Here is a 72089-nt window from a genome sequence, read left to right on the forward strand (position 1 = left end):
TGATTATCCTGGTCCTGGTATGGGAAGTAAGACCTTTAACTTGATAAAATAGGTGAGGTGTGACTTTTGTATTTTACCACAGTGTATCCTGGTGACAGTAATATTGATGTGTCCTGTGATATTTGTAACACTACCATGTATTTTCTATGGGAGAATATTAACATTTGACTTCTGCATCTATATTGCAAGTGTACTTAAAATACTATTCAATCTGGATTGTAAATCATTCTTGCTTAAAAGTCAGGCCCCTGCATTTCTTACCACATAACTGGTTTAAAAAACATGTTATTCCTTTTTGTGCCAGCCATATCTGCCATCGCAAATGAAATGTACATGTTCGGCCTTATCTAACACTGGTTGAGATACTGCAGTTGTGAATTTGTGTTCCGGCATAGATTGACACTCAAATAACTCTGCTAGATGTAGAATAAATTTGGTCAGTTTTCAGACAAGCTGCCAGAGAAAAGATGCTTTACCTTGCAAGGCTGTAGTGTTCTGTCACAGTAGATCAAGTGTCAGCCTGTCCCTTTTCTCCTTCACTAAGCACATACCCTGTCTGTTTAGCTGTTTAGTAGCATTTGAATTCACAGTGGAGTCTGTCTGTGACCTTCTGAGTTACAGGAAGATGTAATGGGGAAAGGAAGAAATAGTAAAAATAGATATGTATACTCTGCTTACTTTAAAAGAGGGAGTTGAGATAATCTGGGTATTTTTCTCAGATCTGTATAAATAGGATAGAAATCTGGTTTGCAGTAAAAGGCTTTGATCATAGGGTAGATTTTCCAGTTGGTTGCACAAATGCAAATTGGCACAGTTGTATCTGAAAATTGGGCCAGCAAGCCTCAGGCCTGTTCCTTGCTCAATTCCTTCTGCCCATAATTTTATGGCAAGCTGCAATTGGTGCTCTCACAAATTTTGGGATAGACTTCACTAAATAGCGATCCTGGAGCAGAGCCTTGTGTAATAGGAGTGCATATTGGGAAGTCACGCCAGCAGGTCAATTTTTTTTAATTTAATGTACAGAAAATTGCAGAGCGCACTGATTTCTGCCATCAAATTCCCAATATGTGCTCCTGCAGTGTGAAACTCAGCGATGGGAGCGCTAATTTGTGAATCCTACCCTTTTTTAGCCATAGCCTTATATAGGCCACAGGATTCATGCAAAAATATTTAAATCAATACCTGACGCATTTTTTGCACTGCTTGCCTTCAAAGTCCATTATTAATGGGCCTTGGGGAAACTCCATTTGCAGTGGACACCCCAAAGGGGAACCGGCTTTGTAAGATTTTTATTCCAATTTTTACAGTATCTTTTTAGTACAGTGTTGTTTTTATTAGAGAATTCATCAATGTTATTCATTCTCCTAATGCGGGCGTAGCTGGCAAGGCCGCCATTTATTGTCTATTCTAGCTAACTTTGAGAAGGTGGTGGTGGGACTTCTTTTTGAACCTCTGCAGTCCGTGTGGTGAAGGTGCTCCCACAGTAGGCAGTTCCAGGATTGATCCAACAACGGTGAAGAAACAACGATATATTTCCAAGTCAGGATGACTTTGTGTGACTTTGAGGGGATGTTGGAGGTGGTGGTGTTCCCATGTGCCTGTTGCCCTTCTCCTTCCAGGTGATGGACGTTGCGGGTTTCGAGAGATGCTGTCAAAGAAGACTTGGTGAGTTGTTGCGGTGCATCCTGTAAATAATACACACTGCAGCCACTATACGCTGGTGGTGGATGTTTATTTTTTTATTAATAATATGCCCTTTTGGAAAAAAATTTGGGGGGGGGGCAATTTTTATTTACTCATAAAAGTAAGGTTTTAAATGTTATTGTCTAGTAAACCACTGTGGACTGTAAGTGAAGTACCCAGAGGATTTTAGTAGAACAGGAACAGGTCAAAAAAAGCACATTTCATCCAAAACCAACTTTCACAGGAGCTCAGGGAGCCAAGAGGCAACAAGGAGGAAATACCTGAGTTCCAAGTGAAGGTAAAGCTATTGATAGGGGCTTGTCTTGATATCCAGGACAAAGCAGCCCGCTTGATTGGCACCCCATCGACCACCTTAAACATTCATCCCTCCACCACCAGTGTACCGTGGCTGCAGTGTGTACCATCTACAAGATGCACTGCAGCAACTCACCAAGGCTTCTTTGGCAGCACCTCCCAAACCCACAACGTCTACCACCTAGAAGGACAAGGGCAGCAGGTGCATGGGAGCACCACCACCTCCAAGTTCCCCTCCAAGTCACACACCATCCTGACTTATAAATATATATCACATTCCTTGATCGTCGCTGAGTCAAAATCCTGGAACTCCCTCCCTAACAGCACTGTGGGAGTACCTTCACCAAATGGACTGCAGTGGTTCAAGAAGGCGGCTCACCACCACCTTCTCAAGGGCAACTAGGGATGGGCAATAAATGTTGGCCTTGCCACCGACACCCACATCCCATGAATGAATTTAATTTTTTTTTAAAAATATGCCTTAAAATTATATTTCAATATGAGAAAACATGCCAGGGAAAACAGCTGGCGTCTGAGCACACTGTCTGACCCAGCCACTGCACCACCAACCATGTCTGCTGGCCTTGCCTGCCAAAGCCTGAGGACAACTGCCTCCACAGGCTTCGGGTCATGAGGGAGCCATTTGACAGCTTAGTCATGATGCTCCGGCCATCATGGTGTGGGGGAGATTTGATGAAGCAGCTGGTCTTTTTCTGCCCATCAATTTTGTATGTTCCTATGTTGAAAGAAAGTTTGCATTGCAAGGTTATGTGCGTGACATTTGCACAGTTGCATATTTACCCCTGTAGAATTGGGTGAGAAAGGGACAAAAGATGAGGCAGGAAGATGCTAGCTCTAAGCTTGGATAAGGCCTGCAGCTTCACCTTTTCCTATTTCCTCTACACTCTTGTATGTCAGGATGCCCAAGGTGACCTTCTCAAAGGGAGTTAAGAGTCACTGGACTTCTGAGCCCTCCTTCAGTTCAGCTATGTTCTCTTGAAATATATGCCACTTTGTTGTACAAGCATAGAAGCACATTATGCAGCGAGAGACATGTGACCACCCTACAGTTGATTCTGTAGGTGACTATGCATCATGCAGTTAGGTTGTATTATAATGAAGTACTTGAAGATGTGAGTGTGGCAAGATTTTCAATTGTAAGTTGCATCTTGACTGTGTGCCCTGCCGAGGTATGGGCATGGATGAGGTATAATGAAAAGGCTGTACAGTTGTGTGAGGGTTTAGGCATAGGCGAGCAGTAATTTGGCACAAATTGACAGGCAACATATTGTGACATGTAGTCTTGGTCCATCTACTTGATAAATGGTGATACTGTGTAGTCTTATCTTTTCAGATTCCTTAAAGTGTGCTGTGTTCTTCATATCTGTTCCTAAGCCCTGCAGGTGGCCTATGCAGCATTGTGTCTGGCTGCTATCTCTTGCCAGTCATAGCATTGTCACGGAATCATTATAATAGAAGCTAGCTGCATGATAGCAAGAAAGACTTGCATTTCTATAGTGCCTTTCACGACCTCAGGACATCCCAAAACCCTTACAGCCAATGAAGTATTTTTGAAGGATAGTCACTGTTGTAATGTAGGAAACACGGCAGCCAATTTTCACACAAGCTCCCACAAATAGCAATGTGATAATGACCAGATAATCTGTTGTTTTTCAGTGATGTTGATTGAGAGATAAATATTGGCCAGGACACCAGGGATAATGCCCCTCTGAAATAGTGCCAAGGGATCTTTTCCATCCACCTGAGATAGCAGATAGGGCCTTGGTTTAACGACTCATCCGAAAGATGGTACCTCTGACAGTGCAGCACTCCCTCAGTACTGCACTGGAGTGTCAGCCTAGGTTTTTATGCTCAAGTCCCTGGAGTGGGACCCACGACCTTCTGATCTCAGAGGCTAGCGTGCTACCAACTGAGCCATGGCTGATACATAAGTCACTTATAGAATCAGGATCGAGATCAGAAGTTTGGCAAGGAGGGAATTGGAGAAATTAGCCTAGGCTTTTCACTCCTAATCTGGTAGTATTTCTGTATTTCCAGCCTTGGAGTAATTTACACGTGGGGGTTGGGCTCCCCTGCTTTTGGTAGGGCCTTGTCCCAGTCTAGGTACTTAGAGGTCATGCTTCCCTTATTTGCATGTTATTAATATATGCCCACCCTTATGCTGCTGGGTGTATTGTGCACCAACAGGATCAGCCTCCAGAAAATGGCAGGGTATGTCTCCAAGTAGCTTTCTGCCTGCTTCTACTCTGGATCCAATGGAAAGTCAGCAGGGAAAGAAAGAAAACCTTGGCCATTGAATCTAGAGGTGCTAACGGAATGGGTAAGTAGATGTAAGGTAAGTGTGGAGATGGGCAATGTTTTGAAGGTGAAAATAAGCAGCCTTGGTGATGGAGAGGGTATTGTGTTTGAAGTTCAGCTCTGGATCGGACAGGTTCAGCCTCATTGAGCTGTCAGGGAGTTACTGACTAGGGTGCAGAGTTTCAGTAAGGGGCCAAAAACAAATGTTTTAATCACCCTGAAATTCAGCTGAAGGAAATTCTTGCTCATTCATAACTCAATGTCAGACAGGCAATCTGCCAGCACAGAGATGGTCATATGTTTGAGGAAAGTGATGGACAGTTAGAGCTGAGTATTTTCAGTTTACATATGGAAGCTGACCCCACACCTGCAGCATGTAATTGAGGAAGACGTAAGGGCCAACTGTGACCATGCGGAAGTGGGAGGAAAAGCCATTGCTGGAAATGTGCTAGCTGCACTGTGACAGGTAGAACCTTGTAAGGGTAGTTCCACAGAGATGAACCACAGAGGAGAGGCAGTGGAGGAGGATGGCATGCTGAATTGTAACAAATGCCATTTGGAGACTGAGGAGGACAAGGAGGAACAATGCCCTGGTTTGCAGTTACAGAGGATGCCTTTGGTAGATTTGAAAAAACAAAATGAGGATTGGATTCCTTGAGTTTCCTTTAGTTACTAGAGGCTGTTTCCCTTGACTGGAGAGTCTAGAACTAGGGGTCATGGTCTCAGGATAAGGGGTCGGCTATTTACGACTGAGATGAGGAGGAATTTCTTCACTCAGAGGTTTGTGAATCTTTGGAATTCTCTATCCCAGAGGGCTGTGGATTCTTAATCATCGAGGTCAGCCTAACCTCGGTGGTGGGAAAATTATTGGAAAATATTCTGAGGTACAGGATAAATCTCCATTTGGAAAGACACAGATTAATCAGGGACAGTCAGCATGGATTTGTTAAGGGAAGGTCATGTCTGACTAACTTGATTGAATTTTTTGAGGAGATAACAAGGAGGGTCGATGAGGGTCGTGTGTTTGACGTAGTCTATATGGATTTTAGCAAAGCTTTTGATAAGGTCCCGCAGGGCAGACTGGTCACGAAAGTGAAAGCCCATGGGATCCAAGGCAAAGTGGTAAGTTGGATCTGAAATTGACTCAGAGGCAGGAAACAAAGGGTAATGGTCGAAGGGTGTTTTTGTGACTGGAAAGCTGTTTCCAGTGGGATTCTGCAGGGCTCAGTACTGGATCCTTTGCTTTTTGTGGTATATATCAATGATTTGGACTTGGATGTAGGAAATATGATTAAGAAGTTTGCAGATGATACAAAAATTGGCCGTGTGGTTGATAATGAAGAAGAAAGCTGTAGACTGCAGGAAGATATCAATGGATTGGTCAGGTGGGCAGAACAGTGGCAAATGGAATTCAATCTGGAGAAGTTTGAGGTAATATATTTGGGGAGGGCTAACAAGGCAAGAGAATACACAATAAATGGTAGGACACTGAGAAGTGCAGAGGATCAGAGGGACCTTGGAGTGCATGTCCACAGATCCCTGAAGGTAGCAGGACAGGTAGATAAGGCGGTTAAGAAGGCACACGGGATACTTGCCTTTAATAGCCGAGGCATAGAGTATAAGAGCAGGGAGGTTGAACTGTATAAAACACTAGTTAGGCCGCCGATGGAATACTGCGTGCAGTTCTGGTCACCACATTACAGGAATGATGTGATTGCACTAGAGAGAGTGCAGAGGAGATTTACGAGGATGTTGCCTGGGCTGGGGAATTTTAGCTGTGAGGAAAGATTGGATAGGCTGGGGTTGTTTTCTTTGAAACGGAGGAGGCTGAGGGGAGACCTAATTGATGTGCCTCAATAATTCCGAGACTCGATGTTAGCGAAACAAAACAAGGCTTTTATTAACTTAGAAAGTAACACGTAAGAGAGAGAGGTATCTTCCTTCTGGAGACTGAGGCCAGACTGAGCTAGCTTACAAAAGGGGCCAGGTATGGGCGGAGCCCTACACACAGCACATTCCAGCACATTCCAATAAACAATACAATGAGGACTGGGGGAAGGGAAATGACACTGAAACGACCACAGTCACAGGCAGTGATGAATGGAATATTTCATCACATTTACCCCTTCTATAGATTTAGTCTGTTCGGGGGTTTGATAGTCCTCTGCGACCGACGTGGCTGTTGTGGTGCCGCGGGTGTCGGCTGGGTGTCCCCGGTAGCCTCCTGGGTCTCTGCCGGGGGTGCCGCCAGAGTTGTTGAAGGGGTAGCTGGTGGGGGTGCCGTTGGTCGATGTTCTTCCGGGGGTGATGAAAGAGTAGTGGGTGGGTAAGAGTTGCTGTGATCGTTGTTGCTGCTATTGCCGTGGTTGTTGTCGATGCCAGCTGGGGCGACGTCTTTTATGGACACGGTGTCCTCCCTTCCGTCGGCGTGCCGGACATATGCGTATTAGGGGTTGGCGTGGAGTAGGTGTACTGGCTCCACGAGAGGATCCGTCTTGTGGCCCCTCACATGCCTTCGCACGAGTACCGGACCTGGGGTGGAGAGCCATGATGGCATGGATACGCCTGAGGTGGATTTCCGGGGAAAGACAAACATTCGTTCATGAGGCGTGGCATTAGTGGCCGTACACAATAGCGACCGTATCGAATGGAGCACATCCGAGAGGACTTCCTGCCAGCGGGAGATAGGGAGGCCCTTGGTCCTTAGAGCTAGAGTGACTGCTTTCCATACTGTCCCGTTCTCTCGCTCCACTTGGCCGTTACCCCGGGGGTTGTAGCTGGTGGTACGGCTCGTGGCGATCCCCTTGGACAGCATGTACTGGCGTAGCTCTTCACTCATGAAGGACGCCCCCCTATCCGTATGGATGTAGCTCGGCATACCGAACAGGCAGAACAGGCTGTTGAGGCATTTAATGACCGTGGCGCTGGTCATGTCTGGGCAGGGGAAGGCGAATGGGAACCGGGAGTATTCGTCCACAATGTTCAGGAAGTAAACATTGCGGTCGACGGACGGGAGGGGGCCCTTGAAATCTAAGCTGAGCCGCTCAAAGGGCCATGTAGCTTTGATTAAGTGGGCTCTATCTGGGCGGTAGAACCGAGGCTTGCACTCAGCGCAAGTGCGGCAGTTCCTGGTCAGAGACCGAACTTCCTCAATCGAGTAGGGTAAGTTATGGGACTTTATGAAGTGGAACAGCCGCGTGACCCCTGGGTGGCAGAGGTCGTTGTGGAGGGTCTGTAGCCGATCCCCGGTGGCGCTGGCACACATCCCTCGTGAGAGGGCGTCAGGGGATTCGTTAAGGGCCCCTGGCCGGTAAATGATGTCGTACTCGAAGGTGGAGAGCTCGATCCGCCACCTAAGAATCTTATCATTTTTAATCTTCCCCCTCTGTTTATTATTGAACATAAACGCTACCGACCACTGGTCGGTAAGTAGGGTGAAGCGTTTGCCGGCTAGGTAGTGGCGCCAGTGGCGCACTGCCTCCACGATGGCCTGGGCCTCCTTTTCCACGGAGGAGTGTCTGATCTCGGGCCCTTGGAGGGTCCTCGAGAAGAAAGCTACGGGCCGCCCCGCCTGGTTGAGGGTGGCCGCCAAGGCGAAGTCAGACGCATCACTTTCCACTTGAAATGGAGTGTTCTCGTCCACTGCCTGTAGCGTGGCCCGCTCAATATCCCGCTTAATGCTTTTGAAGGCGGCGTGGGCCTCAGCAGAGAGCGGAAAAGAGGATGCTTTCAAGAGGGGGCGGGCTTTGTCGGAGTAGTTGGGGACCCATTGGGAATAATAAGAAAATAACCCCAGGCACCTTTTCAGGGCTTTGGGAGTGTTGGGCAGGGGCAGCTCCCGTAGGGGGCGCAATCGGCCGGGGTCTGGTCCGATTTCCCCATTCTCCACCACGCTGCCTAGTATGCAGAGGCGCGTGGTGTTGAAAACGCACTTGTCCTCGTTGTAGGTGAGGTTGAGTTTTTGTGCGGTTTCCAGGAACCTCTCGAGGTTCGAGTCGTGATCCTGCTGATTGTGGCCGCAGATGGTGACGTTGTCGAGGTAGGGGAAGGTTGCCTGCAAGTGGTGGTCATTGACCATGCGGTCCATCTCCCTCTGAAAGACCGAGACCCCATTCGTCACCCCAAAGGGGACTCTGAGGAATTGGTAGAGGCGTCCGTTCGCCTCGAAGGCGGTGTACGGGCGGTCCTCTGGTCTGATAGGGAGCTGGTGGTACGCTGACTTGAGGTCGATGGTGGAGAACACCCGGTATTGGGCGATTTGGTTCACCATTTCTGATATGCGGGGTAGCGGGTAGGCGTCTAGTTGGGTGTACCTGTTGATCGTTTGACTATAGTCGATCACCATCCGTTTCTTCTCGCTACCCCTTACCACTACCACTTGGGCATGCCACGGGCTGTTGCTGCGTTCAATAATGCGCTCTTTCAGGAGCCTGTCTACCTCGGTCGCGATAAACCACCTGTCCTCCCAGCTGTACCTCCTGCTTTTGGTCGCTATTGGCCGGTAGTTAGGGGTAAGGTTCGCGAATAGCGAAGGCGGCTTTACCTTCAGGGTAGCCAGACCGCACACTGTGAGGGGCGGCTGGGACCCACCGTACTTGAGCGTGATGCTTTGGTGGTTGCACTGGAAATCCAGGCCCAAGATCACGCTCGCACATAGGTTCTTCATGATTAGTACTTTAAAATTATCGTATACAGTCCCGTTAACGCCCAATTGTACCGTGCAGTAACCCAGAATGGTCGATGTCTAGGTTTTATCAGCCATAGAGATGGTACCCTGAGCAGGGACCACCTTTAGGGAGAGTTGTTGTGCCAGTTCAGGGTGGATAAAACTCTCCGTGCTTCCACTGTCAATTAAACATTTAACCCGGCACCCGTTTACCTCGATGTCCACCATTGATTTGGATAGCGGGTGCGGCCTGGTCTGGTCCACTGTGACCGATGCCACTGTAGGGCCCTGATCGATACAAGATGGCGTCCACGCTGTCTGCTCATAAGATGGCGGACCCCACGAGGTCGGGCAAGATGGCGTCCAAGATGGCCGCTCCCACGGCGCACACGCGGCGGTGGCGGGTTTTCCGGCGGTTGGTTTTCCAGCGGGGTTCCCTCTGCACACCTTCCCGAAGTGCCCCTTCTTACCGCACTTAAAGCAGGTGGTGCCTTTCGCCGGGCACAGGTTTCTGGTGTGTTTTGGCTGCCCGCAGAAGTAGCAGTTGGGTCCCTGACGCGTCGCGGCTGTCGTAGGGCTTCTGGGGGGAGAGCGGGGCCCCACCGGTGTCGGGCTGCCGGGCGGGGAAGATGCCTTCCAAGATGGCGGCGCCCTTGGTGCACACGTGGCGGCGTGGGCGGTGCGGGCCGAAGAGTAGGCGTCCGAGTTTCTCTGGGCCACATCCAGGGATCGCACGGTGTCCGCAGCCTGTTTCAGGTCCAACCCGTTTTTTCCAGCAGTCTTTGCTGGATGTAAGTGGAGCTGAGGCCTGTGATAAAGGCATCGCGAACAAGTTCGTCAGTGTACACTGCGGCTTTTACATCTCGGCACTTGCAGTCTTTGCCAAGCATTTTCAGGGTGCTTAGGAACTCCTCCACCGATTCCCCAGGTCACTGTGCGCGAGTAGCGAGCAGATGCCTAGCATACACCTCATTCGTAGGCTGCTGGTAATGCGCCTTTAAGATGTCGCAGGCGGCCAGGTACGTATCGGCGTCTTGGATGAGGGGGTAAACCCAGTGGCTTACCCAATTCCGCAGAATTCCGAGTCTCATCCTCGCAGCGTCCGTAGCGTCTTTGACGGCTGCGGAATTGTCCAGGAAGAATTCCATACACTCAAACCAGTGTCCAAAGCGTGCTGATGCGTCCGGAGCATGTTGATCCAAATCCAAACGTTCGGGTTTCAGGAGTTGATCCATAGTGTTGAAAAATAAGTTAATAAAATTGATGTGCCTCAATAATTCCGAGACTCGATGTTAGCGAAACAAAACAAGGCTTTTATTAACTTAGAAAGTAACACGTAAGAGAGGTATCTTCCTTCTGGAGACTGAGGCCAGACTGAGCTAGCTTACAAAAGGGGCCAGGTATGGGCGGAGCCCTACACACAGCACATTCCAGCACATTCCAATAAACAATACAATGAGGACTGGGGGAAGGGAAATGACACTGAAACCGACCACAGTCACAGGCAGTGATGAATGGAATATTTCATCACACTAATTGAGGTGTATAAAATTATGAGGGGCCCAGATAGAGTAGATAGGAAGGACCTATTTCCCTTAGCAGAGGGGTTGATAACCAGGGGGCATAGATTTAAAGTAATTGTAGGAGGTTTAGAGGGGATTTGAGGAGAAATATTTTCACCCAGAGGGTGGTGGGGGTCTGGAACTCACTGCCTGAAAGGGCGATAGAGGCAGAAACCCTCATCACATTTAAAAAATATTTGGATGTGCACTTGAAGTGCCATAACCTACAAGGATATGGACCAAGTGCTGGAAAGTGGGATTAGGCTGGATAGTTCTTTGTCAGCCGACACGGACAAGATGGGCCGAATGGCCTCCTTCTGTGCTGTAAATTTCTATGAATCTATGATTCTATACTCAGACAGGGAGCGATAGATTTTTGGACACTAAGGGAATCAAGGGATATGGGGATAGGGCGAGAAAGTGGAGTTGAGGCAGAAGATCAGCCATTGAATGGCAGAGCAGGCTCAAGGGATTATATTACAGCCTCTATTGCTTATTTTCTTAAATTCTTGCTCATTGCTCATCGGTACTATTTTGTTACATTTTGATCAGTTCATGTTTAGTTAATGAGACATTCAATTGGTAACTTCACAGATAAGTGTTTGTTTGAGCCAATCACAATTTTTTGCCCTACCAGATATGTGACACTTTGGAGGTTTGCCATTTTCAAGGTGTGGCACCAATGTTTCCTTTAAGCTGCGCGGGCCGCGCAGTGCTCTTGAGGTCGTGCTCAGCTGGTGAGCCGGCTTTTAGGTAGAAATACCGTGCAAGTGCGGAATTTTGAATGGCCGTTAAAGCGGCCACATGGGCCGAAAAAAAAATGAGAGGGAACATTGTGTGGCACCCTGTGACGTGTAACACCTATGAGGCTACACTTTCAACTGTCGTGCTTTTGAGAGTTGTGAGGTAATGGATGCCGTTTGGACGCAAGACTTTTAATTATACAGACAGATAAGTAACGGCTTAGCAATCAACTGGGGGGTGGGTAACAGAAATATAGGCAACATGGAATTTCAGCCTTTTCTATAAAGGTCACTTTGTAGATTTTATTTATTTTCACAGAAATCCTTGATGCACATGAACAATGGTCACTTGGATGAGGGACAGGATGGCTGCTGACTCCCAAAGAGCCACAGCCCAGCGAGCAATCAATGCCTTCAGGAGGGGCGGGAAAGAAAGGCAAGAAGAAAAATATGCATATTGTTTAAAAAATGGCCATTGCTGTTTAGGAAAAAAGTTGTGAAGCTAAGAGTAGTGTTGCAGTCTCACATACAGCGGCTTATGCTATTGTTAATCATTTCAGTACACCCAGTCTTAACTTTAGCCATTTCTATCTAAATTACTAATAATTGCATTCTAAGATGTAAAAACAGGACCAAAGCACCCTCAACATAATGAATATTTGCTTTACAATAAGCCTCTACATTATTTCTCAATAAAATACTCAATTGTCCGTTCAATTGCCTTTTAGTGGATTTTTATTGATATATATTTACATAGGAATTTTATCTTCATAAGTTCACCCAAAACCATAAGCATATTGAACTTAAATTTTCCAATTCCATTAACCTTGCACATTAATACCAAAATCTATTTCAACAATTAACAGTAAAACTCAGTTAAATCCTACATTCTGTTTCTGCTGGTTATCTTTCACTTTCTTTCTTGTACATTAACAAGTAGCTTGTTATATAAAGCTAATTTGAGTGAGCCTTTCATTATTTTTGCTACTCCAGTGTAGAGTGCTGTCCTCCCCTTTCTTTGTGTTTGTTAATGTAACAAGAGGTCCCCAGTCTTCTCATTTAAGAAATAAATTGTCAGCACAAGACCTTGGACCTTCTGCAATTAAAGCAATGCAAGGACCTAATTTTACTGCAAGCAATGAGCCCTGGATACAAGGATAGAAGAGATTAGAGAAGATGTCCTTGAGAACAGATAATGCAAGTCAAGTGCAAGGAACCAAGGTTAATCACGCCATACGGATGACAATACGGAATCAGTTCCAGAATCACACCGGTGAACAGAACTCAGCAACTGTTTCAGCCACACGGTTAATGTAGCCTTTGCAGTTTAAACAAGTGTGTGGTTTCTGTAAAAATCTGTAATACAGTTTAAATAAATGGTATTCTTTATAAAAAAAAGTTTTGTTATCTGATAAAAAGCTCTTTCTGTTTGTTGAGTGAATACAGATCTGAATTGTAGTGCTTTAATAGATAGCGACCATGACAGACAAAAGCAGCATTTACTTCACCAGAAGTCGAGTATCTATGGGATGCAATCATGTTACAGACCCACAGCTCAATTTGAAAGCTCTGGCGTACTGGGCAATGGGTGGATATTTTCGATTTGTCATGGATTTCACCTCAGATCTACACAAAGTCCGTAAAAAAGATTGCTGAGCATATTTAATAACGAATAGTGTTGTGTTACCAAATGCCATGTTGTTGAACTGATTTCTGAGGAAACTAATGTATTTGTTTAAATCCTTAAAATCCCCCACCCCCCTCCACCCCCACACACCCCAACGTTATTTTTGGGTGGATTGTTGTATCCACAAATGTGGTTTTCATTTACCACATTGTGTGCAAAGCGTGAAGGATAGGAATTATTCAACCCTCAAAGCGTCAATTTAAATAAAATCAATTCAAATTAATGCCTTGCCTGCGGATGGTATATACTTACAACAGTACTGCATTAGAGGAATTCAAAATTACTCATGCAGGAGTACAAAAGTTTATGTCGATAATCGTCACTTTTTTTTCTGATAGCACACCTTAAATTTTTGGTACAATTTATGCTTATCAGGGTGGGTAGCAAAATGTAAGAAAAAAATTTCAATTTGCACACTCAATAGAAGCATGAAGCATTCCAAGTTAGATGTAGCATGGAAGCAAATCGTCCTCCATTCTGTGTATGCCAATGGCTCGAGCATTAGAATAGCTCCCATACTGCACCAGTGTGAAATTTCCATTTACCACTCCTGGAAGTGCTTGATCCTGACAAGGAGTGCCAAAAGTGGAAATACTTGCCGATACTGACAACCCTTAAGCTCAAAAGTTCACAGAAATGAAATGAAAATATAAACTCAAATGCCCTTCACCAATGATTAGTAGATCAGCAATCCCTCCGTAATATCCAGAACTCCACAGCCTCCAGCCTATCCCACACACCCGTCATGTAATTAATGGAGTTATCAACCTGCCATCCTCTCCAGCTCTACAACCCCATTTATGAAAGGGAAATCATGTTTAACAAATGTATTAGAGTTTTTGAGGGTGTAACTAGCAGGGTAGATAAAGGGGGACCAGTGGATGCAGTATATTTGGATTTCCAAAAGGCATTCGATAAGGCGCCACATAAAAGGCTGCTACGCAAGATAAGGGCTCATGGGGTTGCGGGTAATATATTAGCATGGATAGAGGATTGTTTAACAGACAGAAATCAGAGAATAAGGATAAATGGGCCATTTTTGGTCTGGCAGGCTGTAACTAGTGGGGTGCCGCAAGGATCAGTGCTGGGGCCTCAGCTATTTACAATCTCTATTAATGACATGGATGAAGTGACCGAGTGCAATACAGTAATCCCTCCCCAACCGCAGGGGATACGTCCCTGAAAACCCCTGTGGTTAGTAAAACCGCGGTCGGCAAATACAGTATAAATGTTCAAATAACACAATAAAAAAAATATAAAAGCAATAAAATCATGTTATTTACCTTAATCCTAAATTAAAAACCACGTATACGCAAAATTCACTGCCACGGTTGGCAAAAGTTGTTGCAGAGAGGAAACCATGTATACTTGAAATCTGCATATGGCAAAACCGCGGTTGGGGCGGGATTCCTGTATATGCAAGTTTGCTGAAGATGCAAAGCTATGTGGGAAAGCAAGCTGTGAGGAGGACACAAAGAGCCTGGGCAATAAGGTGGCAGATGGAGTAAGCACAAGAGTTTACAGAAATAAAATTAAAATATAAACACAAATGTCCTTCACCAATGTGGGGAAATGTGAGGTTATTCACTTTGGTAGGAAGAATAGAAAAACAGAATATGGTGAGAAACTATTAAATGTTGGTGTTCAGAGAGATTTAGGTGTCCTCGTACAGGAAACAGAAAGTTAGCATGCAGGTACAGCAAGCAATTAGGAAGGCAAATGGCATGTTGGCCTTTATTGCAAGGGGGTTGGAGTACAAGAGTAAGGAAGTCTTGCTACAATTTTACAGGGCTTTGGTGAGACCACACCTGGAGTACTGTGCACAGTTTTGGTCTCCTTATCTGAGAAAGGACATACATGCCTTAGAAGGTTCACTAAATTGATCCCTGGGATGATAGGGTTGCCCTATGAGGGGAGATTGAGTAGATTGGGCCTATACAATTTGGAGTTTAGAAGAATGAGAGGTGATCTCATTGAAACATATATGGGGCAAAATTTGGTTGCTTTGTGCCTCCCGTTAGTGCTCCAAGGGGGTCGCTAACGGGGCACAAAGCAACTAGCACCCGGGCGCGGCACCTCTAACGCCTCCCGCAAAATTCAGCGGTAGTGACGGCAGTAGCCAGTAGTGCCCCGTGGAGCTGCGCCCCCAGCAATGATGTCATCGCCGTGCGCAGCGCCCCGGCCGCAAACTTGTGTCGCGCCGCCGGACGCTATGTCCGACAGGGTTGGTGGTGTTCTTGCAGCTGGGGTCGGAATAATTAAAGGGCAGGTGCCGGGCGGCCATTTTTTTGTGGGCAGCCTGCCAGCACCTGTTCCCTCTGCCCGCCTGCTGTGGGGTGCTGGCCATGATCTGTCAGCCCGGCACTCCTCGAGTGCCGGGCTCTTTTGCTGGCACCCGCTCCCTGGTGGCCCAGCAGGGCCTGGTGCACGCTGTTCAAGGCCCCTCCCCTTTAATAGGTGGAGGGAGGCCAGCAATACTGCAGCACTACATCACGGCGTGTGTGGCGCTGCTGCACGTAGCACCACGATATTGAACTGGAGCACTTCCAGTAGCGCCCCGCCTCCTGCTGGGGCGCTACGATTCAATTCTGGGCACGGGGGTGCGAGCCAATTTTTGCCCCATAAGATTCTGAGTGGGATTGACAGGGTAAATGCTGAGAGGTTGTTTCCCTGGCTGAACTAGTGGGCATAGTCTCAGGATAAGGGCTCAGCCATTTATGATTGAGATGAGGAGGAATTTCTTCATTCAGAGGGTTGTGAATCTTTGGAATTCTCTACCCCAAAGGGCTGTGGATGCTGAATCGTTGAGTATATTCAAGGCTGAGATAGATAGATTTTTGGACTCTAGGGGAATCAAGGGATATGGGGATCAGGCGGGAAAGTGGAGTTGAGGTTGAAGAACAGCCATGATCTTATTGAATGGCAGAGCAGGCTCGAGGGGCCATATGGTCAACTCCTGCTTCTAATTCTTATGTAATTTTTTCTCCTCTCTTTGACTCTGGCCTACTGTGCAGCCTTCCTTCTTCCACTTCACCTCAGTGACAGTGGCGTCAGCAAGCATGGCCCCTGCATTCTGGCAGTCTCCTCCAAAAATTCTTTGCCTCGTTACCTCTCTTCCCCCCCTCTTGTTTACTTCCCCTAACCGCTCCACCGGTTGGGTGTTCCCTCTCCCCCGCCCCTGTTCCTTCCTGTAAAGCACCTCGGGACAGTTTCTTAGGTGAAAAGTGTGATGTAAATGCAAGGTTTTGTTGCTGATTGAATGAGGTGAGGTCACTTGGGGCAGGTTCAGGTTGCAAAGGAGGGTCAGAGAAAGGACAAGTCCAGCTAAGAGGGGACTGTGGTTTTGACTTTGCTTTATTCCAAATTCCACAGCAGAATACTCAAGAGGATTTATCCACAGAAACGAGAACCTTAGCCTCCATCTGTAGAGTGACCCACACTTTCCCCTTTCGCGTTCTGCATGCTCAAAGAAAGAAGGACTTGGTTGGGTCCAATCAATGTTGTGATGCTGAGAATGGAGAACTGTCTGGTCTTGCTTCATTCTGGGATTATGTCTTTTTGCAGATCTCCCTCCAACCCAAGTTTGAAAACAAACATGTGATGAATCGTTGCCATGCTAACCGTTGTCAATATATGGTTGCAGATTCAGCTTGTACATTCTGTGAGGTTAACTGCAGGCAGCTGCCAAGCCGAGCTCAGAGTAAGAGTGTCACCGGATCTCAAGCTGCAAGTTTTTCTACAGCACTCACACTGATGTAAAAGTCTAAGTAGGATATTGCATTTGGGCTGAAAGATTGAAACATTTGTAAGGAGTATTGGGGGGGAAAAATAGAAGAAAATATTTTGACTGCATTATTGGATTACTAGCTGGAGTGCCCGGTGGTGCCGAGGGTTTTTTGAGGGCATATAAATGAGTTTGTCTGTCTGTCTATCTGTCTGTCTGTGTGGGAAGGAGAGAGAGAGAGAGAGGGAAAGAGAGAGAGAGAGAGAGGGAAGAAGAGAGAGAGAAAGAGGGAAGGAGAGAGAGAGAGAGAGAGAGGGAAGGAGAGAGAGAGAGGAAGGGAAGGAGAGAGAGAGAGGGAAGGAGAGAGAGAGAGAGAGGGAAGGAGAGAGAGGGAAGGATGCAGAGAGAGGGAAGGAGAGAGAGGGAAGGAGAGAGAGAGAGAGGGAAGGAGAGAGAGAGAGGGAAGGAGAGAGAGGAAAGGAGAGAGAGAGAGGGAAGGGGAGAGAGAGAGAGAGGGAAGGAGAGAGTGAGGGAAGTGTTATGTTCTTTAATAACTGGTCATTTTTATTAAGAACAGCTAGCTTTTGCTAGACACTTTATTGAGCACATGTGGACTAGGTACAGTATCTGTAGAGACATCCATCTTGACTGCTGCCTTGTGGGTAGCCTGGTGCATCATGGGTAGTCCACTCTTATATTCATACAGCACCACCTAGTGTACCATTCCAGAATGACAGGTTACTGATGATTACATCCCCCTTTCTTTGAGGTTAAACAAAATCAGTATCAATCAATATCAATCAATCATAACAACATAAACATCTTCAACAGTCAATACATTTTCAATGTAGTTTTCTTTTTACTCAAAGATTAAGTCTATCAGGCTTTTTTACTCCAAGTGTGGATCTTCTCAGCACAGGTAAGTCTGATGTGTTTTCAGGAGAGCCTGTATGTGTATTTGTGTTAGATTGTTTTGGTGGTGAGTGACAAGATTCAGTTGCGGCATTGTCATCAATTTGCTCTTCGATAGTCTCTTGTGTTTTTAGGAGGGAACGGCGGTTCCTCCTGAGAATCTGTCCTTCCTCAGTTCTAACAGTGTATGACCTTGGTCCTACTTCTTCAAGAACTGTAGCTTTCCTGTTCCATGCATCTGGATCTTCAATCCTGACAACATCATCCCTTGTCAATGGTTTCAGAGTTTTGGATGACTTGTCATAGTATGATTTCTGTTTCAGCTTTAACAGTTGAAGTCTCTGTCTCAGTTCCTTACTCTTCTTTTGAACAGCAGGGTAGCGTGGTACGCAACTTGCGACCCATTAGGAGTTCAGCAGGTGAAGAACCAGAGTCTAAAGGTAAGGTTCGGTAGCTCAGCAGGGCGAGATAAGGATCAGACTTGCTTTCTGTCGCTTTCTTCAGTAGCTGCTTGAGAACTTGAACACCTTTCTCTGCCTTACCATTCGACTGAGCATACAAAGGACTGGATGTGATGTGTTGAAAGTCATATTGTGCTGCAAACTGTTGCCACTCCTTACAGTTGAAGCACGGACCATTGTCGCTAACGGCAATCCTGGGAATTCCATGTCTGGCGAAGATGGATTTCACATGCATTATGACACTGCTTGCTGTGGTGCTTGAGAGCAGTGCTATCTCAGGATAGTTAGAATAGTAGTCAATCACTATTAGATAGTCTTTACCATTTAAATGAAAAAGGTCCATACCAACCTTTTGCCATGGTGCTGTTGGTATGTCAGCTAATATCATTGGTTCCTTTGCTTGCTTGTTTTGGTGTTTCTGACATATCTCACATTTCCCTATCATGTTCTCAATGTCCTTATTTATGCCAGGCCAATAAACAGTGTCTCTTGCTCTCCTTTTGCATTTTTCAATTCCGAGGTGTCCCTCATGAATCCTTTTGAGCATGTCTTGACGTAGAGCCTGTGGAATGACTATTCTGTTCTGTTTTAGTAATAGTCCACTTGCGACACTCAATTCTGACCTTATGTGAAAATATTTTGGACAGGAACCTTTTGGCCAACCATGATGAATGTTCTCTATTACTGTTTGTAATACTGTATCTGTTACTGTTTCTTCTGCTATTTGCTTTGATTTTGTGTCTGACACGGGCAGCGCAGCAGTGACCATACTCACATGAACATCCACGTCTTCTTCAGTAGAGCTCACATGACTCATTGTGGGTGCTCGGGATAGTGCATCTGCTAACACTATGTATTTGCCTGGTGTGTAGATCAGTTCAAAGTCCTATCTTTGCAGCTTCATCATGAGTCGTTGAATCCTTGGAGACATCTCATTCAGGTTCTTTTTTATGATGGCAACCAGTGGGCTGTGGTCTGTCTCAACTGTGATGGTGGGAAGTTCATATATGTAGCCATGAAACTTTTCTAGTCCAACTACCAAGCCTAGACATTCCTTTCCAATCTGGGCGTATCGACACTCAATATCAGTCATAGACCTAGAGGCATAGGCAATAGGCTTCCAATCTTCACCCTCTGCTTGTAGCAAGACCGCACCTAGGCCATCTTTTGATGCATCCGTTGACACTTTGATTCTCTTTGTTGGGTCAGAGAAGGTGAGTACAGGTGTGGTTGTCAGCACTGTTTTGAGGTTTATCCACTCTTGTTCATGCCTTTCTGTCCATGCGAACTCATTTGTTTTACGTAGCAGGTCTCGCAGACAGGCTGTCTTGGCTGACAAGTTAGGAATGAACTTTCCAATGAAGTTTATCATCCCCATGATGTGTAGCACTCCTTTTTTGTCAGTGGGTCGGGGCATTTTGAGTATGGCCTTTACTTTTTCCATATCTGGCTCTATTCATTTACCAGATAGATTATCTACTAGGAAAGTGACTTCCTGGATGCCAAACTGACACTTGGCCTTGTTGAGCTTCAGTCTATTCCGGCGTATGCTCTGTAGCACTTTAGTCAGTCTCTCATTGTGTTCTTTCAATGTGGAGCCCCAGATGATGATGTCATCAACATAGACCCGAACTCCTTCCAGACCTTCAATTATGTGTTCCATCGCTCTATGAAAGATTTCAGATGCTGATATTATCCCGAAAGGCATTCTGAGGAAACAATACCTGCCAAATGGTGTGTTGAAGGTATAGTATTTGGTGCTCTCTTCATCCAGTTTTAGTTGCCAGAATCCTTGTGAGGCATCGAGCTTTGTAAAGTATCTGGCACCTGACATTTCACTGGTGATTTCTTCTCACTTGGGAATCTGGTAGCGTTCACGTTTTATGTTTGCATTGAAGTCCTTTGGATCCATGCATATTCTTAGAGCATTGTTCTTTTTCTTTACACATACCATGGAGTTAACCCACTCTGTTGGCTCTTCGACTTTCCTGATGACTCCTAGTGTGGTCATTCTGTCCAGTTCTTTCTTGAGCCGGTCACGCAGGGGTGCTGGAACTCTTCGTGGAGCATGTACCACTGGCTGAGCATCCTCCTTTAGCTGGATCTTGTCAGTGAATGGTAGAACTCCAAATCCTTTGAACACATCCTGGAAATTATTCACTACAGAATCCACCAAGTCATCTGGTCTGCTTATGGCACAGTTTATACGGTAGACTCTCTTGACCAGTTCTAAGTCCTCACAAGCTTTGTCACCCAGTAGTGAATCAAGTCCTTCAGCCACAACAGAAAACATGAGATGATGCACTTTGTCTTTGACTGTCACTTTAAGTCTGCATACACCTAAGCTATCTATTTTCTGTCCATTATAGTCCTTCAGTAGTACTGACTTTTTCTGTATTTTGGGCTTTTCTTTCATATTTTTAATGTCACTCATACTGATTAAGTTTGCTTTTGCCCCAGTGTCTAGTTTCAATGTAACTAATGCTCCATTTACCTGCAGTGGGATCATCCATTTGTCCTCTTTTACTGCATTAACTTTATGTGCAGCATTGTTAATTCCTGAGGGCTGCACATTTTCTGTATCCTTTTTGACATTGTCACATGACACCATTCCTACAAAACATGTCTCACTTAAATCAGTGTCCTCAATCACATTAACTCGTTGCCCTTTCTTTGTTTTTACTTTTGAAAAGCATTGTTTGGCAAAGTGATTCTTTCCATTACACTTTGTGCACATTTTTCCAAACGCTGGGCATTGTCTTAACTGGTGTTTGTAACCACAGCATTTACAATTAAAAATGTCATCCTCCAATTGCTTTTCATTTCTGTTCTGCCCACGTTTCTTCCCCTTGTAGGACACAACACCGACAGCAGCATTATCACTCATTACAATGCATCATTATTGATTTCACTGGAAGTCTTCGCGTGCTTTTGAGCTAGCTCGCTGGCTTGGCATATTTTCACAGCAATTTCCAATGTTAGTTCGGTTTCTCTCAACAGATGTTCCCTGACTTTTTTATCATGAATACCAAACACAATCTGGTCATGAATCATGGATGCTTTCAGCTCAGAGAAATTACATGTCTGTGCTTTCAGTTTCAGATCAGTCATAAAGCTATCAAAAGTCTCATTTTGCTGCTGTGTCCGAGAACAGAAGATGTGCCTCTCATAGGTTTCATTCTTTTTGGGGGAACAATGTGTATCAAACTTCTTTAGCACATCGTCTAATTTTTCTCCGTTCACCTCTGGATTAAATACAAATGTATTAAATACCTCTATCGCCTGTGGGCCTGCAACTGTGAGCAGCAACGCTATTTTCCTTGTATCTGGCTTCGTACTGTACCCGATGACAGCAATGTAGAGTTCGAATTGTTGTTTAAAAGTCTGCCAATTGTAGTCGATATTTCCTGTGAGTTTCAAATGCTCTGGTGGCTTCAAATTCTCCATGTCGTGTTGCACAATGTTCAGCAGATCCTGCCAATCCTGGTACCATGTTATGTTCTTTAATAACTAGTTGTTTTTATTAAGAACAGTTAGCTTTTTCTAGACACTTTATTGAGCACATGTGGACTAGGTACAGTATCTGTAGAAGCATCCATCTTGACTGCTGCCTTGTGGGTAGCCTGGTGCATCGTGGGTAGCCCACTCTTATAGACATACAGCACCACCTAGTGTACCATTCCAGAATGACAGGTTACTGATCATTACAGGAAGGAGACAGAGAAGAGAGGAAGACACCCCGGGGAAAGGGCTGGACTCAAAGCCCGGCGGGTGAAGAAGGGAGGCCACCATTTTGTGAGGTCGGCGGGAAGTTTGAATTGCGGTGGCCGAAAGAAGGAAGAAGGCGAGCTCTCCCTCCCTCTCCCACCCCTTCACACTGTCCCTCCCTCACCCTGTCTCTCTCCCTCACCCTCTCTCTCCCTGCCACACTCTCTCTCCCCTCTCTCTCCCCCCCTCCCTCTCCCTGCCCCTCTCTCTCTCCCTGGCCCTCTCTCTCTCCCTCCCCTCTCTCTCCCTGCCGCTCTCTCTCTCCCCTCTCTCTCTCCCCCCTCTCCCTGCCCCTCTCTCTCCCTGCCCCTCTCTCTCTCCCTCCCGCCCCGCTCTCTCTCTCTCTCCCTCCCTTTCTCTCCCTGTCCCTCTGACTCACCTCGGTACCAGAACGGAGTCAGTCCGACACCGGGAGGCTGGGTACCCATCGCTCAGAAGCGAGCCCGGGGTTCCTCATGTTTAACCAGGCAGGCCTTTGGACCCAGTTGGCCGGGCGGCAGTCGAAGGCCTTTCACTCCGGACTCCCGTGTCCGAGAGCCCGGCGGGTGAAGAAGGGCGGCCGCCATTTTGTGAGGTCGGCGGGAGAGAGAGAGGGGGGGGAAGGAGAGAGAGAGAGAGGGGGGGAAGGAGAGAGAGAGCCGCCACTCCTCCGGTCGGTGTGTTGTGGGCCGACCCCTGATGAGCGCCTGATCAACTGAGCTGGAGCCCTCACCAGTGCTCCCCTGCTCGCTATCTCTCAGGCCACGTGGTTCTCTGTTTTCCCGAGCAGTCAGCCAGAGAGAAGAAAAACAAAAGAGATGAAGAGAGACGTGACTGAGTGAATGATCTAATTTAAAGCAGCCTCTCCCCCGCTAAAAGGTGAGAGCCGGAGGGAGATTTTGCGGGTGAAGAAGGGTGGCCACCAGCGCTTCAGGCCCGGCTGGTCTTTAATGGCCGCCACTCACCTCAGCTCAGCTCCCGCTCAGCAGTTTGAAGGATTAGGCCCCACCCACAAACACCATGAAACGCCCCCCAATTGGTCAACCATCACGGCACTCAACGCTAATGAGCGGTAGGATTGGTCAACCGCTAATGAGCGGATTTTTGAAAGTTTTTTGTATACTGTCCGAACAATTTTTGTCTGACCAAGGAGTAAATATGCCTATGACACTCCACTGATCATCAGCTTTCTTTTGATATAACATATATTTAGGTACGCTCTATAACTTTTGAGTGTATAGCGGACAGACAGACAGACAGACATACATACAGACAGACAGACGGACAGGCACCACTATCCTTTTATATATATACTAGCTGAAGTGCCCGGCAGTGCCGAGGCTTTTTCGAGGGCATGTTGTTGTTGGAAGAGAGAGAGAGAGAGCGACTGAGGGGGGGGAGGGAAGGCGGGGGGGAGGGAGGGCGGGGGGGCGGGGGGGAAGGGAGGGGGGAAGGGGGGAGGGAGGGGGGAGGGAGGGGGGGAAGGGAGGGGGGAAGGGAGGGCGGGGGGAAGGGAAGGGGGGGAGGGGGGGTGAAGGGAAGGGGGGAGGGGGGAAGGGGGGGAAGGGAAGGGGGAGGGGGGAAGGGGAGGGGGGAGGGAGGGGGGAAGGGGGGGAAGGGAAGGGGGGGGAGGGGGGGCGGGGGGGAGGGAGGGGAGGGGGGGGCGCGGGGGGGGCGTGGGGGGGAGGGAGGGGAGGGTGGGCAGGGGGCCCCCCGAGGGTCGTGGCCCCCCCGAGGGTCGCGGCCCCCCCGAGGGTCGCGGCCCCCCCCGAGGGTCGCGGCCCCCCCCGAGGGTCGCACCCCCCACCCCGAGGGTCGCTGCCCCCCCATGGGTCGCGCCTCCCCCCGAGGGTCGCGGCCCCCGCAGAGGGTCGCGGCCCCCCCCGAGGGTCGTGGCCCCCCCCCGAGGGTCGCGCCCCCCCCCGATGTGAAGACCGCCGATTGCGGCTGTGCGAGACAGCCGGGGGGCCGGTTGCCAGGGTGACGCTTGGCGGCCCCCCCGAGGGTCGCGGCCCCCCCTTTGGTCGCGCCCCCCCCGAGGGTCGCGGCCCCCCCAAGGGTCGCGGCCCCCGCAGAGGGTCGCGGCCCCCCTCGAGGGTCGCGCCCCCCCCGAGGCGAAGACCGCCGATTGCGGCTGTGCGAGACGGCCGGGGGGCCGGTTGCCAGGGTGACGCTTGACGCTCAGCAAGCCCCGCCCCCCGGCCGAGCCAGAGAGAGACGCCGCGTCTCAGCTCCTGCTGCGCGCGCACCCTAGCGGCGCTGGGCTGAGGCTCGGCCCTCCAGCCTTCGAGTGGGGCCGGGAGGTGCCTAGCTCGGGCGTGGGTGCGAAGGAGAAGCCGAGGCTTCGAGGCCTACCTGGAAAAACAGGGAAAGGTAGGAAAATTAATGAGATTAGATAAGTTAATTCATTTCTAAATCATTTTTTTTTAAAACAATATGGCCTAGAAATTCGGTAGGCTTAGCGCCGCTTTTGAGGCGCTAGAGGGCCTAGCGCCGGAGTTATTGCCAGTTTGGAAATTGAGTGGGTCCCTAAATCGGCGTTAGGCCGTTAGCGCTGCGCCGGCACCGATGACGTCATCGGTGTGCGCAGCGTCCCGGTTGCCATGGTAACCCGCCCGAACTCCGAAATTGACTTGCGGCCGCCTCGCCCGTGGCAGCCGCAAGCAACGTTCTGGCAGAGGTGCCTTACTGGACTTTACGCCGGCGCATTAAAGGCCCCGCGGCGGCCGGCCGCTTTCCCGCCGGCCGCCTGGCCGCAGCTCCCTCCCCGGACTTCTCCCCCCCCCACCCCCGGGACAGATGCAAGCCCGGCACTTGTCCGAGGTGCCGGGCTCATTTTTACAATGATTTTCGCGGGCTGCGGCCGGGTGCAGGCAGCTCCTCCTTAAGGGAAGGAGGAGGCCTGCACTTCCCGAACCTGCCGCACCGCAGCGGGCGCCGCAGCGTCGGAATAGCGCCGCAATTCAGCGCGTAGCGCCAGTTTTCAGGCGCAAACAGCTTTCAGCAGCGCCGGCAGCCGTTTGGGCACAGAACTAGTGAATTTTTGGCCCGCCCAGCGCGACTTAGCTCCGGCACTAACTTCCGGCGCTAAAGCCGTCGCTGCGCCAAAACCCAATTTCTAGGCCTATGTGTTTTAAATGCAACGTTTTTTTTAAAGACGCAGAAAGCGGGAAAAAGAAAGGAAAAGTTTGGAATCAAGATGGCAGCGACTCACCTCGGTTCAGAACGATAAGGCCCGGCCACACATGCACCGATTGGCCCGGCGGCACACGCCAGCAACCCGGCGTACGATTGGTCGAGCTCGAGGTCACTCTGTCGCTAATGAGCGGATAATGAGATGCTAATGAGCGGAACGTTGAAGGTTTTTGGGATACCGCGGGCGCGATTTTAGCCCGGCCGAAACATAAATACGCTTAAAACCGTCTCAGAAGCGTAAGCTTTCTTTGGAGGTAACGCGCGCGTAGGTACGCCCTGTAACTTTTGAGCGCATAGCCCGACAGACGCACACGCGATGACAGACAGACAGAATGACAGAATGACAGAATGACAGACAGACAGACAGAAGTACCAATTTATATATATAGAGATAGATTATATGTTTTAATTATGTATAAAAGTCATGAGCCAATTAATGTATTGCAACATTTACTGAATAACGTGGAGTGAGGGGAATAACATCTGAGTACACTGTTGCAAGGTAAATAATATACAAGTGGACATAATGGGGCCAAAATTGCTCAGTATCTCTCGCTGTAACTCTGACAAAGGAGATAGGCTGGGGCCTGAATATGCCAGAACCTGGTGAATGCTGGGGATTCCCACTTGGCCTTGTAAGGGAGAGAGCCTCTGCCTGCCCCTGACAAGGCAAGTGATGCAAAGGGGAGGGGGTGGAGATGGAGGCGGGGTTGCGACAGGGATTCCCATATTGGAAGTTTCCATAGTCCCGGCCTGTCAGAAGCCTGTCAGAAGATTGGAAGCAGTTACAGGAAACTCTTGATTTACCGGCACCTAAATAACCGGAAATCTCGGTTAACCGGCAAAATTCAGGAGTAGGTTCAGGTAAGTTTTACTTCATATTACTTGCCTTCCTCGATCTGTTGCTGTGCAATCGGGTGTGGCTGCAGCTGTTGCTAAGCTACAGAGACGCTTGGAACTTGTGGCCATTGTTCTGCACCTGTTGCTAAGCAACAGGGTTTGTTGCTTTATACGGAACTCTCAGCTCTCCGTATCTTTTACTATAGCTCTCAGTTATCCGGAATTTTTGATGAACCAGCGCCACTTCGGTCCCGTCGGTGCCGGATAAAAAATAGTTTCCTGTACATGCAATGAGATGAGGTGTACCAGCCCCAGAGCCTTCAGGTTTTCCCAGGGAAGCAGCCTAGACCCCTGAATATAGCTTAATTTTTTTTTACTGTTTTTACCGGCCCTTTTAGAGCCACAGGGCTACAAACCTCTTCAACCCAAAGAGCAGCAGGTGCCAGAGTTCCCGGCAGCATGGGTCTGGCAGGTGGCTGAGGTAAGCCAGCAGTGGTGCCAGTGCCCTCGGTCCCATCCAAGCACTAGCAGGGTCAGCGCTGAAGGGGATTGATCACGGCAATCTTGGCGTAACTACCAGGTTCAAGGCCTGGGCAACTTCAGGGCTAATCTATTTATATCTGTAATTAAAATTCCTAATTCTGTGAGGTTAATTGCATATGAATTTAATATTATATGAATGTAGTGAGCTTCTAAATTTGCTGATTGGTCCATGCTAAACATGCTGCCATACAAGTTCCTCATTTCCTCCTCCTGAGGATAATCCTCCATCCAGGTATTTTACCCTCTCTGCCTCTGCCTCCTCCCAGGTGCTCATGCAATGTGTTGTTTCTTCGTTCACCTCCCAGACCAACCTGGTTGCTGCACTTCCAGCTCCATTCTTTCCTCCCACCAGAGCCCTGCTCCCTGAGAGCTGCAATCCCCCACCGCTCTCCACCTCCAAGCCCTGCTCCCTAGTACTGCAGCCAACTGCCTCTAACTTAAAAGATTCCAACCCGCCTTGAAGGGATAATTACTAGTCCTAACCCCTTTAGGGCTACCCCAGATCAGGCGTATTCCTCAGACGTTCACTTTCAACTAAAGTTTGAGGTAGCCAAATCTTAAAGACGCTTAATTGGGTCTAAACGTCCGGACTATCTCTCCCTAAAGGAAAGGAACAACCTGAAAATGTTATCATCCTCCAGATAGCATATTTAATAAGTTTAGCTAGACTGTAACATTCCAGATATTATGAGGGTCTGGAAAGCTCCCCCAGAATTCTGCAACTCCTCACCAAAGAGTGTACAGAGATTGAGTTTGCGAGTTTGATACAGAAGTCTTATGTGAGACAATTCTAAAAATATATAGATTTATTAAAAAACCGACATGTAATTTACAGTTGGTGAGTCAATCGCATTAACAGTTCCAAAAAGAGAAAGCTTAAGATTCTATTATCAGAGAACCTTACTCTCAAATCTTAATTTCGCTACAGTTTTACAGTTCTTAGTTTTCTACAGGATATCCACCAAAATCAAATACTTTTGATACCCAAGGTACAAAGAGTTGGAGACTTACAGACCTGCCTCTGAAGCTGAGAATTGCTTTGCCCCTTTAAGCGAGTCTGTTATCCCATTTGAGAGTTCAATATTTATACCCTTTTCCAGTGGTATTTCCTTTAAGGTTTTCTGCTGATGTAAGCTAATTATCTCTAGTCATTTTTCTGCTGACCCCTGCAATTCTTATAGTCACCTCAGCTGGTAGCATTACAGAATTATGTCTCTTCTCTAGGTGTTCTAAGTTTACCATAAAAAACGGTGTAACGGCAGGTGTGTTTTACTTGATGTCATTTTTACGAAGGCAGATGTTTGTCCTTCTTTACGAAGTGTAAATTAGAACACCTTGTCCAGGATGAACCATTGTCTTGTTCCCAAAGGTTCAACCTACCGGAGCCTTTAACCTTCTGTTTCAATAAGGTTATTGATTCAGTGTCAACAACTATCTTATCTCTATAGCCAGAATACTTTCATAGCTTTTTCATCGTTCGGTTTCTAGATTTCCAGACCCAGTTTGTCATGTTTTAATAAGGCCAGAATTCTTTCATAGAATGGTGTCTTTTTCTGAATAGGTTATGTGGCTGATTCCTTCACAGCCTCACCCCCACTTTTGTGTCCCTCTCCCTGATACTGGGAGCATGAACCATGGGAGTTTCACCCTTGTAAAAAAAAATGTATTTTAAAATTGCTACCTATATTGATTTAAATGTTTTATATATCATAGTCAGAAATGGTCATGTGTTTATTAGCAGCCAATTTAAGAACCAGTTGTGACTCAATTACTGCCAAGTGTGACTATATTTAATTAATGCTAGGGATGAGTGCTTAAGAAAATATTAAAGATACAGTTACATTTGCTGTACCAATAACTTAGGAATAGCTTGTAATATGCATTAGATGATGACCCCATCGCCGCTGCAATAAAATAGAAACCATAAAGTTTCAGGTGGAAATTTAGGAGGGTTGTGGGACTTTTTTGAAGCAAGACAAAGAGCAGTTATTTTGGAGGTCTATTTGTGGTTGTTTTTCTGCCCAGGAAATTAAGTGGGTTAGAAAGAGATCAAAATAGGGCAAATTGTATACAGTATGTGGAGGGAGTGGGCTTGATGGGTCAAATAGCCTTTTTTCATTCCATACATATATTCTTATCAATGAAATTTGTGGCAGTTTAAGGGTAAGAGTATTTCATGTTCTTGCCTGAAGATTTATGTTGAACATTGCAAACTGAAAATAACTGCTTTTAGGAACATTAGGAGCAGGAGTAGGCCATTCAGCTCCTCAGGCCTGCTCCGCCATTCAATTATATCATGGCTGATCCCATTTCTGTATGCACGGAACTGTCAAAAGTATGAATGGGGATAACTGTAAAAATGCACCAACACACTGAAATAAATAAATAAAATCCATTACATATATAAAATTAATTAAAATGGCATTTAATGTTGAATATTTTTAAATATTTTTTAATGTTTTAACAGGGCTTAATATAGCCTTACCTCATTGGACAGGGTTTTTAATTCATAAGTGAGTGATAAAATCTTATTTTTCTATTTTTTAAAACTCTTATGCTGGTAAAAGAAGGCCCTACGCCTGCTTTTACCAGGCGTAAGAATTCTATGTTTTTTCCGAGGGCAGAAGTTGAGCAAATAGCGCAACTCTCCACCCGCAGAGACACTTTTCTTGGGTATGCGTTGGATCGGTCAAGAGAATTTGCTTTGTCCAATCAATATGAAGATTAAAATCTCCCATGATTATAGCCGTACCTTAATTACAAGCCTCTATTATTTCTTGATTTATACTCTGTCCTACAGTGTGGCTACTGTTTGGGGGCCTGTAGACCACTCCCACCAATTACTTATTACCCTTATTATTTCTTATCTCCACCCAAACTGATTCTACGTCTTGACCTTTTAGGCCAATATCATTTCTCATTACTGCACTGATCTCATCCCTTATTAACAGAGCTACACCACCTTCTTTCCCTTTCTGCCTATCCTTACGAAATGGCAAATATCCCTGAATATTCAGTTCCCAGCCTTGGTCACCTTGCAACCACATCTCTGTAATGGCTATCAGATCATACTCATTTATTTCTATTTGTGCTATCAACTCATCTATCTTGTTACAAATGCTGCGTGCATTCAGATATGAATCTTTGGAATTCTCTTCCCCAGAGAGCAGTGGAGGCTGGGTCATTGAATATATTTAAGATGGAGATGGACAGATTTTTGAACAATAAGGGAGTCAAGGGTTATGGGGAGCTGGCAGGGAAGTGGAGTTGAGGCCAAGATCAGATCAGCCATGATCTTATTGAATGGCGGAGCAGGCTCGAGGGGCCAAATGACTTACTCCTGCTCCTACGTCTTATGTTCTTAGAGTCCTGTCTGTATAACATGATTTGTACGGAAGTTATTGGAATCTATTATCAGAGGCAGAGTGACTGAACACTTGGACAAGTCTGAGCTGATCAACGAGAGTCAACATGGGTAGGTCATGTCTGAATAAGTTAGTTGATTTTTATCAATATCAACCCATATGACACAAGGACAACAATACCAAGAACAATCACCAGATTGTAACTAGGCATATTGTAATTTACCTGCAAATGTCCCTGAATATTCAGTTCCCAGCCTTGGTCACCTTGCAACCATGTCTCTGACACAAAAAATAACTGAGGGGAGTGAAATCCAAAGCTTCACCTTAGGTCCAAATGAAAAAAAGTCCAATTTGAAGCATATTGAGCTGAGATTAACTTCTCCCTTTAAACAATACTTAGATAAATGCATAGGTGGACAGAGTGCTCGTCTGTTCTTTTATACAATCAGATGTTTCCCTGTTATTGTGACTGGTGACTGGTAGCAGGTGACAGGAAAGTAACTGGAGTTAGTTGCTGATGGGGCACATAAAAAACTAATCGATGTCATGTGTATGCATCCATTTCTCAGGCTATTTTTGCCATGCTGGTTAGCTTAAGGAGAAGGTTGCTTGGATATAGGGTTAGGGTTAGGGTTAGTGTTAGGGTTAGAAGTGAGTGTGCACCCACTTCCAAAAAAGGCTAGAGAGGGTTGTGTTCTAACCAGGTTGGATTTAATATCCAAAGTCAAGTGCAAAGCTGAAATCACAAGGAGAGCCAGAGCCTCTCTGTAATTACTGTAATTCTCATCCTTGTTTTCAAATCTCTCCCTGGCCTCGCCCCTCCCCATCTCTGTAACCTCCTCCAGTCCTCCAGCCCTCTGAGATCTCTGCGCTTCTCCAATTTTGGCATTTTGAGCATCCCCGATGTTCATCCCCCCAGCATTGGCAACTGTGCCTTCAGCTGCCTAGGCCCTAAGCTCTGGAATTCCCTCCCTAAGTCTCTCCACCTCTCTCTCCTCCTTTAAGACGCAGCTTAAAACCTACCTCTTTGACCAAGCTTGTGGTCACCTGTCCTAATATCTCCTTATGTGGCACGGTGTTAAATTTAGTATCATACCGCTGCTGTGAAGCGAGCCTTGGGACGTTTTACTATGTTAAAGGCGCTATATAAATGCAAGTTGTTGTTGTTACAGTACCTTTCGAGAAAACAAAATGTTAGAGAGGGTTATGTTCCAGCCAATTCGATTGAGCCCGAAAGCAGGTAGGCAAGTTATGAGGCGTGCACTGCCTACATCCATTCACGTGGTTTTTGGGACCACGGGAAATTCATGGCTGGAGTTTATTATCATGAGACAGGTGTGCAGCCAGCGCAACCCGTGCTGCTTATTGACTGCATGCCTGTTTGGGGTTGGAGGGGCGTGAAATTGGGCATTACTGATGCTACTTAATGGCAGGCTGCTGCTCTTAAAGGGAAGTGGCACTGTGACTGTAGGGAAAGCTCGAAGCTGGGCAACGTGACTGGGAGATATGCAGATAGATCCCCCCAATTTGGACATGCAGCATTAGTGGCCCTTTTGCAGATGGCTAGCAGGAGGAGGGTGTCTCTACTCACCCCAGGGGCAGAAATCTCCCCAGGCAACACATGCATCAACAATGTGAAGAGGTCGCTTAGGAGGTCAATGTCACGAGCTTAGCTCTTAGGACCTGGCTGCAATGCTGAAAAAAGTTTAATGACCTCACCAGAGTTGTCACGGTAAGAGTCCTAACTCTTAGCTCAATTACTCGCTGCTCAAATCTGCAACCCCATTACTCACAATGCTCCCCTCCTCCGCTTTCCTTCATCTCCTACATTCACTGCACCAAACTTCACACTTTTCCTCCTACTCACACACTCTGCACCTCCTAGTCTTAGCATTATTGCAACCCCCACTTCTCCACCCCTTGCATCTTTCACACTTCTCCACCCCTTGCATCTTTCATGCAGCATCTACACTATTTCAACCTGACAGGTACTGTTATGTCTGACATTGGTGATAGGTACTCGATTGCCTTGGCCTGAGCACATGGAGTTTGATAGTGCTGTTATCAGTGTATTGTGTCTGACATTGGATGTAAGTATTCGATTGCTTTTGCCTGTAAGAGTGTGTTTGGATCAGCCATTAAAAGCAACATGAACTGAGCTCTGCATACGGCCTCTGGATTATCTTTGCAAACGCAACATTTGGCGATGAGGATGGCTGAAATCTCTCTTCCACCACCTCCTCCCTTCCTTGCACTACCCGGTGAGCCCCCGATCCCATGGGTTCACTGGTTACAGTCCTTTGAAACCTACCTCATTGGTCTTGGACTAGAAAATGTGAGTACAGCACGGAAAAAGGCACTGTTATCCCATTGCTTGAGAGCGGAGGGCCAGCGTGTTCTTGGGACATTATGCGCAGCGGACTCAATTCAAACGTACTCAATTCAAACGTATGATGTGGCTGTGGCTCTGTTAAGCACACACTTCTCTGCCCCACAAAGTGCCCTCCTGCGGTGATTCATTTTTAGACAGCGTCACCAACTCTCCGGCGGGTCGGTGCATCAATACGTGGCTAATTTGAGGGGGTTAGCTAGCTCGTGCAAGTTCAGTGCACTACAAGATGAGATGGTGCATGATCAACTAATAGAGCATGCCAACAACGTGAGAGTGCGTGAAAGACTGTTACTCGAGTCCGACGATCTGTCGTTGTCACAGGCAGTCAACATTGCCTTTCAAGTGGAGTCTGCAGCCGAATGTGCAGCGAAACTAGCACACACACCCAGTGACAGCGCCCTCGGCTCCGACAGCTCTGACACGGTAATGCTCGCGCGAAGGCAGCCATGCGTGCTACCGCGGCAACAGTGTGGAAACTGTGGATCTCGTTCACATGCTACCAGAGCGCAGAATTGCCCCACGCGCGGCCAAGCCTATCGCAGTTGTGGAAAACAAAATCACTTTGCCAATGTCTGCCGCTCTGCCCCTGTTGCTACAAATGAACACTCTCAGTCCTCAAGCAGTTGGCCTATAATTCACAACGTGAGCTCTGGGCCAGTATTGGCTTTCAAGTCATGCACAATTAAACTGAATGATGTGTGCATCCCTCTGTTGTTGGATACTGGTGCCAGCGTCTCACTGCTGAATGTGGACACATTCAAATGCTTTTTCAGCTCCCTGTCACTCTCTGCGCCCTCCACTGCCCTTTGCGTGTATGGTAATTCGAAAATTGGACTAGTGGGCTCAGTCAACCTCACTGTACGCTATGGAACAAAAGTTTTGCCAGATTTTTGTTTTCATGTGGCATGCCAAGGAGTTAACCTGATGGGACTGGATCTTTTCACTGACCTGGGTTTTTCTCTATTGGACACCGGCGGGTCTGCGATTCTGCACGTCGCCTCACCGTGGCACCAAACATGGCCAGCACTCTTCGAGGGTCTGGGCTGCCTGACTGCCTTCACCCACCAGCCCATGGTTGACTCCACCGTTACCCCTGTCATTCAGCCACTGCACTGCATCCCGCTTGCTCTCCGTGACGGGGTCACAGCTGAACTAAAGCAGCTACTGGAAGCTGGCATCGTCGAACCAGTTGAGACCTCCCCATGGGTCTCCAACCTGGTGGTCGCAACAAAAAAGTCAGGTGGTCTACGTGTCTGTGTCGATCTTCGAGCAGTGAATAAGACCGTAATCTCTGACAAATATCCACTGCCCACGTCAGAGAAACTTACAGCGCAGTTCTATGGTTCCATCCTGTTCTCGAAACTGGACCTTCGACAGGGCTATCTACAGGTTCCCCTCCACCCCAGCAGCAGGGACCTCACTGCTTTTGTGACACATGCTGGCGTCTTTCAGTACACCAGGATGCCATTTGGATTTAGCTCTGCACCCAGCTGCTTCCAAAAGGTGATGTCCTCTGTGCTCGCGAGCATTCCTGGGGTGGCCATCTACCTGGATGACATCGTCGTGCATGGGCCCTCGACATCCATTCACGACGAACGCCTTCACAGTGTTTTCACGGCTCTAGGAAAACACAAGCTCACGCTGAATGGCGAAAAGTGTGTCTTTGCTGTTTCAGAGATCGAATTTGTGGGGTTTCGGTTGTCGGCTGACGGTATATCCCCATTCCAGTCAAACGTGGATGCCATTCACAGCATCCCAGAACCCAGCTCTGCAGCACAGGTTGCCTCCTTCCTTGGCATGACTGGGTACTACCTGAAGTTTTTGCCCCAGTACTCAGCCACCACAGCCCCACTGCGCCAGCTCCTGCGAAAGGATGAGCCCTGGGTATGGTATGGAAGCTGTTCACCTCCTCAAATCGCAGCTCACGTCGCCTCCAGTGTTGGCTCACTTTGACGTCGCCAGCACTCCCCTCATCACCTGCGACGCGTCCGCTGCAGCTGTGGGGGCGGTGTTATCGCAGATACAGAATGGAGTGGAGAAACCAATCGCCTTTGCCTCCCGAGCCCTTAGCCCCACTGAACAGAAGTACTCAGTAGGCGAGCGTGAGGCGCTGGCGTGCGTCTGGGCATGTGAGCGGTAGCACCTGTACACGTATAGCCGTGCCTTCACCCTGCGAACCGATCACCAGGCTGTCACTGCCCTGCTGTCGACATCCGGCACGGGCCACAGACCACTGCGTCTACACTGCTGGCCTGACCGCCTCCGCCAATACAATTTCAGTCTCCAGTTCACACCAGGACGTGACAATGTTGTTGCAGATCTGCTCTCCCGCATTGTCTCTGCCCCAGCCCCACTCATCCGGTCTGAACATGTGGAACAGGATATTGTCCAGATGCTGCACACGCCTGTCCAAACCACAGTCTCTCTCCAGGAGCTCAAAGAGGCCTCTGAACAGGATCCGGCCCTCTCCCAGCTGTGCACCTTCATCAGAGATGGCTGGCCTCGCAAGGTGCCTGAGGAACTGTCTGCCTACTCCAGAGTTAAAGAGGAGCTCTCCTGCTGGAATGACTCCTGTGTTGCACGTGAGCTCTGCACTGTGGTCCCAAGTGCCCTTCGTGCGCGTGTTTTATCCATGGCGCACAAGGGCCACTTGGGCATAGTGAAGCTCAAACAACGATGCCAAGACCTAGTGTGGTGGCCGGGTATCGACAGGGAAATCGAGGCCCTGGTCAAGGACTGTGCAGCCTGCCTTGTAAGTGGCAATACTGGCCACCAAGCACCTCCACCCCTGCAACCCCTTGCCTGGCCCTCTCAGCCCTGGGAGCACCTGCAGCTGGACGTCTGTGGGGAGATCCATGGTGTCCCCCACCATCAACAGTTCCTAGTGGTGACCTATGACCTGCACTCAAAATGGCCAGAGGTCACTGCCATGGGCTCCGTCACCTCTCGGGTCATCATCGATATCCTTGAGTCCCTCTTCTCCCGCTGGGGGCATCCAAAGGCCATCACCACAGACAATGGCCCCCAAATGGTCTCTTCGGAACTCTCCTCTTACCTTGAGAGCAAGGGCATCCATCACATATGCACAGCGTACTACCACCCCGTCAAATGGGGGGTGGAGCGTTTTAACCAGACACTGAAAAATGGCCTCAGAGCACTCCTATCCCAGGGGTGTGCGTTTGACAAGGCCCTCCTCCACACACTGCTGCACTACAGAGCCTCCCAGCATTCCACTACAGGGGTCTCACCCGCATCCCTCATGCTAGGCCGTGAGCTCATGCTGCCCCTTGGCAGGCTCCGCCCCTCGCTAGCTCAGAGCCCTGCTCCACGGGCTCAAGCCACAGTTGCTAGACAGCAGGAGAAGATGAAACTCTGCTTCGACCAGTCGAAGAGGGCCAAGGCGCCCAACATCTCAGTCTCCGATTGGGTCAGAGTCCGCAGGCCTCCCCGCAACAATAAGATGGCCTCATTCTGGTCCTCCCTCTCCAAATCAGCCGCCAACTTGGACCAGCCACTTACTGCCTCACTGACGGCTCTCGGTGGCATGCCAGCCGCCTTCGGAAGGTGCCAGCACCCCCTGATGCGGGATTATACGGAACTAATCCCCAAGCTTTAACCCCAGAGTGGCGGGATGCACATGTGGCTCAGCCAGCCAACCCTCAAGCAGATATTGTGCCTCAGCCTGCTCTTCATGAGTCCGCACCTCAGCCTGATAGTACACGTTCTCGCCCTGGCCACCTACAGGACTTTGTCACTACATTTCATGTTTGAAATTCTGTGAGGGGGGAGGAAATGTTATGTCTGACATTGGTGATAGGTACTCGATTGCCTTGGCTTGAGCACATGGAGTTTGATAGTGCTGTTATCGTTGTATTGTGTCTGACATTGGGTATAGGTATTCGATTGCTTTTGCCTGTAAGAGTGTGTTTGGATCAGCCATTAAAAGCAACATGAACTGAGCTCTGCATACGGCCTCTGGATTATCTTTACAAACGCAACAGGTACATACTCAAAACAGGTCACAAGGCTGACACTAACACATTCCCTACTTTCTTGACACACAACATGAGAGTGCAGGCGGTGGCTGGAGGACGGTGAAGCCCATACATCCTTTCCCCACTGGAGGAGCAGGTCCTGGAGCTGGTGTGCAGGGGGTGAGTCACAGCCCTGGTGAGTGGGAATGCTCGAGGAGATGTTGCCCAGGGTTTCATCACACTTTAGGCTCTTTTCCCCTAGCCCAATCCAACATGGCGGGCAATGCACTTCCAGCACGAGATAGGCGCACATACGCTGCTCGCCATTTTCACACCTGATAAACAGGTGTGGCGGCGCATTGAATTTCCAGGCCGTCCTCTCAATGACATGGTTGGTGATACAATGTATCTATTTGCACCTGAAAAATATAGAGGAGGAGAGAAGAGCTCAGTCTTCCACTGGAGTTACCAGTTTAATCCTGAGTATATAATTACTGTCCTGAGAGTAAAAAAAAAATGAAGGTATCATTGACACAAAATCCAGCACAGACAAAAAGGATGAATGTTGCTGGCGCTTCCTCATTCAGCAGTAAATTAGTAACAATTTCATTCCTGTTAAACATCTCAGTGAGCTAACAAAAGCAAAACACTGAGGATGCTGGAAATCTGAAATAAAAACAGAAAATGCTGGAAATGCTCAGCAGGTCAACAGATCAGGCAGCATCTGTGGAGAGAGAAATAGAGTTAAGGGGGGTGAATTTCCCAGCCCTGGGGAGGCGGGTATGGAGGCGGGACTGCCGGGAAAATGACAGAATCTGGGAGCGGGTACCCATCCCGCCCCCAACCCGCCTCTGTGCCATCTTCCCAGGAGGCAGGTACCCGACCCGTGCCGGGTCCTGTCTCCTCGAGGCGGGAAGGGGATTAGTGCCAATTAACTGCCTGTTACCAGGCAGTTTTTTGGCTAATCCTTATTTTGAGCCTTAAAGTGTGGGCTTCCCGACGGCTCCGAACCTCGCCAGGGTCAGTGAGGTGAGCCGTGGGTCTGCGGGGGTCGGAGGGGCTGAAATGTCCGGCATGCAGGTGAGTGATGAGCGCAAGTGTGGAGAGGTAAGTGTGTGAGGTGACTCTAAAGTGTTTTAATAAGATTACTTACCTTTGCTTCTTCCTCCAGGCTTCATCCCTTTAGGCTGCGGAGCTGTCTCATCTCACCAGCAGAGAAAGCAGAATAGCCGCTGCATTCTTAAATGCAGCAGCCTTCTGTTTTCTGCTCAGGAAAGCTTTCTAATTGAGTCTGTGTCCAAGGTCTCAACTTAGGAGACAGATTGTCAGTGTTTGACAGCTTCACAGAGCTGTCAAATGATGACAATTCATCTGTCAAAAAATCTTGACAGATGAAACGTCATTCGCTGACATCATCTGTCACCGGCTTTCCCTTAATTTTCCCAATGACAGATGTTAGGCTAACTGGTCAAAACAGTTACCTGGTTTTTCTCTTCCTCCCTTCTTAAATAATGGAGTACCATTTGCAATTTTCTAATCCAAAGGCACAATTCCTGAATGCATCTGCAATTTCCTCATCTATTTATTTTAATCATCTGAAATGGAAACCATCAGGTCCTGGAGATTTGTTTATCTTAAGTTCCATTATTTTCAGCATTCCCATTTTTTTACTAATATTAAATCCACTAAGTCCCGTTGCTTGACTTATTTTTAGGTTCCCTTGTACCGTTGGTATTTTCTCTTTCTCCACTGTGAAAACAGATACAAATGATTAATTTAACACGTCTTACATTTCCTTATTGTCTATTACAGTCTCACCTGCATCCATCTTTAATGAGTTATATTCCCCTTTACCACTCTCTTTTTCCTAATATATTTATTAAAACCATTTGCTGTTAGCTATGATATTGCTTGCGAGATTTTTTTCCAAATTCCCTTTTTTCAACTCTTATTACTTTCTTTGTATCCCGTTGTTGCTTTCTATAGCTTGTACAATACACTGGATTTCTGCTACTCCCTGCTTTTGTGTAAACCTTTTATTTTTGCTTGATACTGTCTCCTACCTCATTTGTATATCACGGTTGCTTAACTACACAAATGGAAATCTTTTAGGAGTATGTATTGGTTTTGTATTGTACCTTTGAATACTTCCCACTGTTTGTCCATAGGTTTACCCATTAACAGCTCAGCCCAGTTTACTGCAATCAATTTATTTCCCATCTCTTCGAAGTTTGCTGTACTTAAATTTAAAACCTTGGTTTGGGACTCTCCCTTCTACCATTCAATCATATCGTGGTTACTGTGCACAAGATCTACAGCAGAGGGAGCGGAGGCAGCAAGAAGGATTGGAACATGCGGTACAGCAGTCTGCACAGAGCGGGATTAAAACAGAGTTTACTTAAAGAGAGTGTTTCATTTGGGAACTTGGAAAGAGTGGGAATTTGGAGAAGAGGGGGAAGGAATTGTTGCTTTTTGTCTACACTATTTGTAGCGCTTTGTGTTACAGGTAGATATTTAATTTCAGTACCCTTAACTTAATCCAGATCAAGTAAGTAGTCAAGAAACTATACTGTAAACTAAGTAACCTAATTACAAATTAAATTAAATTTAATTAAATAAAACAAGGTCATATAGGGATGGCAGTGCAGGTGGTGTTCTGCAACAGCAGCATGTGGGAATTTGTGGAGAGCATTGTGATGCCAGACAGCCACGTTTGCAGTAAGTGCCTGCATCTTGAGGAACTTCAGCTCAGAGTTTTTGAGCTGGAGTCTGAGGTGCAGACATTGCAGGGCATCAGGGATGGGGAGAGTTACCTGGATGCTTTGATTAAGGAGGCAGTCACACCCCTTAGTTTAGGTAATGGTACAGGTCTGGTTAGTGGTCAGGGACAGGAGGGTGTGACTGCAACTCAGGCAGGTAAGGGGACCCCAGGTGCAATGCTGGAGGAGCCTCAGCCTTTGCCTTTGTCCAACAGGTATGAGGTCCTTGCTGCCTCTGTGGATGAGGGAAAAGCCTGCAGGATGGATGAGCAAGCTGACCATGGCACCATGGTGCAGGAGACCATTCAAGCAGGGGGGGAGTGAAAGGGAATGTAGTTGTGGTAGGGATCAGTAAACTCAGGAGAATAGATACTGTTCTCTGCAGCCGCGACTGAGAGTTCCGAAGGTCGTGATGCCTGCATGGTGCCAGGGTTAAAGACATCTCTTCTTGACTGGAGGAGAACTTGGAGTGGGAGGTGTAATGATCAGTAACATGTCATTCTAGAATGGTACACTAGGTGGAGTTATAGAGCTGTATGTATATAAGAGTGGACTACCCACGATGCACTAGACTACCCAGAAGGCAGTAGTCAAGATGGATGCTGTACAGAAGTCCACATGGCATGAATAAAGTGACTAGCTCAAGCTAGCTGTTCATAATGAAAATGACAAGTTATTAATGAACATAACATGGTACCAGGATTGGTAAAATCTGCTGAATATTGTGAAATGCAACATGGAGATTTTGAAGCCACCCGAGGGTTTGAAACTCACGGGGAATGTCGACTGTAATTGGTGGACTTTCAAACAACAATTCGAACTCTACATTGCTGACACCGGGTTCGGTACGAAGCCAGATGCAAGGAAAATAGCGTTGCTGCTCACGGTTGCAGGCCCACAGGTGATAGAGGTCTTTAATACATTTGTATTTGATCAAGAGCAGGACAGACAAAAATTGGACGATGTGCTAAAGAAATTTGATGCACATTGTTCTCCCAAAAAGAATGAAACCTATGAGAGATACATGTTCCGTTCACGGACACAGCAGCAAAATGAGACTTTTGATAGCTTTGTGACCGATCTAAAACTGAAAGCACAGACATGTAATTTCTCTGAGCTGAAATCATCCATGATTCGTGACCAGATTGTGTTTGGTATTCATGATAAAAAGGTCAGGGAATGTCTGTTGAGAGAAACTGAACTAACATTGGAAAATGCTGTGAAAATATGCCAAGCCAGTGAGCTAGCTCAAAAGCACGCGAAGACTTTCAGTGAAAATAATAATAATGCAATTGTAGTAAGTGATAGAGCTGCTGTCGGTGCTGTGTCCTACAAAGGGAAGAAACATGGGCAGAACAGGAATGAGAAGCAATCGGAGGAAGGAATTTTAAATTGTAAACGCTGTGGTTATAAACACCAGCCAAGACAATGCCCAGCGTTTGGGAAAATGTGCACAAAATGTCATGGAAAGAATCACTTTGCCAAACAAGGCTTTTCAAAAGTAAAAACAAAGAAAGGGCAACAAGTGGTTAGCACGGTGGCATAGTGGTTAGCACTGTTGCCTCACAGCGCCAGGGACCCGGGTTCGAATCCGGCCTCGGGTGACTGTCTGTGTGGAGTTTGCACATTCTCCCTGTGTTTGCGTGGGTTTCCTCCGGGTGCTCCGGTTTCCTCCCACAGTCCAAAGATGTGCGGGTTAGGTTGATTGGCTATGATAAATTGACCCTTAATGTTAGGGGGATTAAATACGTGGGGTTACGGGGATAGGGTGAGGTTGGTGTAGGGGTTACGGGGATCGGGTGGGATATGTGTCGGTGCAGGCTCGATGGGCCGAAATGGCCTCTATCTGCATTGTGGGGTTTCTGTGATTCTGTGATTCTGTGAAGTCAATGTGATTGAGGACACTGATTTCACTGAGACATTTTCTGCAGGAATGGTGTCATGTGACAATATCAAAAAGGATACAGAAAATGTGCAGCCCTCAGGAATGGACAATGCGGAACATAAAGTTAATGCAGTAAAAGAGGACAAATGGATGATCCCACTGCAGGTAAATGGAGCAATAGTTACATTTAAACTTGAGGAGCCAGGATCCAAATTAAAAAGCAGATCCTCAAGGGTAATAATCTCTGGATTGTTACCTGAGCCACGTGCAAATTGGCACTGGGACAAACAGATTAGAGGTTTAAATGTGTGGCTCAAAGAGTGGTGTGGGAGGAAGGGGCTTCAGTTCATGGGGCACTGGCACCAGTACTGGGGAAAGAGAGAGCTGTTCCATTAGGACAGGCTCCAATTAAACTGGGCTGGGACCAGTGTCCTGGCGAACCGAGTAACTCGGGCAGTAGACAGGGCTTTAAACTAATTTAGGGGCGGGGGTGGGAGGATTCAGGAAAGAGTAAATTTAAAATCAGTGAGAGAAATGTAAAGGCTCTAGAGTAGAGTAGAATTTTGGGTAAATATAAGCAGACTGGGTCAGGAAGGGACAGAGAGAGTAACAAAGATATTAAGGCATCAGTGACTAAGGTGACATCAGGGAAAAATAGAAATAAGTCAAAGCTAAAGGCATTAGGCTGGATTTTCATTGGGCCGTGGAGTCAAAATTCGAGGCGTGTGGGGGTTTAAAATCACGAAATCGGGGGTCCCGACCCCATCCCGCCCCCAACCCACCTCCATGCCAGTTTCAAAGGAGGCGGGTACCCGCCCCAAACTGGGACCCACCTCCCCAAGGCGGGAAGGGGATTATTGCCGATTAACTGCCTATTAACAGGTAGTTAACAAGCAGTTTTTGGCCTAATCCCTATTTTGATTGTTGAAATGAGGGATTCCCGATGGCTCCAAACCACGCCAAGTTCGTGAGGCGGGCCGTCAGGATGAAGGGCTTGGAGGCGTCGAGATGTCCGGTGTTCAGGTGAGTGATGGGTGCATGAGTGCAGAGGTATGTGTGTTTGGTCTGTGTAAAGTGTTTAAAGAAGTTCTACTAACCTTTACTTACCTTTATAGCCTTCCTTCCTTCAGGTCTCGGGAGTCCCTCATCTCACCGGCACAGAAAGCAGAATGGCCGCCAGCTGTCAAAATCTGTAGCCTCTGCTTTCTGTTCCGGGGAGATCTCTAAATCATCCTGAGAGGAAGGAGTTAACCTGAAGTACAGATTGTCAGTGTTTGACAGCTTCAAACAGCTGTGAAACACTGATATTTCATCTGTCAAAAGGTCTTGACAGATGAAATTTCAATCTGTGATGTCACCTGTTGGTGGGTGGCCCTTAATTGGCCTGCTGAGCCCGCTGGGTGGGCTCAACAAGGTCAATCAAGTCAAAATCGCGTGGGTTGGCTAGAACTTGATGGAGGCGGGACTACAACCCCAAAAGTTGTAGTCCCGCCTCCTGCCCGACTCGTCAATGAAAATCCAGCCCATTATATCTGAATGCACGAAGCATTCGCAACAAAATAGATTAATTAATAGCGCAGACAGAAATGAATAGGTTTGATCTAATAGCCATTATGGAGACGTGGTTGCAATGTGGCCAAGGTTGGGTACTAAATATTCCAGTATACTTAACTTTTAGAAGAGATAGGCAAAATGGAAAAGGAGGAGGGGTAGCCCTGATAATAAAGGATGTGATAAAGACAGTAGAGAGAAAGGATCTTAGTTCTGAAAATCAAGAAGTAGAATCAGTTTGGGTGGAGCTAAGAAACAGCAAGGGGCAGAAAACATTGGTGGGAGTTGTTTATAGGCCCCCAAACAGTAGTTGTAATGAAGGACAGAGTATAAATCAGGAAATTAGAGGCGCATGTAACAAGGGTAATAAAGTAATTATGGAAGACTTTAATCTACATAAAGACTGGGCAAACCAAATTTGCAGTAATAGTGTGGAGGACGAATTCATGGAATGTATGCAGATAGTTTTCTAGGTCAGTATGTTGAGGAACCAACTAGGGAACAGGCTATTTTAGATGTAGTAATGTGCAATGAGAAAGGGTTAATTAATAACCTTGTAGTAAAGGGGCATTTAGGGAAGAGTAACCATAATAGAAACATAGAAAAATAGGAGCAGGAGTAGGCCATTCGGCCCTTCGAGCCTGCTCCGCCATTCAATATGATCATGGCTGATCCTCTATCTCAATACCATATTCCCGCTCTCTCCCCATACCCCTTGATGCCTTTTGTGTCTAGAAATCTATCTATCGCCTTCTTAAATATATTCAGTGACTTGGCCACCACAGCCTTCTGTGGTAGAGAACTCCAAAGGTTCACCACCCTCTGAGTGAAGAAATTTCTCCTCATCTCAGTCCTAAATGTCCTACCCCATATCCTGAGACTGTGACCCCTCGTTCTGGACCTCCCAGCCAGGGGAAACATTCTCCCTGTCTAGCCCTGTCAGAATTTTATATGTTTCAATGAGATTCCCCTCTCATTCTTCTGCACTCTAGTGAATACAGGCCTAGTTGACCCAATCTCTCCTCATATGACAGTCCTGCCTTCCCAGGAATCAGTCTGGTGAACCTTCGCTGCACTCCCTCTATGGCAAGTATATCCTTTCTTAGGTAAGGAGACCAAAACTGCACACAGTACTCCATAATGCAGTACGATAGCATTTTATATTGCGTTTGAAAGTGATTTAGTTGAATCCGAAAATAGGGTCTTAAATCTAAACAAAGCAAACTACGTAGGAATGAGGGGCGAGGTGGCACATGTCAATTGGGAAACTACATTAAAAGGTATGATGGTAGAAAGGTAATGAATTAATATGGGCTCAACAAAGTAAATCAAGGGAAAATCGCGTGGGTTGGCCACAAATCGATGGAGGTGGGACTACAACCCAAAAAGTGGGAGTTCCGCCTCCATCATGTCCCCATTGACAAAATCCAGGTTATCATTTTGCAAAATTCCATAGATTCTAAAATGGTTCCCATGGATTGGAAGGTAGCAAATGTAACCCCACTATTTAAGAAAGGAGGGAGAGAGAAAACGGGGAACTACAGATCAGTTAGCCTGACATCAGTAGCAGGGAAAATGTTAGAATCTATTATTAAGGATGTGGTAACAGGGCACTTAGAAAATAATAATAGAATTGGGCAGCATCAACACGGATTTATGAAAGGGAAATCGTATTTGATGAATCTGGTAGAGTTTTTTGAGGTTGTAACTAGCAGAATAGATAAGGGGGAACCAGTGGATGTAGTGTATTTGAAATTTCAGAAGGCATTCGATCAGGTACCACACAAGAGGTTATTAAACAAAATTAGGGCTCATGGGCTTGAGGGTATACTAGCATGGATTGAGGTTGGTTAACGGACAGAAAACAGAGTAGGAATAAACGGGTCATTTTCGGGTTTGCAGGCTGTAACTAGTGGGGTACCGCAAGGATCAGTGCTTGGGCACCAGCTATTCACAATCTATATCAATGATTTGGATGAGGGGATCAAATGCAATATTGGCCCAGAAATTCGGGTCGGGGGCTTCCAGCGGGTGCAAGCCCCCGACCTGCACTTACCTTGCGCACCGACCATTGAGCTGTGGGCCCCCGTGGAATTGCGATCCTAGGCCTCCTCCAACTGCCGGCGCGCAGTGCTTGCGTATCCCAGGGGCGCAGTTAGTTCGATGCGCCCCCTGGGATCACGTGGGCCATAGAGAGCCAAAGGTAGCAGGGAATGCTTCATTCATAAGTTTGACAGGACCTGTCAAACCTATAAATACTAAAAGCCCCAAAACATCACTAAATCTTCAAATAAATTATTAAAAAATCACATTTTTAAAATAAACTATAAATTACATGAAATAACTATTTTAAACAATAATTTAAATTTTTGAAAAAAATAATTTTATTTTCTAACGGGGCTAAAAATAAACTTACCTTTCTTTAAAGCATTTAAAAATAATAAACCTGTGGAAAAAATGTTTTAATTTTAATTAATTCACCACTTACCTTGTAAAAAGCAGGCCTTGCGACTGCTTTTTACATGTCTAACTTCTGGAGACTTAACCTCCTGGGAAAACCTGCAAAAAAAACGTAAGTTCGATAGGCACGCGCAGCCTCTCCTGCGCACGCTTTTGACTTCTGAACCCCTTCTTTCAGGGGAACGGAAGTGCCGGTTTCCCACGCATGCGCAGTGCATGCAGGAAACCGGCACTTCCATTGGGCTTACGGGTGAGTACCCCGTGCGTACTCACCCGTGGAGACCCGAATTTCTGGGCCATTATATCCAAATTTGCTGATGATATAAAGCTGGGTGGGAATGTAAGTTGTGAGGAGGATGCAAAGAGGCTTCAAGGGGATATAGACAATCTAAGTGAGTGGGCAAGAACATGGCAAATGTAATATAATATGGAGAAATGTGAATTTATCCACTTTGGTAGGAAAAATTGAAAAGCAAAGTATTTTTTAAATGGTGAGAGATTGGGAAATGTTGGTGTTCAGAGGAACCTGGGTGTCCATGTAAACAAATCACTGAAAGTCAACATGCAGGTACAACAAGCAATTAGGAAAGCAAATGGTATGTTGGCCTTTATTACAAGAGGATTTGAGTATAAAGGCAACTTACTGCAATTATATAGGACCCTGGTGGGACCACACCTGGAGTATTGTGTACAGTTTTGGTCTCCTTACATGCCATAGAGTGAGTGCAACGGAGGTTCACCAGACTGATTCATGGGATGGGGAGATTGTCCTATGAGGAGAGATTGAGTAGACTCGACCTATATTCTCTAGAGTTTAGAAGAATGAGAGGTGATCTCATTGAAACATACAAAATTCTTACAGGGCTTGACAGGGTAGATGCAGGGAGGATGTTTCCCCTGGCTGGGGAGTCTAGAACCAGGGGTCACAGTCTCAGAATAAGTGATCGGCCAATTAGGACTGAGATGAGGAGAAATTTCTTCACTCAGAGGGTGGTGAATCTTTGAAATTCTCTATCCCAGGGGGCTGTGGAGGCTCAGTCATTGAGTACATTCAAGTCCTAGTGTGAGCAAGCACTGAGTGCGAGTCATCAGAGAGTGCTATGAGTTTGGGTAAGTGTGAGAGTTCTTTAATTGTTATTTCTCTTTAAATCATTCTTGATAAGATTACTTAAGCAGTTTAAGTAAAGGGGAAAAGTTAAATATTTGGGATTCTGTTGGTTTAAGAAGAGTAAAACAAGGTTACACTGCAGTAGGAGTAAATTAGCACAGCAGGCAGTGGAAACCAGTTTTCTAACCAAGCAGCAGGGGTGACTCATTTGGCTGTAAACAAACAAACAGTATAAAAAGACCAGTCCTAGTGCAAGCAAGCACTGAGTGCGAGTCATCAGAGAGTGCTGTGAGTTTGGGCAAGTGTGAGTTAGGGTAAGTGGGGTGTTAGGTGCTCTTTTCAAAATTGAACTCTGTGGGTTGTAGTTAATAAGGCCTTTCTGGTGCAGAGTGACTGTTGGTAAACCATTTTACTGGTGTAATTAGAGGGATTGATTTAATTTAAATCCAATTAATTAAAGGGGATACTAGCATCTAAAATCAGGCAGAGGGTGCCCATAACTAACAATAAAAAATTTAATCAATTACATAGAATGGAGCAGGTGATGTGTTACTGTTGCGAGATGTGGGAGCCGGTGGACCCCATTGAGGCTCACGGTGATTACGTCTGTGACAAGTGTCTGCTGCTACAGGAACTCCACCTCCGTGTTGATGAGCTGGAGTCTGAGCTTCAGACACTGCGACATATCAGGGAGGGGGAGAAGTACCTGGACTCTGTGTTTCAGGAGGTGGTCACACCTATGAAGTTAATTAATTCAGATGTAGCCCATGGTCAGGGACAGGACGGTGTGACTATGAGTGAGGCAGGTACGGGGATCCAGGAGGTGGTGTTGGAGGAGCCACAGCCATTGCTCTTGTCCAACAGGTTCGAGGTTCTTACTCCCTGTGGGGACAGGAGCAGGGACTGCAGGGAGGATGAGCAGCCTGGCCACAGCACCGTGGAACAGGGGGCCATTCAAGAGGGGGGAGAAAATAGAAATGTTGTAGTGGTAGGGGATAGTATTATTAGGAGGATAGATAGAGTTCTCTGCAGCCGAGAGTGAGAGTCCCGAAGGCTGTGTTGCCTATCCGGTGCCAGGGTTAAGGACATCTCCTCTGGGCTGGAAAGAAACTTGCAGTGGGAGGGGGTGGATCCAGTTGTCGTGGTCCATGTTGGTACAAACGACGTAGATAGGACTAGGAAGCCAGTTCTGTTAAAGGAGTATGAGCAGCTAGGGGTCAAATTAAAAAACAGAACCTCAAGGGTAATAATCTCTGGATTATTACCTGAGACATGAGCGAATTTGGCTAGGACAAATAAAATTAGAGAGTTCAATGCGTGGCTCAAAGACTGGTGTGGGAGAAATGGGTTTTGCTTCCTGGGGCACTGGCACCAGTACTGGGGCAGGAGGGAGCTGTTCCGTTGGGACGGGCTTCACTTGGCCAGTGCTGGGACTAGAGTCCTGGTGGATCATATAACTAGGGCTGTAGAGAGGGCTTTAAATTAACTAGTGGGGGGGAGGTTCCTAGAGAGCAAATAATAAAAATGACAACAGAGAAGGTCATAGACTTAGGTAGCAGTGGGGAAATTAAAAACCAGAGCGTGTCAGGAAGGGGCAGAAGGTATGGAGTAAAAGGTAAAGTAATAAAAAAAGGCAAAAGCAGGAACTAAGTGTCACAAAACATATTTGAAAGTTCTCTATCTGAATGCACGTAGCATTCGTAACAAAATAGATGAGTTAATGGCACAAATAACTACATATGGGTATGATCTTGTGGCCATTACAGGAACATGGCTGCAGGGTGAGAATGCCTGGGAATTAAACATACCAGGTTATTTAAACGATCAGGAAGGACAGGCAGGAAGGAAGGGGAGATGGGGTGGCTATGTTAATAAAGGAAGGAATCACTGTAATACAGAGAAATGATATTGGGTCAAAAGATCAGGATAATGAAACAGCTTGGGTGGAGATAAGGAATAATAAGGGGAAAAAAACACTAGTGGGCGTAGTCTATAGGCCTCCGAACAGTTGCAACTCTGTTGGACGGAGTATCAATCAGGAAATAGTTGAGGCTTGTAATAAGGGAACATCTATAATTATGGGGGATTTTAACTATCATATTAATTGGACAAATCAAATTGGGCAGGGCTGCCTTGAGGTTGAGTTCATTGAGTGTATTAGGGATGGGTTTCTTGAGTAGTATGTAACTGAACCGACCAGGGGGCAAACAACCTTAGATCTGGTCCTGTGTAACGAGACAGGATTAATTAAAAATGTCCTAGTAAAGGATCCCCTTGGAATGAGTGACCATAACATGGTTGAATTTCATATTCAATTAGAGGGTGAGAAGGTTGGATCTCAAACAAGTGTGCTAAGCTTCAATAAAGGAGACTATGAAGGTATGAGAGCGGAATTGAGTAGAGTGGATTGGGAAAATAGATTAAATGGTAAGACGATACATGATCAGTGGTGTACATTTAAGGAGTTACTTTACAACTTCCAAAAAATATATATTCCACTGAGAAGAAAAGGGTGTAAAAGAAAAGACAGCCATTCGTGGCTAAGTAAAGAAATTAAGGATAGTATTCGACTAAAAACAAGGGCATATAAGGTAGCCAAATCTAGTGGGAGGATAGAGGATTGGGAAAACTTTAAAAGACAGCAAAAAATAACAAAAAGATTGATTAAGAAAGGGAAGATAGATTATGAAAGTAAATTAGCAAAAAATATAAAAACAGATAGTAAGAGTTTTTATATTTATATATAAAGAAAAAGGGTGGCTAAAGTAAATGTTGGTCCCTTAGAGGATGAGACCAGGAAATTAATGGTGGGAAATATGGAGATGGCAAAAACACTGAATGAATATTTTGTATCAGTCTTTACAGTAGAGGACACTAAGAATATCCCAACACTGGACAAACAGGGGGCTATGGGGGGGAGGAGCTAAACACGATCAAAATCACTAAGGAAGTGGTACTCGGTAAAATAATGGGACTCAAAGTGGATAAATCACCTGGACCTGATGGCTTACATCCTAGGGTCTTGAGGGAAGTGGCGGTAGGGATTGTGGATGCATTGGTAATAATTTTCCAAACTCCCTGGACTCAGCAAAGGTCCCGGCAGACTGGAAAACTGCTAATGTAACACCCTTATTTAAAAAGGGCAGTAGACAGAAGGCTGGAAACCATAGACAGGTTAGCCTAACATCTGCGGTAGGAAAAATTTTGGAGTCCATTATTAAGGAGACAGTAACAGGACATTTGGATAATCATAATTTAATAGGACAAAGTCAGCATGGTTTTATGAAGGGGAAGTCATGTTTGACAAATTTGCTGGAGCTCTTTGAGGAAGTAACATATAGGGTGGATAAAGGAGAACCAGTGGACGTAGTGTATTTAGACTTCCAAAAGGCATTTGACAAGGTGCCACACAAAAGATTATTGCTTAAGATAAAAAATCACGGGATTGGGGGTAATATTCTGGCATGGATAGAGGATTGGCTATCTAACAGAAGGCAGAGAGTTGGGATAAATGGTTCATTCTCAGACTGACCATCAGTAACGAGTGGTGTTCCGCAGGGGTCAGTGCTGGGTCCCCAACTCTTTACAATCTATATTAACGATTTGGAGGAGGGGACCGAGTGTAACATATCAAAGTTTGCAGATGATTCTAAGATGGGAGGGAAAGTAGTGAGTGAGGAGGACATAAAAAACCTGCAAGGGGACATCGACAGGCTAAGTGGGCAGAGGTTTGGCAGGTGGAATACAATACTGGAAAGTGTGAGGTTATGCACTTTGGCAGGAAAAATCGTAGAGCAAGTTATTATTTTAATGGCAAGAAACTTGAAAGTACTGAAGTACAAAGGGATCTGGGAGTCCTGGTGCACGAAACTCAAAAGGTTAGTATGCAGGTGCAGCAACTGATTAAGAAGGCCAATGGAATGTTGGCTTTCATTGCTAGGGGGATAGAATATAAAAATAGGGAGGTAATGCTTCAGTTGTACAAGGTATTGGTGAGACCACACCTGGAATACTGCGTACAGTTTTGGTGTCCATACTTAAGAAAAGACATACTTGCTCTCGAGTCAGTACAAAGAAGGTTCACTCGGTTAATCCCGGGGATGAGGGGATGGACATATGAGGAGAGGTTGAGTAGATTGGGACTCTACTCATTGGAGTTCAGAAGAATGAGAGGCGATCTTATTGAAACATATAAGGTTGTGAAGGGGTTGGATCGGGTGGATGCGGGGAGGATGTTCCCGATGATGGGTGAAACTAGAACTAGGGGGCATAGTCTTAGAATAAGGGGCTGCTCTTTCAAAACTGAGATGAGGAGGAACTACTTCACACAGAGGGTGGTAGGCCCATGGAATATGCTGCCCCAAAAAGCTGTAGAAGCTACATCATTACATAAATTTAAAACAGAAATAGACAGTTTCCTAGAAGTAAAGGGAATTAAGGGTTACGGGGAGCGGGCAGGAATTTGGACATGAGTCTAGGTTCGAATCGGACATGGCCCTGTGGGTAGTGGAGCGGGCCCAGGGGCCGTGTAGCCTGATCCTGCTCCTATTTCAAGTGTCTAATTCTGTTAGATTCAGGAGATGGTTCTGTGATAGTAGATTGGCGGTTAGGATCAGATCAGCCATGATCTTATTGAATGGCGGAGCAGGCTCGAGGGGCCGATTGGCCTACTCCTGCTCCTATTTCTTATGTTCTTATGTTCTTATGATAGATTTTTGAATGTTAAGGGAATCAAGGGCTATGGGGATAGTGCAGGAAAGTGGAGTTGAGGTAGAATATCAGGCATGATCTTATTGAATGGTGGAGCAGGCTCGAGGGGCCAAATGGTCTGCTCCTGCTCCTATTTCTTATGTTCTTATGTGGCCAGATGGAGGAGAAGGGCCATGAGAGCTCTCAACAGGAGGCCTTACCCTTCGAAGGCATTCCGAGAGCACTTCTCCTACCTCTAATTAAGCAAGGAGCAGTGTATTAGAAGGCTTCACTTCAGCATGGAGGTGGTCACAGAACTCTGCCACTTCCTGCAACCAGACCTCGAACTTCAGATCAGGGTGACCACGGCTGCCTCAGTGACAGTCAAGGTCACCGTTGCCTTCAATTTCTTTGCCAGTGGACCCTTCCAGTCTGCAACAGGAGGCATAGCTAACATTTTGCAGTTCAGCGTCCATCGCTGCATCCGGGAAGTCACAGAGGCTCTCTACTGTAGGAGAAGGGATTACATTTCCTTCCCCATCATCAGAGAGAAGCAGGACAATCGTGCATGTGGCTTTGCCAGGATAGCGGGATTCCCTATGGTGCAGGGCGCCATTGACTGCATCCATGTGGCTTTGCGGGCACCGCATAACAATCCTGAGATCTTCCGTAACCGCAAAGGCGACCACTCACTTAATGTGCATTTGGTGTGTGACCACAGACAGTGAATCCTCAATGTCAATGCCCGCTATCCTGGCAGCAGCCACGATGCCATCATCCTGTGCCAGACTGGTGTGCCGGCACTCTTCCAGCCACCACGTCAAGCTCGCAGCTCCTGGTCAGAGACAAGCGTTATCCACTATCCACCTGGCTCATGACTCCCCTCTACAACTCCAACACTCTCTGCCCAGCACTCATATAATGAGGACCATGCTGCCACCAGGAACATCATCGAGCAGACCATCGGGGTGCTCAAGCAACTGTTCCGCTGCCTTGACCGCTAGGGGCGAGCCCTCCAGTACTCGGCAGAGTGGGTGTTCCATTTTGTCGTGGTCTGCTGCATGCTCCACAACTTGGTCATCATGAGGGCCCAGCCTTTGCCACCAGGGATTGTGGGACCACCTTAGGAGGAGGAAGAGGGAGAGGAGGAGGAGGAAGACGAGGGGGAGGAGGAGGAGGAGAAACAGGAACGAGGGAGGAGGCAGCCACTCAATCGGCCTTCTGGAAGGACAGTCCATGACCACCTCATCAGACTCGGTTCCAATAAATTAAACCCCAAATCCCTGTTGCTCACCACATCCCCAGCATTCCATCCCTGTCGCAGGCCATATCACAGTGCAAAGATGAAATGAGAGACACCACAAAATAATCTAAACTGAATTAATAAATTTATCAATAATCAGTGAACACATATTTACGACAGCAATATTACCTGTTCACCTTTGTGCAATTCCTTAGTGCTTCTTGTTACTCTGCCTTTGCCTACTCTAGTTCTCCTACGAAGTGTTGGCCCAGTGGCTGCAGCAGGGCTGGTGGAAGGCTGCTGATTGTCTGTGCGGGGGACTTCAGATGGCCTTGCAGGACGCCCTTGACCAGCTCTGGACCTGGAAGGCCCGGCTGTAGACTGCTCAAACTGAGCATGGGCGGTAGCAGTCTGGGCTGGCTGGATGACAGGCAGCGACAAGGACAATGGTGAAGTGGCAGTGGTGGGAGCAGGAATGCTGTCACCCTGAGATAGGACAGCAGTTTCCTGCTCCACAGACCCAATGCCACTCCCCCGGGGCAGCACCTCAGCATCCCTAGCAATCTTTTGCAGCACAGATTGCTGGTCTGCTGTGACACCATGAAAGCCTCGGTCGACGGTGGTAGACCCAGCCTCAATGGCAGCAGTCAGATCTTGCGTTGCATCAATCTGAAACTCCAGGAGAGCAGTCTGAGATTGGATGCCACCAAGCATAGACTGTATTACAACACTAAAACATTGCATCACTTCCGCCTGTGCTGCAATAGAAGCTGCCAGATCACCCATCACACGCAGCATCAGGTCTGAGGTGGCATGGTCTCTCTGGGAGTCTACCATCCTTTGCAGATTTGAAATGATAGGCTCCATGGAGTGCGCAGAGCTCTGTGCAATGTTGGAGGCGGACTCTTCCACGTTCCTTATCATTGCCGACAGGCTCTCGGGCATTCTTGCCATTGCACCTATGATCTCCGTGTGCATGCCCATCACCCTACTTCTAAAGGCCTCCCCATCGAGGTCCTCATCTGGGTCCTGTGCAGCAGAACTCATGCGCGAACTCTCCCTCCAGGGAGCTGGCTCCTGAGCAACCTTTTCCCCCTGGCCTTGCTGCAGCCCGCTCATCGCTGGTGCATCATCCTGTGCAGATCCCGCTATTATACTAGCTTCTAAAGAACCCGTAGTGCCAGTAACTGAGCTGGTGCCTGTGGGTGAGACATGCAGTGACGCAGTGTCTTCTTCCTCCTCCTCTTCTCCCGCCTCGTTCTTAACGGTAACCCCAGGGACAGGCTGCTCAGGTGCTTGCTCATTATCTAAAAGCATAAAGGCACAAGATTTGGGTTAAGGTGAGGGGAGGGGGGCAGGAAGGGAGAAATGCATGCATACAGAATGATTAGCGGGAAAGTGCAAAAGGCATGTGGGGTGAGGGGGAAGTGGGATGTGAAAAGAAGAAGGAGTAGGGATAAACATACTGTTGTTACCAAGACGCCCACCACCTGGCGCCCAATATTCTGCAGCACTCGAGTCTCCAACTCAGACAGTGATTGGGTGTTGGCTTGTCCCCTGCCTGTGCTCTCCTGCTCCTCCTGTTGTGAGCCACCTTGGCCTGCAAGGGAAAGGAAAGTGTGTGAGTGATTGTGAAGCAATGTGTTTGGGTGATGTGCCTGCCATAGTTGAATAGCTGTCATTGTGTGAAAGTTGTGAGAATTGGGTGTGAGTGTTGGTAGGTAGAGATTGTTGGTGGGTGAGCACTGGGGGTGTGGTGCTTTGGACAGTGTGTGCAGGCTGTGGTTCAGATGGTGGTATGTAGCATTTGTTGAAGCATTGACTCACCCTGACCACGCGAGTGAGGTTGTTAAATTTCTTCCTGCACTGTGTGTGGGTCCTGGGAACCACAGTGCTGCCTGAGACATGCTGGGCTACCTCCCTCCACATGGTGCAGAAGACTTGCTGCAAGGGCCTCTTGCCACTTGCCGGATAAAGCATTGCCCTCCGTCTTTTCACTGCGAACACCAACACCTCAAAATCCATGGTCGCAGAATCTGCAGGCTCTCTCCCTGGGGCATGGATCTGCCATCATTACGGCTGCTGGGATCATCTGGCTCCTTATCCTTGATCTGCTGCTGCTGGCTGAGATGGCTGCACAGCCAGCAATGATGAGAATCAGGTTCTGCAGCATCAATGAATCTCCTCTTTAAGAAATGGAAAAAGACTGTGACAATGATGGCTTGTGATTAGACTGCACCTGATATTGGTCAGCGCTTCGAATTTATCGCCACCAAGCTAGGCCATTAGCGCTTGATTTAGCGCTCCAATCCTTTGTGCAATGAGGCTGAATTTTGCATGCTGTCTGAAGCATTAGCGCCTGCTGCTAATTCTCAAACTTTTCAAAAGTTACCACCCATTCCTGGGCTATAATGAATTTCTTCCCCTCTCAGTTCTATAGCACCTTTAACGACCACCAGACATCCCAAAGTACTTTACAGCCAATGAAGTACTCTTTTTGAAATGTAGTCACTGTTGTAATGTAGGAAACGTGACAGCCAATTTGCGTACAGCAAGCTCCTACAAACAGTAATGTGATAATGAACAAACAACCTGTCTTTTAGAGATGTTGATTGAGGGAAAAATATTGGCCAGGATACCGGGGATAACTCCCCTGCTCTTCTTCGAAATAGCGCTATGGGATCTTTTGCATCCGAGAGGGCAGACAGGGTCTCGATTTAACTGATCTGAAAGACGACACCTCTGCCAGTGCAGCACTCCCTTAGTACTGCATTGGAGTGTCTGCCTAGATTTTTGTGCTCATCACTAAATCTGGTATGGGCTGTTCCCTTGTTGGTTCAAAGCAGATCAGAGAGTTCACCTGGTGTTCTGGCGAACTGTCCCCCCTCAACCAACACCACCAAAAACAGAGTATCTGGTCATTCATTCATTTGCTATTTGTGAGACCTTGCTGTGTGCAAAATTTGCTGCTGCATTTGCTCTCATAACGACTGTGACTGCACAGCAAAGTAATTCAATAGTTGTTAAGCCTTGTGGGACATCCAGAGGAAGTGATAAGCTGCTTTATAAATACAAGTTCTCTTGCCATTTTTTACCCTCCAGATGTAATTGTTTCATTAAAAAAATGGAACAAGAATATACTTAGAGGCTAAACAGAATTTTTTTTTGCCCTTTCAAGTCATTAATTCCCAGATGGTCGGTAGGCTGCGGCTCTTATCTTAGTTGGGTAAATATAGAAGGCTGTACTGGTTAATACGGTGCCTCTTGAATGACCTGGTGAGAATTGTATGTCAGTAGATGGTTACTTTGGGATTCCCGAGATTTCTGATGAGACACTTTGGCCTTTTCTGGCTCCCATGTTAGCTGATATGTTAACGGTTCTCTCTCCTCAGGTACAGTGACGTCAAAACCAGGGAAGGAGCTGTTTGGTCAGTAGGACCTGGTGAGTATTTCTACAGTCCAGTCGTTAAAATAAAAGTAAGCTCTCTAGTTTGGAGTAAGTAGTGTTTAAAGTGAAGTAAAGTTCCTAGTGTATTTAATATTCTTTAATTTAGAGGAAGTAAAGGGAGTAAATTAAGAGTAGGACATGGCAGGGCAGTTCGGCAGCATAGAGTGCTCCTCCTGTGCTATGTGGGAAGTCAGGGACACTTTCGGTGTCCAGGGCGAACATGTGTGCAGGAAGTGTCTCCAGCTGCAGCTACTTGAAATCCGCATTTCGGATCTGGAGCAGCGGCTGGAGTCACTGTGGAGCATCCGTGAGGCTGAGATCTATGTGGATAGCATGTTTAACGAGGTGGTGACACCGCAGGTAAAGAGTGCACAGGCAGAAAGGGAATGGGTGACTGCCAGACAGAGTAAAAGAACTAGGAAGGTAGTGCAGGAGTCCCCTGGGTCCATCTCCCTCTCCAACAGATTTTCCATTTTGGATTCTGCTGGGGGAGATGTTTCTCAGGGGAATGCAGCAAGAGCCAAGTCCATGGCACTACGAGTGGCTCAGCTGCACAGGAGGGGAGGAAATAGAGTGGGAGAGCAATAGTGACAGGGGATTCTATCATAATGGGAACAGATAGACGTTTCTGTGGCTACAGACATGACTCCAGGATGGTATGTTGCCTCCCCGGTGTATTGATTTGTATTGTGGGTTCAATGACGACACATTCATGAAAGAGAATGTCTTTTAATCTAAAGTATGTTCAACTCTGTTAACAGCATTACAGGAGACACCATCTTAGAGATCCATCTAAAAATGAAACTAAAACTAAACTCTCTCTCTCTCACATGCCCTCTGCTGGTCAGGCATAAATAATCAAACAGGCAAATATGCTGGTAAGGCATAAATAATCAAACAGGCAAATACCATCATTATTTGCTGATATCATTACATCTCCCTTTCTTAAAACAAAAGTATTTTACTTTTATCTAACAACATGTTTTCTTTGTATTACTCTGCATTTTAACTGTAACACTTAATGAACTTACATTATCATTATCATTATCAAGGTTTTTCAACCTTGTTTTGTGTGTTCACATGAAATATGTAAATACACTAGAACTTGAAAAGAGAATAAGATAATATTACTTCCTTCTATAACAATAGTCCTTAAATTTGCTCAATGAGTCTCTCAGGAGGCTTCACGTGTCTTGAGGATTTTCTGATTGATTGTCCTTGAATCTGAGTTGTTGCCTCCGATGATGATTTCTCAGCTGTGTGATCAGGTTGTTCAACAGTATCAGTCTTTTGACCTGCTGTGTGATCAAGTTGTTCAACAGTATCAGTCTCTTGACTTGCTGTGGCTGGTCCCATGAGAAGATCTCGACGATTTCTTCACAGAACAGCACCCTCATCTGTCTGAATGGTGTATGATCTTGGTTGAACTTCACTCAGGACAGTTCCCTTCTGAGTCCATATGTTTGTTTTGTCTTTGAACCTTACTTGGTCACCAGTGTGGAGTTCAGGTAGGTTTTGTGTTCCTCTGTCATAGTAGTACTTTTGCTTTTCTTTCTGTTGTTCTTTGAACTTCCTCATTTTCTCCCCCTCTTTTGTTTTCAGGAGGTTCTCCGGGATGGGTAGGTTTGACCTTAGCAGACGTCCCATAAGGAGTTGGGCTGGTGACATACCACACTCGAGCGGCGTTGTGCGGTATACAAGCATGCTCTGGTAGAAGTCAGTTCCACTGTCTTTTGCCTTGTACATCAGTCTTTTCACTGTCTGGACCGATTTTTCCACTAGTCCATTGGACTGTGGAAAGTGCGGACTTGACGTTGTGTGGACAAAGTCCCACTCTTTGGCAAAGTGTCAGAAACTTGCATTGTAAAACTGGGGTCCGTTGTCTGTGAAGACCTCGCTTGCCACGCCATGCCTGGAGAATATGGCTTTCATATATGTTATCACAGCATCTGCAGTGGTGGTGTACAGTCTACAAACCTCTGGATACAGGGAGTAATAGTCTGTGACTACAAGATAGTCCTTCCCTTGACATACGAATAGGTCAGCGCCTACCTTCTGGTAAGGTCTGTCTGGTGTTGGGTGTGGCTTTAGTGGTTCTGCAGGATTGCTTGCTTGATATTTCAGGCATATTGTGCAGTTTGACACCTCATTTGTCACATCTTGGTTGATTCGTGGCCAGTACATCACCTCTCGTGCTCTTTTCTTACACTTTTCGATTCCCAGATGTCCTCCATGGATCCTTTTTAGCATCTCTTTTCTCAGACTCTTTGGGATAACTATTTTACTTCCTTTGTAGATGATGTCTTCGACCACTGATAGTTCCGCCCTGCAGTTCCAGTACTCTGCCATGTCAGGTGAGCAGTCTTGCTTCATGTTGGGCCATCCATCCAAGATGCTTTTCCTCAGTCGTCTCATTGTTTCATCTTTGTTTGTCTCAGTCTTTATGAGCTCCATTTTTGCACCTGCTATGGGCAGTGCACTTGTGATCATGTCCACGTAGGCATTCACTTTTTCATCCATTGTGGTGTTTGCGGGCTCTCTTGGGTCAACAGCTCTGGACAACGTGTCTGCTGTATACATCATCTTACCCGGTGTGTACGCAACATTCAGTGTATCGCGTTGTAGCCTGATCATCATTCTTTGTATTCTAAGCGGACAGCTATTTAGTGGCTTTTGGAACAATGCAATCAAGGGCTTATGGTCAGTCTCTACACTGATTGCTTGTCCTGACACAAACTGGTGAAATCTTTCACAGGCGTATGTGATGCTGAGCAGCTCCTTTTCTATTTGAGCATATCGCGTCTCCGCGTCTGTCATTGAGCGCGATGCATATGCAATAGGTTGCCAGTAGTCATATTTTTGCAGAAGAACGGCACCGAGCCCACTCTGTGGTGCATCTGATGATATCTTGATGGGTCTCGCTGGATCATAAAACCTCAGAACTGGTTCCTCTGTGAGCAGTTTCTTTAGATCGCTCCATGACTTCTCATGCTCATGATTCCATTCCCATTCTATGTTCTTTTCAGTTAGTCGTCTCAGTGGCGCCATCTTTTCTGAGAGGTTGGATATGAATTTACCCATGTAGTTGATCATTCCATTAAACCTCTGCACGTCCTTTTTGCATTGTGGCTTTGGCATATTCTCAATGGCGGACACCTTTCTGGGATTTGGTCTGATGCCCTCACTGCTAAGGATATCTCCCACGAATGTCAGTTCTGTCACCCCGAGCTGGCATTTCTCTCTATTCAGCTTCAGGTTTGTTTTCCTTGTTGCTTCCAGCACTTTTTTCAGTCTCTCGTCATGCTCAGTTCTCGTGGTTCCCCATACTATGATGTCATCCATCGATGTATCAACTCCCTTCAGGTGCTCATAGATCATATGGATAGTTTTGTGATACACTTCCGGAGCTGAGGCAATGCCAAATGGTAACCTTAGGAATCTGTATCTGCCAAATGGACTGTTGAACGTGCACAGACTTGAACTTGCCTCGTCCAGTTTCATCTGCCAAAATCCTGATGATGCATCTAACTTGCTGAAATACTTTGCATTTGCAAACTGTGACATGATTTCCTCACGTGTAGGAAGCTTGAAGTGCTCTCTCTTTATTGCTCTGTTTAGTTCTCTTGGATCCAGGCAAATTCTGAGCTTTCCATTCTTTTTGTCCACAACGACGAGGGAACTCACCCACTCAGTTGGCTCATCTATCTTCTGAATCACGTTCAGGCTTTCCATCCTGTCCAACTCTGCCTTCAGTTGCTTTTGAAGAGCAAACGGAACTTTTCTGCATGGATGTATGACCGTTGGCATACTTTTATCTACTCTGATCGTGTGTTCTCCTGGAAGGCAGCCTAGACCCTGAAGTAGGTCGTTGTACTCTTTCATGAGTTCATCATAGACTGTCTCTCCTTCGCTTTCCACTATGAGGACTCTCTTTACCAGGTTCAGTCTCTCACAGGCTTTTAAACCTACTATGGCTTGCACATCCTTTGGCACCACGATTAATGCTAGAGTGTGCTCTCTATCCTTGTGTGTCACTTTGACAATGCATCTTCCTTTCATTGGTATATCAGTACCTGAGTATCCTGTCGCTTTCACTTTTATTCCATGTATCTTTGGTCTGGGTCAAATTTTCTTAAAATCAGTCTCTGATATCACATTAACTTGTGCTCCAGTATCCAATTTAAATGGAATGTGTATGTCATTCACTTTTAGTGTCAACATCCAGTCTCTTTTTTCTTTTTTGTTTTCAGACACAACATCCACATAGAACTCCTCTATCTTGCTTTCATCTACTGCATGGACCTTGCTTTGTTGCACTTGATTCTTACAGCAACGGGCATAATGGTTGTTTTTGTTGCAACTATTGCATGTTTTACCATATGCTGGACACTTTTTTGGTGGATGCTGTGTACTGCATCGACTACATGACTTTCGATTGCCCCTTTCATTTTTGTTCGCTGGCCACGCCTCTTTTTTACATTGGCGCTCTTTTTGTTAAACGGTTTGTATCCGTTCTTTCTCACTGCATCCACATTGCAGCTACTGTCACTGAACAGCTCCTTTGCCTGCAACTTCACAGTCTCTGTAGCCCTACACAGTGCTATGGCTTTTCCCAGGTCTAGATTTTGCTCTCTTAGCAGTCTGTCCCTTAGACCATTATCTGGAATACCACACACCAGTCTGTCTTTTATCAGCGAGTCTGTCAGTCCCCCAAATTCACATGTTTTGCTTCGGTTTCTCAGTTCAGTCACATACTGATCAATATTCTCTCCCATGTACACATGTGAAAAATCTATGCCTCTCAAACGTCACGTTACGTTTAGGTATGCAGTAGGCCTCAAACTGTTCCATTATTTTATCCAGCTTCATTTTGTCTCCATCAGCAGCGAATGTGAAGTTATTATACACCTCCAGCGCTTCATCACCCACGACATGTAAGAACACTGACGCTTTCATTTTATCACTTTTCTCGTCAGCTCTGGTTGCCGCTAAATACAACTCCAAACGTTGTTTGAACCTCCTCCAATTTTCAGCCACATTACCTGTCAACTGAAGCTTCGCCGGTGGGTGTAATCCTACCATTTTTTCACTTCGTTAGCTATTCTCCAATGGTAAGTAACGATGTTCTCTTTTGGCTTGCTAATATGTGGAGAGCTGATTTAACTTCAGATTTTTCCTCTTCATCTCTTTCAATCACTTCTGACACCATGTATTGATTTGTATTGTGGGTTCAATGACGGCACATTCATGGAAGAGAATGTCTTTTAATCTAAAGTATGTTCAACTCTGTTAACAGCATTACAGGAGACACCATCTTAGAGATCCATCTAAAAATGAAACTAAAACTAAACTCTCTCTCTCTCACATGCCCTCTGCTGGTCAGGCATAAATAATCAAACAGGCAAATATGCTGGTAAGGCATAAATAATCAAACAGGCAAATACCATCACTATTTGCTGATATAATTACACCTGGTGCCAGGGGAAAGGATGTCACTGAGCGGCTGCAGGACATTCTGAGGGGGGGGAGGGTGAACAGCCAGAGGTCGTGGTCCATATCGGTACCAAGGACATAGATATAAAGAGGGACGAGGTCCTGCAAGCAGAATATAGAGAGCTAGGAAATTAATTAAAAAGCAGGACCTCAAAGGTAGTAATCTCAGGATTACTCCCAGTGCCACGTGCTAGCGAGAGCAGAAATAGGAGAATAAATCAGATGAATGCATGGCTGGAGAGATGGTGTAGAAGGGAGGGATTTAAATTACTGAGGCATTGGGACCGATTCTGTGGAAGGTGGTACCTGTACAAGCTGGACGGGTTACATCTCGGCAGAAACAGGTCCAATATCCTCACAGGGGAGTTTGCTAGTGCTGTTGGGAAGGATTTAAACTAGTTTGTCAGGGGGCTAGGAACCTAAGTGTAGGCCCAGAACAGAGAGAAACAAAGCTGGAAGTGAAAGTTAGAAAAGTAGTCAGCAAAACTAGTAGGGAGCAGAAACAAAGGCTAACAGTAAAGAGGGTCAAAGTGCAGAAAAATATTAAACAGGCAAAGTTGAAGGCACTTTATCTAAATGCACGTAGCATTCACAACAAGGTGGATGAATTAATGGCACAAATAGAAGTAAATGGGTATGATGTAATTGCCATTACAGAGATATGGTTGCAGGGTAACCAAAACTGGGAACTGAATGTTCCAGGGTACTCAACATTTAGGAAGGACAGACAAAAAGGAAAAGGAGGTGGCGTAGCACTGTTAATAAGGGATGAGATCGGTATGGTAGAGATAAAAGATCTTGGCTCGGCAGATCGTGGTGTAGAACTGGGTGGAGCTAAGAAACAGCAAAGGGCAGAAAACATGGGTGGGAGTTGTGCATAGGCCACCAAAAAGTAGTGGTAATGTAGGGCACAGTATCAATCAAGAAATTAGAAGTACATGTAACAAGGGCAATACGGTAATCATGGGGGACTTTAATCTACATATTGACTGGGCAAATCAAATTACCACTAATGGTGTGGAGGACAAATTCTTGGAATGCATTCAAGATGGTTTCCTGGATCAGCATGTGGAGGAACCAACCAGGGAACAGGCTATTCTGGATCTAGTACTGTGTAATGAGAAAGGGCTAATCAATAATCTTGTGGAAAAGGGGCCTTTAGGGACAAGTGAACATAATATAATTGAATTTTACATTAAGTTTGAGAGTGATGTAGTCCAATCTGAAACTAAGGTCTTCAATCTAAACAGAGGAAAATACAAGGGTATGGGGGACAAGGTGGCCACGGTAGATTGGGAGACTACACTAAAAGGTATGAAGGTGGACATACAATGGCTAACATTCAAGAAAATAATGCATAATTTGCAATAAACATATATACCTCTAGGGCATAAAAACCCAAAAGGAAAAGTGATCCAACCATGGCTAACAAAACAAATTAAATCCAGTATTAAGTCAAAGAAGGAAGCTTATAAAGTTGCCAGAAAAAGTGGTCAGCCTGAGCATTGGGATCTTTTTAGAACTCAGCAAAGGGGGAACCAAGAAATTGATAAAGAAAGGGAAAATGGAATATGAGCACAAACTAGCGAAAAATATAAAAACAGATTGTAAAAGCTTCTATAGGTAAGTGAAAAGGAAAAGACTGGCAAAGGTAAATGTAGGTCCTTTACAGTCAGAAACAGAAGAATTTATAATGGGGAATGAGGAAATGGCAGAGAAATTAAATAAATACTTTGTTTCCGTCTTCACGGTGGAAGACACAAAAAACCTCCCAGAAATACAAGAAAACCAAGGGTGTGGCGAGAATGAGGAACTTAAAGAAATTATTATTAGTAAAAAAACAGTACTAGCAAAATTAATGGGACTAAAATTTGATAAATTCCAAGAACCGGATGACCTACATCCTAGGGTTTTGAAAGAAGTGGCCATGGGGATAGTGGATGCACTGGTTGTCATCTTCCAAAATTCTATAGATTCTGGAACGGTTCCTGCAGATTGGAGGATAGCAAGTGTAACCCCGCTATTTAAGAAAGAAGGGAGAGAGAAAACGGGGAACTACAGACCTGTTAGCCTCACATCAGTAGTAGGGAAAATGCTGGAATCTATTATAAAGGATGCAATAACTGGGCACTTAGAAACTAATAGTAAGATTGGGCAGAGTCAACATGGATTTATGAAAGGGAAATCCTGTTTGACAAACCTATTGGAGTTCCTTGAGGATGTAGCTAGTGGAGTAGACAAAGGGGAACCAGTAGATGTGGTGTATCTGGATTTTCAGAAGGCCTTCGATAAGGTCCCACGCAAGAGGTGGTGAACAAAATTAGGGCACATGGAATTGGGGTAATATACTAGCATGGATTGAGAATTGGTTAACAGACAGAAAACAAAGAGTAGGGATAAACGGGTCTTTTTCAGGATGGCAGGCTGTGACTAGTGGGGTACCCCAAGGATCAGTGCTTGGGCCCCAGCTATTCACAATCTATATCAATGATTTGGATGAGGGGACTAAATGTAACATTTCCAAATTTGCTGATGATACAAAGCTAGGTGGCAGTGTAAGTTGTGAAGAGGAAGTGAAGAGGCTTCAAGGGGATCTCGACAGGCTCAGTGAGTGGGCGAGAACACGGCAGATGGAATATAATGTGGATAAATGTGAAGTTATCCACTTTGGTAGAAAAAACAGAAAGGCAGAGTATTTCCTAAATGGTGAAAGATTGGGGAATGCAGATGCTCAAAGGGACCTGGGTGTCCTTGTACATGAGTCACTGAACGTGAATGTGCAGGTGCAGCAAGCCATTAGGAAGGCAAATGGTATGCTGGCCTTCATTACAAGAGGATTTGAGTAGAGGAGTAAAGAAGTCTTACTCCAATTATATAGGGCCTTGGTGAGACCATACCTGGAGTACTGTGTACAATTTTGGTCTCCTTACCTAAAGAAGGATATACTTGCCATAGAGGGAGTGCAACAAAGGTTCACGGTGTTGATTCCTGGGATGGCGGGACTGTCGTATGAGAAGAGATTGAGTAAACTAGGCCTGTATTCTCTTGAATTCAGAAGAATGAGAGGGGATCTCATTGAAGCATACAAAATTATTACAGGGCTTGATAGGGTGGATGCTGGGAGAATGTTTCCCTTGGCTGGGGAGTCTAGAACCAGGGGCCACAGCCTCAGGATAAAGGGTAGGCCATTCACAACTGAGATGAGAATAAATTTCTTCACACAGAGGGTGGTGAATCTTTGGAATTCTCTACCCCAGAGGGCTGTGGAGGCTCAGTCATTGGGTATATTCAAAACAGATGTTGATAGATTTCTGACTAGTAAAGGCATCAAGGGATATGGCAATAGGTCCGGTGAATGGAGTTGAGGCAGAAGATCAGCCATGATCTCATTGAATGGCGGAGCAGGCTCGATGGGCCGAATGGTCTACTCCTGCTCCTATTTCTTTTGTTCTTATATTCTTATGTACTATCCTCCTCTCCCTCAAATCTGCCGTCATCACCCCTCTCCTCAAAAAACCAAACCTAGATCCCTCCGTCCTTGCAAACTACCGCCCCATCTCCAACCTCCCTTTCCTCTCCAAAGTCCTTGAACATGTTGTCGCCGCCCAAATCTGTGCCCATCTTTCCTGCAATTCCATGTTTGAATCCCTCCAATCAGGTTTCTGCCCTTGCCACAGTACCGAAACGGCTCTCATCAAAGTCACAAATTACATCCTTTGTAACTGTGACAAAGCTAAACTATCCCTCCTCGTCCTTCTTGACTTGTCTGCAGCCTTTGACACGTCTGACCACTCCATCCTTCTCCAACGCCTCTCCACCGTCGTCCAGCTGGGTGGGACTGCACTCACCTGGTTCCATTCTTATCTATTTAATTGTAACCAGAGAATCACCTGCAACGGCTTCTCTTCCCACTCCCACATTGTTATCTCTGGTGTCCCCCAAGGATCTATCCTTGGCCCCCTCCTATTTCTCATCTACATGTTGCACCTTGGTGACATCATCTGAAAACACAGCATCAGTTTCCACATGTACGCTGACAGTACCCAGCTCTACCTCACTACCTCTTCTCTCGACCCCTCCACGGTGTCTAAATTGTCAGACTGCTTGTCCGATATACAGTTCTGGATGAGCAGAAATTTTCTCCAATTAAATATTGGGAAGACCGAAGCCATTGTTTTCAGCCCCCGCCTCAAACTCCATTCCCTAGCCACTGACTCCATCCCTTTCTCTAACATCTGTCTGAGGTTGAACCACATTGTTCGCAACCTTGGTGTCATATTTGACCCTGAACTGATCTTCCGACCACATATCCGCAGCATAACAAAGACCGCCTACTTCCACCTCCGTAACATCACCCATCTCCGCCCTTGCCTCAGCTCATCCGCTGCTGAAACCCTCATCCATGCTTTTGTTACCTCTAGACTTGACTTATCTAACGCACTCCTGGCTGGCCTCCCATATTCCACCTTACGTAAAGTTGAGGTCATCCAAAACTCGGCTGCCCGTGTCCTAACTCGCACCAAGTCCCATTCGTCCATCACCCCTGTGCTTGCTGACCTACATTGGCTCCAGGTTAAGCAGCGCCTCGATTTCAAAATTCTCCATCCTTGTTTTCGAATCCCTCCATGGACTCGCCCCTTCCTATCTCTGTAATCTCCTTCAGCCTCACAATCCCCCCCGAGATACCTGCGCTCCTCTAATTCTGCCCTCTTGAGCATCCCTGATTATAATCGCTCAACTTTTGGTGGCCATGCCTTCTATTGCCTAGGCCCTAATCTCTGAAATTCCCTGCCTAAACCTGTCCGCCTCACTACCTCTCTTTCCTCCTTTAAGATGCTCCTTAAAACCTACCTCTTTGGCCAAGTTTTTGGTCACCTGCCCTAATTTATCCTTATATGGTAAAATTTTTGTCTTAAAATACTCCTGTGCAGCGCCTTGTGACATTTTACTACGTTAAAGGCGCTATATAAATACAAGTTGTTGGTGGGACTACAGAGGTTTATGATGGCCCTGGGGTCACTGCAAATGGAAGCCACTGATAGAGTAAGCATTTCAGATTTGTACAGTTCTATTATCTTTACTGTTACTTGGCTAGAGATTGTCATGTAAACTTGGAAACCTGTCCTGACTGTTTTACTACCTCCCCTCTAATTGCTTTTTTGCTTTAGGCAGTGAAAGTCTGCTCTTCCTGAGATTTTAAAGAGTCATTTATTTTACTGTACCAATGCTTTTGACTGTTTTCTGGGCTGTAAATGTCAGAACAGCATTTATTGTCTCCTCCATATTACTTTTGCACTAGGCCCTTGCATTCATCCTGTCCAGTAGAAATTATCAAGTCTTTTTTCTTAGTTCTATTTTAGTTGAGTTTGGATTTCCATCTGACAAGTAACTTTTACTGTGTTAGTTCCCTGAAGAGAATCTTTGTATTATCATGACAAAATCCAACTTTACTGTGTTGAATTAAGTTTTAATTCGTGAAATCACCCCAAACCGTAGTCTCAGTTGCTTTTTCAGCTTTCTAATGTGCTATGTAGTTATTCTCTCCTGGTTACAAAAGATTTTAAAATAACTGATGTGCATTATACATTTGTTCAGTAAATTCTGGTTATCATCTTTGTTTTGCAAAAATCCCATTTTTGATTTAAAAAGAAATGTTTCCCAACTTCGACTTATCACAAACTGACTTATAACAGAATTCACAAGCTGCATAATAACCTGCTTGAATTCACTGTTCACTCATTCATTGTATTCTGGACAGCAGAGGATAGCACAACAGAACCCTTTTAATCTCTGGCACCGAGTTTTAATTCACAATTGATAGAAATTTCATCACTTTATACCTTTTTTACAGGCGCAAAATGCACACCTAAGGATCCAATATGGTGGGTGGTGGACAGTGCGCGCGCAGACATTCTGCATCTGAAGTGTGCTACCCGCCATATTGGATCGGGCTCCTCTGTAGCCATCCAGGGAGCGCCAGAGGTATTAAAAAGCCTCATTATAATATTTAAATAAGGGTCCTACACTTGTAGAATCCATTTATGAAATTGGCCCCCACAGTGTGATAACCTCACTCAGCAAATCATGGAGCTAATGGGTAGTAAGGACCCTTCAGCAGCACCAGTTAAAGAGCCCACCCATGATTTATAGGTTAGTTGCTGGTTTGTCCTTTTAGGCTGCTGATTACCTTCTGGATGTATTTTGGCCTATTTTCTGCCTTCTACAACTGTTTATGACTTCTGCTTAGAAGTTTTTGGTGGTGCTGAACTGTTTTTGACTGTCTTCAAAACAGTGTCACTGCAGTAATGGATGGTCTAGTATGCCTGCCATTGGGGCTGGAGGATGAGGGGGAGCAGCCAAGAAGACAAGAGCGAGCAGAAGCAGCTGAGGCATGAGGGACGAGAAGGATGTTGCGCAGGAGGCCATACTTACAGTTGGTCTTCAGGGAGCACATCTCCTGCCTGAACTTCTCTGAGGAGCAATATGTGAGGCACCTTCACTTCACAAAGGGGGCTGTCACCGAGCTATGTCACCTGCTGCAGCCACAACTCGAGCCTCGAACCAGGACCTGGACAGCACTGCCTGTGGCTGTCAAGGTTACTGTGAACCTTAACATTTATGCAACAGGCTCCTTCCAGGCTGTTGCAGGCGACATGAGTGACATCTCCCAGTCTGGTGTTCACCACTGTATCAGGGAGGTCACGAAGGCCCTCTACACCAGGAGGAGCACCTACATCTCTTTCCCAATGGACAGAGCAAAGCAGGTCGAGAGAACACTAGGGCCCCCAGAGTTCAAAGTGCCATAGACTACACTCATATAGCCTTATGTGCTCCCCATTACCATTCTGGTATCTTTCTCAATAGAAAGGTAATCCACTTCCTCAACTTGCAGCTGGTTTGCGACCACAGGCAGTGCATAATGCAGGTCTGTGTCCACTTTCCTGGCATCAGTCATGATTCATTCATCCTTCACCAGTCCTCTGTGCCACCTTTATTCCAACCAGGTCATCAGATCACAGGCTGGCTACTGGGAGACAAGGTCTATCCCCTTCAGACTTAGCTCATGACTCCGGTCAGGAACCTTGGGCATAGCTGCAGAGCTGGCATAAACATCATGGAGCAGACAGTCAGCATGCTTAAGCACCGCTTCCGCTGCCTGAACTGTTTAAGAAGAGCTTTGTAGTACAGCCCTGACCATGTGGTCGCCTGATGCATTCTGCATAACTTTGTGATCATGAGAGATCAGCCCTTACCACCACCTGGACAGCAAGAAGTGCACCAGGAGGAGCAGGTGGGAGAGAAGTAGAAGAAATAGTAGCACAAGGAGGATGAAGTGCAGGAGCAATATCGACCACCAGTGCACCTAGCTGCCAAAGCTCTTACAGAGCATTTCATCAAAGAGTGCTTCACGTGAGCCAACCTTCCCATTCCTAATACACCGACAGTTCCGCAATCTTCATCACCAGCATCCTTACTACCATCATCCGGTGGCCTTCCTTCAGTCAAGCCTCATGGGTCTCACTTCTCCACAAAAATTAACACCAACACCAAATCAAGAAGTAGAACAAATTATCCAACAACTCAATTCCACCTGTGTCTAATATTTAAGAGGAATAATTAGGAATGACCCTTGTGCAAGCCCTTAATACCTGTCTTGTGTGCTCATTTACCTATCCTAGTGCTCCGATGAACTATATTCCCAGTGGCTGCAGCTTGGCAGGTGAAAGGCTGGGAGGACACTTCAGATGGCCGTGGTGGGTGTCCTCAAGCAGCTTTGGGCCTTGAGGGCCTGGCTGCAGACTGTAGCATCTTGGCATGGGCCAGGGCAGTCTTGCCCAGCTGGCTGTGTTGCACTAACTAGGGCACTGGCGGAGTGGATGGTGAGGGAGCAGGCATGCTGTCGTCCTCAGAGAGAACAGCGGGTGCCTCACCCATGGAGCCAAGGCCCCTCTCCTAGGACTGCACCTCAGCATTCCTACATCTCTGGGAGAACCAAGTGCAGGAGTGCTGGACTGCTCCATGCTCTGGGCTATTGCGAGCAAGCTCACTGAAAGGCTGCCCAGTGCACCCAGCACTTCCCGATGTATGCCCATCAACCTGCTTTGGTTCTTGGCTCTCGAAGTCGGCATCTGAGTCCTCTGCTGCAGAGCTATTATATGATCTCGCCCGCTGGCGAACTGGCACCTGTGGCATCCTATTCACCTACCCTAGCTGCTGCACGTTTGTGGCCTGTGATTCTCCAGGTGAAGACCACTCCTCTAGCCTAGTCTTTAAAGCACACATGGTGCCAGTTTCTGAGCTGGTGCCATTGTTTTCTCCCTTTGGCCGTTCTTAGGCATTCTCAATCAAGCTCTTTTAAAATTCAGTACTGATTAATACGAATCAATGATTATACTCAGAGGCCATAAAGGATGGAATATGAGAAAGAAAAGTCACATTGGTAGAGGTTTGGGTGCTTTCCTTCCTAGGGGTGAATGTACATAGTCAGGGAGACTACATTGCAACTAATATGGGAGCACTTAATTCTGTCAACGAGTGCAATGTTAACAATTAATTTGTGGCTGGATTTGGATTCTTCCCCCTCAAAAAAAGTCATCAGTTCATCCAGCCCCCCACTCATCCAACACCGCTCCCCCCCCACCACAAATAATTTATTCAGATTATGCTGCAACATGTGGAAGTATAAGTAATTATATGTTGAAACAGGGATTTATTAAGAGATGCAAACAGTAGCAAATGGGGAAACGTTCATCACAAGGTAGTCATGCATATTATAAGAACTATCTTGCAGAAGAGGAAAGTAGCTACAGAGGGAGATCATGCATATTATAAGAACTATCAAGGAACCGAGTGTGATGCTGCTGTTATGGTAATGAACTGTGCTGTTCTGAAATCTTTTTGTTATGCATTTTTTTGTTGGGAGTATACAGCTGGATATTTAACAACTATCAAGCAGGAAATATTATTTTTCAATTTCCCAGCCCCTCAGCAATGCTCAGAGTGTGCAGGAGCAGTCAGCCCGTATTGTTGGGAGTAGTAGCTCAGAAAACAATCGTCAGTTTTTGTTCATAGCCTTGTATAAGACTAAAAATGGCAGCTCCATTCCCTTACTTTTGTTCTTAATGGAATTCTGGCAGTAACATATGAGAGGAGCAGCAGAGTTGTCCCCAGTAATGAATACCGTTGCTACGCTGTTCAATAACTGCCTCAAAGCACAAAAATGAAAGAGATAAATGATTGCAACCATATTCTTTGTTGCAATGGTCTGCTCCGTACCCCTGGGATTGAGTGTGCGATCTGTTGATGTACTCAGCAGGACCTAGTGCTGCTGGATTCCAGAAGCATGAACCCTTGAGCAGCTAGGCTGTGAGGTAGACGTAAAACTGCTGGGACCTGCTGGAATGGCTGCCAGGAAGGCCCATTTATCACAGGCCTTTGGGGCCTTGGTGAGTTCTGGCAGTTTTACCCTTGGCTTGCAGCCAGCTGCACAAAAGCCACACTAGTGCGGTATGAAAGTTCCCATCGTCTCATCGTCCTCCCACCACAGGATCCAATTGTTTCTTAAATGATTTCAGAGTACACACTGTGAGCTATGTGCTGGTGCTTAGGTATTACTGCAGCTTGGTGAAGGTTTTACAACACTTAATACTTTGTAGCAGCAATAAACCATGAAGTGGAACACTTTTCTTTTCTGATGATGCCTCTGTGAATTACCTTGGGACATTTATTTCTATGTTAAAGGCGTTATATAAATGCAAGTTGTTGTTGTACAACATAAGTTTGCAGATCTCCCTTTTCCATGTTGTTTATATAGGATCACCTCTCAGCCACTGCCTTTTCAAGACTACAGTCATTCCTCAAACCTCAGTCCGCATGTTTCATCAGTACTTTCAATGAGTTAGTTTAGTGCTGCACTCACGTCAGACCTCCAAGCAACATGACTGATTTTAGTCACAAAGGTCTCCTTTACGATAAAATTGAAACTGATACGCAGCTGGTTTTTAAATCATAAAATATAATATTCCAACTGCCAGAAAGCTATAAAGCTGGGTTCAGCTCCATTTGAAAATTGCGGGCAAACTCTCAGCATTGAAAATTCCTGTATCTGGGAGAGCTCTTGTTGGTAGGCAGGCAGGAAATGGCATTCTGCAGGGTTTAAAGGCCTACAGAAGCTTAAAGGGGCGGGTAATTTTGGTTTGGCCAATTTGGAACACAGCATGATTGTTAAAAAAAGTAATAGCTGCAAGGAAGGTCAGAGAGCAGCTACTGTTTCTGATAAGGCCAGTGAAGATCTCCTGGAGGAAATGAGTCAAACACAGGCTTTCAAGAAGTGCAGCCAGGGAGAATGAAAGGAGATGCCCAACAGCGTTAAGAATAACATCTAGCATACCTGACAGCAATGTAGAAAAAGCTTAATGACTTTGCCAAATCAGCCGGGGTAGAAGGCCCACCATTTCTTTCCATTGCTGCAGGGTACTAAGCATGTATGGCACTTAAAATTGCCTTCCCTTCGCCTTGTCTGACAGTACTTTCAAACCTTACCATGGTGCCCATTACACAACAGGGTGCACTTTGAACTCTGGCCTTCACCTGAACCCAGTCCAGTCCTCACCCAGTAACCACCCTTGAAGATCACCGTGATCAGAAATGAGAATCCTGACCAAGCTTCCCTTCCCACCCCCAGGGGCACTGAGACCAATTATGGTGCCTCGAGCACTGTCCAACTGAGATTACTTAATCCAGCACGAGCCAGAGATCAAACCTGAGATCTGTATTGCTCAGCTACTCGTTGCTTTATCCCAATTTCATATAGAATTACAGTGAATTAAGTACAAAAGCTGTCAAATATAAAACTGCATCAGACAGTTTTACTTCTGCAAATTACAATTGATTTCTGCTCGCATGCTGAGTTTTAGCACAGTGAAATGACACCCTTGTTGTTCAGTGTCAGTTAAGCAGCAGTGAGGCCAATACAATGTCTTCATGCAATGTTGCATTTTGACACTGTCATACTAAGGAATGGCAAAGCTTAGTATACAGATTCTGAGAAGACCGAGTTAAAGAAGAAGGTATTTTTATTTTATCATTGAAGAATTTTCTAGATCTCCATTACAGCAGCAGAAATACTTAGCTTCAGAGCCCAAGCCCTTGAGCAGTCCATCGTATGGCTTGGCTATTTGTAGCTTTCTGCTTGCACTTAGAGATTAGCGCTGCTTAAAAAGAATCTGTCATCATTGTGAATATGTTTCAACCCACTGGGCCAAGGAAATGTAAAAGAAAAATTCTACCAACATAACTTGAATTGATTGGAATTCTGACCTTGTC

The sequence above is a fragment of the Somniosus microcephalus genome, chromosome 3 (assembly GCF_052327205.1).
Source record: "Somniosus microcephalus isolate GS21.2 chromosome 3, FLI_Smic_1.0, whole genome shotgun sequence".
In the NCBI taxonomy this organism is placed as follows: Eukaryota; Metazoa; Chordata; class Chondrichthyes; order Squaliformes; family Somniosidae; genus Somniosus; species Somniosus microcephalus.